The sequence below is a fragment of the Calypte anna genome, chromosome 2 (genome assembly GCF_003957555.1).
Source record: "Calypte anna isolate BGI_N300 chromosome 2, bCalAnn1_v1.p, whole genome shotgun sequence".
NCBI classification, from domain to species: domain Eukaryota; kingdom Metazoa; phylum Chordata; class Aves; order Apodiformes; family Trochilidae; genus Calypte; species Calypte anna.
The window spans coordinates 107,223,963-107,296,051 of NC_044245.1; the positions used below are offsets into that span (position 1 = coordinate 107,223,963).

Sequence of the window (72,089 nt, forward strand, 5' to 3'; positions counted from 1 at the left end):
CAAAGGGAAATCTGTAGAGATACTTTCTGCATTGACTTCCCGACTGGGCTCTTGGCTATTCAGTTTCTCTCCAGCAATAAACCCTTTTGAAGATGTATTTACAAAATCTATGAACGAGATCTGTATGGAAATTTTTTGGGGAAAGAGCATTTTATTTCTAAAAGATTGGACCCAGATCTCCTAGCTAACAAGCTTTTCAGACTTTTATCAGCTAGCCCATATCCTTCGTAGGCCAGATACCCAGAATAATTCTGGCAAGCCTCTTCTTAAGTACATCTGTCTAGGGTGCCTGTATTGCATTTATTATTCATTTCTATAACCCGTTTGTAAAAATTTTCTCTGCTCAGAAGCTTTTACTTGCTAATGGCTATCTGCATTGGACTTTTTTACCCGTTAATGAGAAGAAGGTTTATAATCTCCAGGTTTCTGACTTTGGGTTCCATATAGTGGGGGTTTTTTTATTTCCTCTTAATGCTGTCCTCTTTGAGGTCTTTGCCTGGAAGATCTAATTACTGGAGCTTTGAGCCAAAAAACAGACAACTGTATATAAAATGCTAAGCATGTGTTCAAGTGCTGCCTAATGGGCTCTAGAGGACAGGAGGGAAGATTTTTGGTCTGACACAAATTTATTATTATGATATCTTTTCCTTCCTACTGCCTTCTCTCTCATCTTCAGTACCAGCTAACCCTATGCAGCTGGTGGCAGAAGGGAACTTGGGCAGGTTGGAAGAGGAAAGGAAGGAAAAATAATGAAGTAAGAAGGAACCAGAGTTCATATAGTAAGAAAGAGACAGAGGAATTATGGTCTTCAGAGGAAAAGTGAACTGCTCTAGCCATCACTCCCTACTAACCTAATAATTAGCAAATGAGAGCAACCTCCATACTGGTTTTACTGTTCTTACTGTTGAGCCCAGAGGTGTGATGGAGGGAAAAAAAGCTGTGACTGGTTAGTTAATGTCTGGAGGCTGCAGCAAATTAAAAAATAACCATGGGAATCCAGCCATGGGGTCTTTTTCTAGAAAGCTCTGAAAGCAAGCAGTACATACTTGCTTTTGCTCATGTTACAGGTGCTCAAACTTGCTTGATTTGATATTTGAGAGTACTTAACAAATGCATCTGGCTGGTGCCTCTTTTTTTTCTTTCTTTCTTGTTTTTAAATAATGCAAATGCAATATTTTAGAACAGAATACAGACGATATTAAAAAAGGCTTGATAATCGTTCCCCTTCACCAGCCTTTGGAAAGAAGAAATGTGCACTTATGTTTTTGCAAATTAAAAAGTTCTATACACTGACCTTAGTTCAGGTTTTGCTTTATTCCCTGAAGTAATGTTTTCTATATGATAATTTCCTTTCCCTGGGAATACATTGTTGGACCTGAGATGCATACTCAATAAGGAACAGACAAGCATAAAAAAAGACTAGAATTTTCAGAGCTTTGAAGGATAAAGGCAAATGTTCATCTATCGGAAGATGTCTCTTACAGTTAATCTTGCTTATCTGTTTCCTGTAGATATGTTGTCATTGTCATATCTGTGCTTACATTTAATTACATCTGAACTCCTCAATGTTTATTTACGAAAATACCTAATCTCTTTTTTTCAGATCTTCTGTTCAAATTACTTCCTTTAAATTAAGCCTGAACCCTGTTAGTGTTCCAGCTTGTTGACCTTTAACTGCCTGCATTAGTGGTAATGGATGCATCAACATTGCCAGTCACAAGAAACCAATGCTGCAGGAGCAGGAAGGCTTCAATATTCCCTCCTGAAATGAGAAACAGAGTGTGCTGGGGAATTTTTTTGTTTGGTTGGTTTGTTTGTTTGTGGTTTTGTTATTTTTTTCTAATCAGAATAACAGCAGGAGTAACAGGTACACAGTGATGAGTTATAAAGTGCTAACTACTATCTTTCTATGCTCTTTTCTTTATTTAATTTGTCTAACTGTTTACAGCAAAATGGTAGTGAAAAATGGCAACATATGGCTGTGGGCAAAGGGGGGGGGAGCACAAACGAGGGATTGTACCATGACAAAAATAAGTAAAAGTCAAATCTGTGTCATTTTCTCATCTTTTCGTGAGGTTAATTAACAGTGAAAGATGCCTTGCATGCACTAATGTGCCCACTGAGTCCCACAGTAAATGGTTCTGTCTTCTTCCGTTAAATTACAGAAATAGTTGGTGATTCTCAGCTTTTTATTTCAACCAAAGCTGGTGAAACAGAAAAACAGCTAAATGGAACTTCAAACTGATCTTCAAAAGTATTTTGGGCCTTCAAAATATGTGACTTGGTCTACATGGAAGTCAACAATATGGTGACATGTAAGTCAACACCACACAATTTTGACTGCAACTGCAAAGGAGCTGACTCACACTCCCTTTCTTAAATTCTTTGAAAGACCAAATCCTGGATACCATAAACATTTATTTCCCTGTCCCAGCCTGAAAGGGCAATAATGCTTAAATTCTCAAATTCTGTAACTTTCATTTGGGTTATCATCTCCATTTAATCCCCTTTGGAAATAAATTCTTGAGCCTTTTAAAAGGGAGCAAGGAGGAGACCATGGCTTCTAGTTTTAAAAAGATGTTTTTGCTGCTGACATATGGGTCAGTAAAAGCAACAGTTGTGCTGCTGGTAAATGAGTTGCTGTGCTTTGACTGGCAGATTACAGTCTTGGCAGAGCCAGCAAATATGACAGCGAGAGATTCTAGCTACCGTAGAGTACTGTTTGATAGGGTGTAGTGCTTAATGCCTTAGGATGAAAGAACATCCATTCAGGTTCCCCACTGAGACTTTGGATCTTATCTAGAACATTCCCTGTAGTAAGACAAGCACTGTAAAGGAGTACTCTCTTGAATGTGGTGCATAAAGTCTCATCTCTTCTTTTTTTCTTTCCCTCCTTCCACCAAAGGCCAGTTCTTGGAGAGCTTTCTTATATCATTTCTGCAAGACTGCCTGTATATTCATATGAGAAAGAAATTCAGATTTTGGACTGTTTGCTAAATTGTGTTGAGCAGACTGATGGCTGTATTTATTCTGTCTCTTAATTTATGAAATGCTCTGATATGTATTTGGATGAAAAGACTTCAATAAATTTTTGTCTATAATAACGTCATGCTCATTACTGCCTTATTTCTTTCTCTGTTATGCATGGGTACAGGCACATATATTTCTATTTAACATTTGTTTTTTTATTGTTATTCCTTAAATATGCCTTACTTATCAACAAAAAGCTCCTGTTAACATTCTTGTCAGCAGTAACTGGTCTTTGGAGTCTAAATATTATATTATGTAAGCCAATGTATTTTGTTCAGCTATGACTGGTATCTGCAGAAAATGACTCTTTTCTGGTAATATTTTGTGTCTGTGATGTTATCTCCATGTAATTGTTTGAATTGAGGTCGGACCTGATTTACTTAGGTGTCCAAACCCACACTATTTTCTGAAGTATTTTGTTTCTTAAGAAATAGAACTGTTGAATTCCAGTCTTTCAGATGTTGAGAATCTGTGTTTCTATAAGAGGTGTTTTGTTTTTTTTAAACACTCGGCCAATGAATGAAGATTTCTTCTTTGCACTCACCCAGTTCTCACATGCAGAACTGTTAAGAACTTGTTCACCACCTGATGCCTGGCAGTCCAAAGTCTTCTCAGGAGATCTAGACACTTTCAGAAAGCAATGATCTTCCAGAATTTGCTCTATGAACTCTCAGTGGCTGAAAAGAGCAGAAATTAGTAGAGCGAACTTGGTGAACTTGTTGCCACTGTGGGGCAGTGGGGAAGTCTTTGCCGTGCAATAGAATTCCTGTGCCAGAAGAAAGCTAGAGTAACAAAAGATACATGGCATCTTTGAAACCTGAGAGAGCTGTCATACAGGAAAAGGGAGAGGAAGGCTTTAAATCCTGGTCACAGCTTGTGGATTATCTTATTTATCTTTTTTAGCTACTCAGTGTTGGTGAGGCCACACCTCGAGTACTGTGTCCAGTTCTGGGCCCCTCAGTTTAGGAAGGATATTGAGGTCCTGGAGCGGGTCCAAAGGAGGGCAACCAGGCTGGTGAAGGGACTCAAGCACAGACCCTATGAGGAGAGGCTGAGAGATCTGGGGCTGTTCAGCCTAAAGAAGAGGTGGCTCAGGGGAGACCTCATCGCTCTCTACAACTACCTGAAAGGATGTTGTAGCCAGGTGGGGGTTGGTCTCTTTTGCCAGACGACTTTCAACAAGACAAGAGGGCATGGTCTTAAGTTGTGCCAGGGGAAGTTTAGGTTAGATATTAGAAAGAATTTCTTTACGGAGAGAGTGATCAAGCATTGGAATGGGCTGCCCAGGGAAGTAGTGGATTCTCCATCCCTGGAGATATTTAAAAAGAAACTGGATGTGGCACTCAGTGCCATAGTCTAGCAACCGCAACGGTGGTTCAAGGGTTGGACTCGATGATCTCTGAGGTCCCTTCCAACCCAGCCAATTCTATGATTCTATGATTCTATAATATTAATCCCAACATAGAATTGACTTCAGCGTTGTTGGTGCTGTGCTTTTGGAGTGTAATCTAACAAAAGTTGTATCAAGGTCTCATGCTGCCATTTCATTTAAGAATAACAAATACTAAATGTAGATTTTTGGTTAGTATCTCCTAAAAGGGTGGCTGGGTAAACTGAGACTATAGGCTCATTTCATTCTCTACTTCTGGATGGTTGAAGTGACATAGATTAAACACAATTTTCCAGTGGCACAGCTATTGTTATTTGGCCTATGTGTGGGAGTGATATCATTTTAGTCTATCAAAGTCTCCACCAAGGCTGATTATGCCACTCTGCTTCTTATTTATTTGAGTACTGTCGAAGGCAGATTCTCTGGTATGTAATAAAATTCCTAGCTTTCCCAGAGGAATCCATTCACATGGTGCAGAGCTCTAGAAATCCTCCTGAACATTGCTCCATTTTGTGTGGCTTTTGTCTCCTCATTCAGTGTTAGTAGCTGCACAATGTTAGGGCTTTAAAACTATTCCTGTATTAATTACCTGTACAACAAGGATCATTTCCTTCGCCTGCATGACACCAGATACTCAGTGGACATAAATTCTACTTTACTGGTCTGGAAAATTTAGCAGAAGTGCCAGTGTTCTTCATACACACATGGTGCCTTGTGGATTAATTGGCTCAAGTCTCTGCTAATTTGGATGTCTGCTCTGTAACTCTTTGCAGGTTATCAAGTGCACTGATAGAGCTAATAGTTGTTAAGTAATTCTAAAGAATTTAATTGCCATTCTGTAATGGGGGCAGATTTCTGGTGATGGCATATAAGTGTCCAGAAAAATAAGGAAATTAAAACAAAAACTTGATAGTCTTCCCACTTCAATTGGAGCTAGCTTCATTAAATCTGGTGGACTTGAGCTGGAATAAAGCTGATTCCTTTTTTTCCTACACTTTCTTATTTGTCTGAAATATTTTCTCAGACAACGTTTCAGGTAAGTACTGCTTTAAATATTACTAGTTCTGAACACTTCACTCACTTGTATCTTTGTACTTTTCAGCAGCCACAGAGTAGAAAACAACCTGCATGCATTGACCTCAGTACCATTCTTTTGCCAATTTTTTTTTCTATTTTTGACTTGAATTTGGGCAATGCGATTAAGCAAAGGGATTGTTGTCCAGTAGAGTAAGACTGCCATTTTTTCTGACTTGTTTAATAGGCTGAATTGGATGACACTGATTGTTTCTTCTCATAGATGTGAGGTGTTTTATGGTGCTTTTGTTTGTTTGTTGGTTTGTTTTGGCTGGTTGGTTTTGGTTTATTTTTTTTTAATACCAAAATTGTTTAACAAGTAACAGAATTGCAGATTGACAAAAAAAAATCCCTTTTTTTTTTTCTGGTCTCCCTATTCACATCATCACCCTAAACCAAAACCCCCTTTCTTGTAAAGGTAGGAGTATGCATGTCCAAACTTACAGTTGACCTCAAAAGTGAAATGGAAGATGCAGGAAAAGATTTTTTTACAGAAGGAGCATATAAGTTTTGCTTTCTCTTCACATCAGGATTTACTTTTTTTACAGTTTGGATGAGATAGAAATAAAATAAAAATGTTTGTCTTTGCTGTAGAGTTGTCTACATCTCTGTAAATAATTTAATTGAGCTGTGAATATTCAGTGATTGAAAACTAATTACTTTGTGGCTTAATTTGAGTACTGCCTGACTGCTCTGAAGTTGCAGGCAATTTAACAATGTAGATAGTACGTGAACATGGAATGTTAACCAGTGACTGGGACAGAGCTAAGAATTAAAAAACAACTCTCCTACAGTTTAAAAGTACTCCATTGGCTGGGCTGTTTGTACCATCCAAGGCCTTTATGCAGACATCTTTATGCCCAATGATTTCTGAAATATCTATGGGTGATATTTTTATACATCATTAAGTAATTGCTTTCCCCTCCCCACAGAATTTTCTAATCATTTTACTCATAAAGATTAATGATGTAGCACAATGAACCACATTCACCCCTGTGAGCTTCAGCTTTCAGTTTTAATTGCAGGTTTAGGTATCATGCAGTTATTTTTCCTGTGAGTTCCTTTATACATTTCCACCAACAGACTTATTGTTTCTGGAGGGAATATGAAATCTGTACTTTTCCTGAAGATGCATTTCAAGCATGTTAAACTGCCTGGCATGCAGTGTTTCTGCAGGATGTGTTTCTGATACCTGTAAAACACAGCTATCGCTGAATATTATTCCTATAGAACTTTAATCTGTGTCTTCCAGGGGCATGACAGAACAAAACTGTTGTTCCTCTTATCTATGATTCTGTACTTCTAGTTTTCGTATGATTTGTAAGAGACTCCTCATATGAATGCCTACTGTTAGATTATACAGAAAATTAACAGTTAGTTGCCCATAAAAATAATTTATTTTCTAAAGTAGCCTACATTTTAAATTGCATTCTTATTTTTTTAGAAGTGATTAAACAAAGTTCAGGGAGCATGAGGGAGCACCGATTTGTGAAAAAATGATGTACCATGTGTTTACCAGTGAAAGCAAGGGAAATGAGAATAATAGAAAAATGGAAGCACATAGTTTGTGTTGTTCTTCTATTATTCTATGAACCAATCACTAATATTGATGAGGTCAATAATTTACTAACAGTTTACTAAGATAAATAAATACAATTTTCCATTAATTTTCTGTTAATTATATATGTTTCTGTTCTGTATTCAAAGATCTCAAAGAATAAGTGTACAAATTGTCAGAGCAATGGTGTGTAAGAGCTATATAGGTTTTATGACAATGAGCTAAAAGGACTTCAGGGTGTGAGTCTTATGTGTTAAGTACTACATGAGGAGTTTGGTTTTCTTTTCCTAAGCATGTGTTCAAATGAGTAAAATGAGAACTTTTTATAAAAGTTCTCATCTTCAGTCAATTAATTAAGGCACAAAGGGAAGCAACCTGCAGTTCAGGCAGGCCTCCAAACTCAATTTGTGTTGAGTATATTACTGCATAGACCTTGAAAAACAAAACCTGTGGGCTTAGCCCAAACAATTCCTAAACCAGGAAAGGGCCTGGCTGTGCTCTTTTAAGGGATAGCCTCTCCTCAGTTGGCATTAAATGACCTCTGAGGTGGGTTTTGTACAATTCTGAATAAAATTTAGTTCTGGTCTTTGTCTCCCTGTGGCATAAAAGGGCTAGTTCTTGGGAATGACTGCAACAACCATCAGATGCAGAAATACGCCAGCTATGGGTGCAGCAGGAAATGTTTCATCTATAAGCAAAACCAAAACCACTCCCCAAACATTACTGATTGGCTGAGATGTTTTGGTATTTTAATATTTGCTGTAATATATTTGCAAATCACTGTAATAATATTGCTTAGTTTACAGTATTTCGTCATATGTTTTTTAGGCTGACAGAAATGTTTCTGCAGTATTCTTAAATCTCTTCCACAAGCTATGTCATGACTATGTGTTTCTTCTACTAAGCAATCTGTCAAAACAAACAGTAAACTCTATATATTTTGTCACATTCCAAACAACTGAGAGCATATCTGGAAGACTCTGTTCTGCCAGGAACTTTGACTGCCCTGCATAAAAGAGACTTAAATAAAAAACTTGATCTTGGACCCAGGATAACTAGTGCAGCACTGCACCTCAACAAGTGTTCTCCTCTGGAACCCCAAGTGTATTTTGATGGATATATTAATTTTATTTTCTGAAGTCCCTGCTGTGTGTTGAAATGGCTTTTACAATTTATCTTGCAGATTTTGTGATTAAAGTATTGGTGAAGTGGTGGAGGGTGGTGTGGTTGAGTTTGGTTTGGTTTGGCTTGGCTTGGTTTGATTTGGTTTGGTTTAGGCAGTCTGCTATGCCCCTGATAAGATGGGACAGAGGCCAAGTTTTCTTCTCTTGCTGCAGCCTGATAGGTGAAAGTTAAACTCACCTTATACAACAAGAGCTATATAACTAGATATTTACAACCTGATGGGATCTAGTTCTCTCTCTAGATGCTACTCTTGGCTCTGTACACAGTGCAGGATCTCAAAATCTCCTTATGCTATTGAGTCTTAGAGGCATATTGTAGTTTGTGGAACATCTTTTTACCAGAAAAGCTTCCCAAGAGCCTATACAGTGCTTGGCCCAAACACAAGTGTCTGGAGTGCCCAGCATAGAGGAGAGCTGGTAGTTTGCCATCAGCTTGCAAAGGGTGCAGAGCCCAGGTAATGCTTCAGTCATGATTACCTTTGCTACTACTCAGAGGGCAGGATAATAATGTGCATCTTCTTAAGGAACAAAACTGGGTGTAGGGAGAGAATGAAACCTGACCTACTGATTCACAACAGTAACTGCATCAGACAATAGGAAACACAGAAGAGCCAGGTATCTGAAACCTGTCCTTCATGGAGTTTCTACAGCCTATGCATTCTAGCAAAGCTTTCTAGACTGGGGCTATTGTGTGTGTAGTAACATATGGGCAGAGCACTCAATTCATCCATAAGGCAGAGAGAATAATTCATATCTCAAACAGTACCCTAGGGGCTAATGCATAAGCTTCCCAAGGAATGGTGATATTCACTATTTTATAAATAAAAAGTAGGTAAGATATCCCTGAATTGAGGATATAGTAAATTTTGGACTATTTTTTTACTTCCCTATCTTGTTAACCTTTCCACAATGGCACAATACACAGCACAAAAAGCTCAGACCCCTTGAATTGTAAAACATAAACACCTGTTCCCTGACAAAGTTCTCTACACACAAGAGGATGTGAATTGCATCTTATTTGGTTCTTTTCTCCTTCCTTCCCCCCACAAATCTCCCTATGGTGGTGTTCAAAAGAAATGTCACAAGGCGATCTGAACCCTTTAGAATATGCTTGCAAATATCTTAATCACTTTGTTATGTTGATTTCAACTTCATAGAGAACCTGAGAAGTACTTTTAATAGCATTTATGATTCAAATTGCCCCTCCTAGGATTGTCTTTGACCCTGAGGAGATTTCTCAGAAGCTGTGTACATCCAGAGGGTGGACCCATCTAACTTTCTAGATGCTACTAAATGTAATCCATTTACTCCCAAAAACTCTAAAAAATGAACTGCTGGCTCAATCATTTTTTCCTAGAAGCACTTCATAACCCTTGAGTTTCACAGAGATTAGATTAAATGGGTTTTTGTACTTTTTTTCCTCTATAAGACTACATAGGAACACAGTAACTTTTTAAAGTCAGTCAATATTATCAGCTCCTCTGCATTTATTTTTTTTTTAATTTATAAATGTTCTCACAATGCACAGTAAATAAATTTTACATTTCCAGGAAGTATTTCTTCAAGTAACCCATAAATCCAATCCAGAAGAAGAGCTGTAAGACAACTGTAAAAATCCATTGAAAAGTAGGACATGACCAAGTGTTTTGTACTCCTGTGTTAGAAGGAAGGAGCCAGCCATTAAAAAAAAAAGAGAGAGAGAGAGAGGAAAAAAACCCCAAAACAAACAACAAGCCTGACAAACCTGCATATTTCAACTGTTTGTTAAAAGAAACAGTTTAAATTGAAACAAACAAACAAACAAAAATTATTTTCAAGTGTTGCTGTTGCTGTTATTTAACTCCAGCAGCAGCAATGAGAAAGTAGCTGCAATTCTTTTTCAGGTGGATAACTAAGGGATGAGTGTGTGCCAGTGTGCTCTAAGTCATATGCCTTTTCAGTTATGCAGGAAAATGCAGAGGTTTTGAGTGACTCAACAGATTCCTGTATTCCAAATGAGCTTAAAGATGAAAAAAAAAAAAAAATAGAATTGTCCTTCACTATGGTTTACTTTGCTTTCTGGAGAGCAAAGAGTTCAAGTAAATGAGAGTTCCAGGATGTCATTGCTGAAGTTGAAACACTTGTCACCACTAAAAGAGGTTCATTGTATTAGCACAGCTTGAGTACAAATGCTGGCTTCGGTCAGTAAATACAGTGCAGAAGACTTCAGACTTCCTGCTGATTAATACTTGTTTCTACCCAGTACCTTGTTCTTTAATTAAGCAGATCTTCTTCAATGTAACAGTAGTAATGCTACACTTCCAAATGGTAGACAGAAAGAAGCACAAGTGGCCATTTGTTCAATGGGAATGGAAACTGAAAGTGTGTGCTATAGGATTCAGTGTAAATATCAAGTGAAAAGATGAAGAAGTACCCTGAAATACAAAAATAAGATTTCTATTGGAATCACAGAAAAATTTGTTTTGAAGGGACCTTTGGCCAAAGCACTGACAACTTACATTAGACTGCTCAGTCCAAGCATAATTCAAAGTATATTCTTGACACAACAGAGAAGAAAATACACAGAAGGATCATTTTTTGTTTGTTTCTCCCAGGTGCAATACATTCACAAGCTCCTTGAAGGTTTTGATTAACTGCTGCTTTAAAATATAGGAGAAAAATGCAGGACACGGCTGCAAAATGCTGAGTTTCTGCTCTCATTCTTCCTGAGTCTTCTTTCCTTAATGTGGATCTTGTTTGCTTCATTGCTTTTTTTTCTTTTCCTGATGCTTCTAATTGTTAAAATACTTACTCATTCTAATGTGTTTCCATGCTCTGCTCACTTTTCAGCATCTGAATAAGTGATAAGTGGAAATACCCAATAAACAAATCTTCCTTATCTATAATTTCCTCATTTTAGGAAAACATTCTCTTTGTTTTGAAACAGATACTGCAGCTCCTGGCATTACTCAGATTTTATGCAAACTTGTCCTTCATGTAAGAAGTGATGTCCACACTGGCTGCTAACTGAGAGCTTCACAACCAGGGGGAATGGCAAACATTGCTTTGGAAAGACTGAGACCTTCTACCATGATCCCCTCTGTGCTTTTGCAGCCTCTCTAAAAGGAAGTTACCAAAGCAATTGCTATCTTATGCAATGATATAAAGAAACTTTATTTGTTTGCTTATACTCTCTCAACATTTCCTATACTTCATTTGGCTTGGATTCCCTTCCCCTTGACCTCTCTACCCACCCCCCCACCCACAGACACACACACCATGGAGGAAGAGTAACTATTTTGGCTTCAAATTATATTCTCCTCATTACTGTTAGAGATTTTTGTGATGACTCAGCTCTTCCCTGGACCTGCACTAACTCACTGAGCTTCAGATGAGCTATTTCTTATTTAGATTGCTTCATGGACTGTTGGCTTGGGAAGCCAGTAAGAGGATTGGAGGGCGGGGGGAAAAGGGGGGGAGAGAGAGGAGGGTGGGAGTTATCTCTACACCAAGCATTGCTTTCACGAGCATACAAATAATCCTCTTTCTTATCATCATAGGTGCAATGAAAAGCTGTTTATAGATTTAAATTTCATTCATTTGTTGCCTTTTTTCTGTCCTGTTACCTTCACATAAAAGGGAGCTTTTCTAGCTATCAGTAAATTCTGTAAAGAGTTCTGAATAAAGCTCTTCCTGCAGTTTGAATAGCAGGTGATCACTTGTCAGATTTGATGCACATTTACCTTGGGTAGAGGTAGGAAATGGATAAAGCAGGGATTTTTTTTTACTATCATGCACATTTGATCTTCACTTCCAACTCTTTCAGAATTAGTAGAGTAATACATGAGTGACCAACTACTGTTTTTTTCTAGAGTAATAGTGATCTGAAGTTCTCAGTGCACAGTTTCAAATATAATACCTTTATTCTTCCCCTAGGTCTGGAGCACTGCAATCATGTAATTTAATTTTAAAAGTTGCTTAAACATGGCATCTTTTGACTTATAGCTGAGGGACATGTGTAAAAGAACTGTCCCCAAATGGTCCTAGACACAGACAAAACCACAGGGAAATGGTTTCACCTTACTCTAGGGCTAGCTGACAGTGGGCAAGCTGTAGGACATTGAAGGTCTGTCAGATAAACAGAATTCAAACCACTTTATTTCTCAAGGAACCTTTTTGCCCACCCAAGGGCAAAAAAGAATCCTTTTTGAACATGTAAACTACACCTAAGGAGTCTTACATGCTAGCGCTTAGACTGAGCTGGAGGAGAAATGTTTTTCTTCGAACTGCAACTAACTTCGCATGTAGGGACATTGTGCTTAATACTCTTTTAGTGCATTGTATTTCATCCAAGGCTCCCAAAAACTTCTGTTAATCCCAGAGTGTATTCCAGCAGATGGATCACCAGGTCCAATTGAGGTTTTTCTCTGATTTTGCACAGACAGGTTTTCCAGCTCCTGAGTAGTCTAGGCTGCCTTGAAAGTGCATTGAAGCTGATGGGCCTTGTCTATCTTGAACAGAAATTCAAGTGTCAGATTATATTACTGATTCAGTTCATTATGATTACTGTTCATTAATCATCCACAAACGTATGCCAAATGATACTTTAAAAGAAAACCTGATTTTTCTTATCACTGCTTTAGCAGCAGAACTAGCTTAAACTCCAATATCACTATTATCAGTGGATCCTATCTGGCATTTAAACTCATGTTTATGCAACAGTAAATGCAATAACATTGCTTGATTAGTCCAAACCATGTGAAGTAACTAAAAAAAAAAGCTTACTGACATACAGCTTTGTTTAAGGTAAAGTCACTTAAGGGATCTTAAAGCATAAACTATTTTCTTCACATTAACTCTTTTAATAGCATAAAATGCTAAAACATCATTTTATAACATTAGGCAAATGCAGAAACAGGGGACTTTATTTATAGTGTTCTTCAGTGCAGCTGCTTCTGTTCTCAATTATTTTTTTCTTTTCTCATTTGCCAGTCTGCAGTTAATCTGTAGAGCACTGCTATATATAATCATTTTCTCCTTTTCAAGACACAGATACAATCAATTGTTTAGGTTCTGCTTACACTGCCAGCGGACTGAAAGTTGATACTTTATCCTTCTGAGTGCTATGAATAAATAGCATCAGATAGTGAAAAAGAGAACACCAATGCTTTTGGGTATAGAAAACAAGTGAGAAAGTACATGCTACTACTCCAATTTTTAGTGTTCCCTAGCCTTTCTGTTTAACCTGATTGTGCCTTGGATTGCTAGGGAAAGCTAAGCAGGCAGGCTGCCTTTGTTTCTCATCAACACTCTCTGTAACACCAAACAGCATCAGTCCTCTGAAGCACTGCAGCAGTTCTGAAACCACAATCTCTATTTCTATCTCCACACATATTCCAAAGGATTGTTCAGGGTCTGTTCACAAGCTGTTTTAAGAGATGTCTACAAAGACCTCTGTCTCAGCTTTCAGGAACAGTCCAACATAGGCAGTGAAGAAATGCTATATAGCATAGTTTTATTCCCATCTAGTATTAGGCAATATTTGGGCTTAACGTGTTTTTGTTGATTCCTCTGAGATTTATTCTAACATTTCTAACCAATCAGGATTGGAAAAAAAAGACAGAAACAGTTTTATTTCGAGGAAAGTTATTTTAAAAGGAAAAGCACACATGGTATTTTCTACTAAATTATTTATCAACTATGTTTGTGTAGTTTTGTATGTTTGATAGTCATGTGGGTACAAAATGACATCGCAAGCCAAAATCTGGGCAGAATCAAGGAAAATTATAAAGCCCTAGAGGTGCAAGAAAAACATGGGATGCCAAGTTATCTTTTCTTCCATTTTAACAGATGGAATCTTTTTTCATCACTGTGCACCTCCTATAAATGTTTGAAAGCATCTTCTATGTATCTTCTGACCAGTTAATTATAATATCCTTTCCTAGAACATCACAAAAAAACCCCCAACGTACTACTATTACTACTACTACTAGTACCAGTACTACTACTACTACTACTACTACTAATAATAATAATAATAAAGATAATAATAAAGATAATAATAAAGATAATAATAATAATAATAATATGTGCTGCCCATTGTGGAAAAAAAATTAAATTAGCTTGTGATCCCTGAAAACAATAATGTGTAGGCAAAGATATATAGACTGTAAAAGTTCCAATTATTTCATCAGCTGGTTTACTCACTTTCTTCTAATTTGTGAAAAACAAAAATAAATGGTTAAAAATCATTTGGAACTCATAAAGCTTTTAAAGATAGCTAAAGTAATCTAAACTGATTAGAAGATTTATTTCTAGGAAATAACTTAGCCACTTTGACTTACAATGGAGCTTGAAGTAGGGAAAACTGTATCATTCTAAAAAAAAAAAAAATCAGACAGATTGCTTCCTAATTACAATATTATATGTTCCAGAGACGTGTAGTCTTCTGGGTTTTGTCTGTATTTTTCTCTGAGAAGAGACATCCATATAAAACAGCTGCAGCTCCAAAAGGAGTTACAGTGGTAAATTGATTTGATTGATTCAAATTTGATTACATACTGGAAACACATTTAGTTCAAGTTAAGCACATTAGCACACATCAGCTGGAATAAAATTCCAATTGCTTCTTTGTTATTCATTAATGGAACTTAATGATTCCAACAAAACATTAATGAAGAAAAAATATTGGCTTGCATAATTTGTTTGGAAAAATTAATTAATTGTTGTATTAAGGGCAGCCTACTCCATATAGTAATTACTGAAGCTTTGGTGGGGAATTGCTTCATGACATTTATTTTGCAAGCTGTTGTTTACCCCTTTCATTTCACATTGATTTCATTATGTAGATATATATTTCCTACAGAAGGAAATCAAGCACACTTTGAAATGATGATCATAACTATGTATTTGTAATTGATAGGGTGACTGCATTTTACTCTCAAGGTGTTAACATGGTGCTCACTACATTCAGCATCTGCTGGAAAGATGAAAAAATTTGTCTAGAGTTAACATATGAGCTCAGGAAAGACCTCTGCAAGAACTTACTAACCAGTTCCAGCGGACAACAGAAACAGTAATTTTGGCTGAGCTGTACCTTTCTAATAACCTTTCTACCCTTCTAACAAGTCGGTTGATCTGCTGCTTGCCCAGATCAAGATTTGGTCAAAGTCCTCTAAAGCTCTCACACATGCAGTGGATAGAAGTTTCCTTATCATGGAAACCAGAGCAACATGGGAAAAAATGGAAGGGCCAGACTGGTGTGTCAATGGGTCTGGAGCTTTCCCTAGATACCAGGAGAAAGAAGTGTTGTCATGTTCCCCTATCCTTCCATGGATGGTTTCAGCATCCCTCTCATTCATTTTGGGATGTTCAAAAAACGCTGCATAAGTGTGTCTAAAAATGCAAGCTAGGCCAAGCCAAAAGAAAATCTGCACAGAAATTTTTTTCTTCCCTTTCTGTTCTGGGTTCATAGTTAGGCATGCAGTACCTTTTACTTAATGTTCATGTCAGATCAGTTTCAGTGGAAGCAAAACATGAGCCAAGAAACAATTCAGTAGGGCATCTGTCAGTAGGAGATGTGGACTGAGCTGATGAGAATACTCCTGCTCCCAGGCGAGCATTTGGTGCTATTCCTTCATGTAACAATTAGGATTTTGGAGAAGGTAGACACTTATGCAAGGACCATAAGTGCTTATCTCAGGATCGTGGTCCAGTTCTCCAAATAAAGCAAATAGAAGCTCAGTATGTAATTATTACTTTTAAAGGAGTCTAAGTTCTTTACTGGAGCCTACCATTGCTTGATAACATTAATTTTTAATTGAAACCCAACATGAAAATTATTTTAGGTTAAATAGCAGCCAGTATCATTCAGTAGGCTTGTTGACAGCAAAATCAATGTTTGCCTGGAGGGATATAGTTGTCTGGACCCAAGTATCACTTACCTAATAATGGACAGCCAAGAAGAATAAAAAATAAAAAATAAAAAATACCAACACAACACTTCCTTTAAGTGCTTCCCCAAGGGCAGTAGGATTTTCATTTTGTTTTGGTTTGGGTTTTTTTCCTGGAAAAGCAATGGTCTTTTATGAGCGTTCAGTGAAAGGGAAACGCGTCAGTGAGACTATTACAGGCTTCTAACCTGACTCCCAGAAGTGCCAGTTCATTGAGCACTTGGAAGACTCTGCAGGCTCTAGAAGTGGAACCATATGTCATGATATTGATAAAACTGTAAAAAAAATAAATGAGTTTTCTTCTGCAGTTGACTTCTTATTGCTGCTTAGAAATTAGGGACTTTTAATGAACAGCGTTTAGCTATTAAATTATTGCTTTAATAGAAAACCAAAAGCTGCTCGTATGTCTTTTAGCATTTCGATCACTGCCCCTGCACCATGTGTGGTTTAGGTTTTCTCTTTTTTCCACTTAAAATATTCATTTTAGCAACTCCTGATACCTAACTAGCAAAGAAACTGCCTGACCACAGGAGATATGAACCAAAGCTTGCTGTAATTTATGTGATCTTCTCACTGCATTTAGGAGGATTTGCATTAATTTTTGTACTCAGCAATATTCATGAAACATAGTAAGACAGAAAAGAGATACTGCAGATGCATTAGTTTAAGTGGCCACAGTTGGAAATAATTGCTAAAATCCTCTAGAAATAATTTTCCTGGGTGGCTGGTTTTCTACAAATATGAAGTCCTCTCATTTTACTACTGAGGCTTGAGTTACAGTTTTTTGTGGTTTGGGGTGGGCCAAGAGAAGACTTTTTTCCTACTTCTCCTATAACAACAGTTAAAAATATTACATACTTATGTAATCTGAGGTAGAAAGCGAAAATCTACAAAATAAAGGTAGAAGATTCCTTCATCACAAGTGAAAAATTTTTTAAGATTATTATTAGAAGACAAACTTTCTCTTCATTATTTTCTTGGCACTAGTATTTAAGACTATCCAGTGAAGCTGAGCACAACCCAAAGGCTCAGTGAATTCTGCATCTTTTACCAGTTGGCAAGCATTGACTGGAATGACAGCATGGATTTTAATGCTGTTTTGCAAGCAAAGAGAAAAAATAGTAAAGATCCTGAAGAAAACTCCAAGGCACTCCAAAGGATTCAAGAGTTCAGCCTCTTCCCTGACAGGCAGTGCTGGGCAAGCAGCAAATGGGCGGGAAGTAAAAATGGCAGAAAACACGTTTTCCCCCCTTTGCTGTCAGTGTCTGAACATCTAACACGCCACATGATGGCAGCACAGGCTGCAAAATGCGAAAGAGTTGCTTTGCACAGAAAGCGAGAGAGTGAAGACAAATTGATGTTGAATCTGTTTTGAAAATGCTACCGAGGGGCAGGGTATGGCTGAGGGTCAGCATCACCTTTCCCTGTACACTGCTCATGTCTATGGAGAGCTCTTGTCCAGTAAAGCCTCTCTTCTTCTCATCACATGGGTATTTCTGCTCAGAACTCTAAGGAGTCATCATCCCCAGTGACCTTTTAGTTTCTCACCACCGTAAATTATCTGTGTTTCCTTTAAGCACTAATGTCTTCAGCTCAGGGTGCACTTGGTGCACTCTGGGACCTGCTCCACACACACGAGTTACAGCTAAGCAGACTCGGGGCATGCTTGAAAGCAGACTGGCTCTAGCAGAAATCTTTGTTTTCCACTTTCAGCTGTCTGTGGCACCATTTCAAAAGTTTCAGGTTCTAAAGGAAAAGCAGAATGAACCGCAGGATGGAAAACAGGCTGCAATTCTGCTACATAATTGAAGATGGGCATGGGAGCTGTGATGGAGAACTGTTGGCTTTGAAAGATGAGCAAAGTGCCCTTCTCTGATGTCCTTGTAAGCTGACTTTTCAGTTTTTGGCTTCCTTTTTTCCAAGGTAAATCCTGACCATCTGACTCTGTGGTTTTTTTTTTTTCATCTATCAACAATTATTTATACAATAGGCAAACACACAGTAAATGAAACTGTGAAAACCATAATGCCGTCTAGGAACAACACCAGACATATCTGGATATGGGTGATGTTGCCTTTTAATTCTATTTCATCCTAAAATGATTTCTGGAATATTTTTGCAGAGTGCTGCAGTGTTTACTCTGCATTTCCTCTTGATTGCAGTTTTGGGTTGGAACAAGCATTTGAAACTCTATCCCCATCGTATGCTGCCACCCTGAGGCCAATTCTCGCAGCGCACATTAAATCGTTCCAGCCACAGGCTGGGGGTGCCGGGCTGCAAAGATGCTGAAATTTCAGAAGTAGCTGCAGATAAGTTTTTATTTCATTCCAAGAAGGTGAATTAATTATTATTATTTTTTATAAGTACATAAGCTTCTAGTACACTTTTGGGGTTTTTTTGGTTTCCTTTTTCAAACCATAGCAATTACTATTTTTACAGCAGAGGCCTAATTTCATGTTCCCCTTTCCTAGCGTATTGTTCTACCTGATAAAATTATTCTTTGCCTTTTGAGAATCGTGTATTATCTGTCTGCAAGTGGTGTATAACTTTTAAAGATAAGAAAGATAGCAATCTTTGACTCCTAAATGCCATTCTAGTGTTCAAGGAATGAGTGTGTCATCTTCAAAGCTGCATGTTATTTCTGATGAAAGTTTTGGGTGGAAGAAATAAGTCTTGAAATGAAAGTTTATATTAAAGTTAAGCAACAAAGTATGGATGGAGGAAAACTGGGAAGATATATTTTTACTATGACTCAAAAAGCTTGAATACTTACCTGAACTAGTAAGAACCTTTCCTTTGAGAAATCCACAGGTTCTTTCCTTTGTGAATCCACATGCAACATCTTCCTCAAATCCAGTCATTGACTGAGTCATGGAGAGTGCTGAATGTATTTTATTACATCTTTTTGATGAAAGCAGTCATCTAGCTACCCATTCTTGCACCTGCAATCCTTTCCTTTTTTTCACCCACGTTTCTCAATGAAGGCAATTAAGAATTTCTCTGGGTAGAAATAGTCCCACAAATTTCTTCCACAGATCACCATGGCAGACCCAGTGAAGGACCAGGTTTATCTTCTTCTTTTGTCTCAATTCATGTGTACAGCAACTCCTGTGCAGGAGATGTGCCACAGATTTCTGTGTCCCAGGGAGAACATCTGCTTTGGCCTCATATGGAGAATGGGAGCTGCAGTGTTAACCAAGTCAAGTTACAGACTGGACTTGTACTTAACATAATCCTGTATCTCATTTCGAAAATCAATTGCAAACATTGTAAATGATGAAGAATAAAAGTTCTAATTACTAGCCATGGAATTGCTTTGGAACTAATTACACAAGAGTTAGCCTGTCTTCATGTGGCCTACTGCAGTATTTAAGATCGGCAGATACATTTAGGATGGAGATCTTAGGATGGAGATCTACCAACAAGAAGCATAGAATGGAGCTTCACTTTCTCACAGGGGAAACAAGTTTCCCAGGCTCTCTTTCAATCAATCCAAAAGAGCTTCTGTCAGGGTCTTCAAGAAACAATGAAAAAGCTCAGCTAAAGTTCCCAAGGGCTCCCAAGCTCTCCATACTTACTGTTGAGGATTACATTCAACTGTAAAACTGGTTCAACATCTTTATGCTGTGATTTTAAGTTAAGCCAAGAAGAGGTATAGCCTGTAGCTAGATTTTAGCCAGTTTTAGAGCTTCTAGAAACACAAAAACATTAAATATGGAATTCTAATGGTTTTCTGAAGGAGTTTCTCTGGGAAAGTTTAATTGCTATATCCAGTGGATGTCAGTGCTGAAAACACTACGTCCTCTGTAAGTATGAATTGGTATGAGTCTTTCTTATTTCTGTAAGATTATGCAGCTAGATTTGTATTAATTAAAAAATAAAATAAAATAAAAAAATAGAACTGTGATTTGTTCTAATTCCTGCTTGTACAAGATTTCTTAGATAATAAATTGAAAATTGAGTGTGGAGAAAAACAGCTTGTAACACATTTATGAGGATATTCTAATTAAAATATTAATGGATTGTTGAAACTTGTATAATTATTAAAATCAATGCAGTAAAGACACTCAGTTGTCATATATGAATATTAGGAAAAAGGAAGTACATATTAACTCAACTGAAAAATCTGTCCCTTTACACTGATAAGAAACATGAAGTTTGTGAATAAGTCTTTTACAAAAACTATAATTAACATTGTGATGTTTTTCATGTTTTCCGTTGTAAGACAAGTACAAATGTTTATACCCCTAAGAGTGTACAAGAGAAACAGTGTAATAAAATAGTGTATTATTAAATTCAGGTAGAATGCTGCAGTGCTGTTACATCTCCTGACTGGAGAAGCAGCCAGCTGTGTCAGGCAGTGTTGCACACCTCATAATGCTGCCCTTTGCCTTTCACACAAACACTTCTTTCATTCCCTTCTACCATGGCTTATCCCCAGTAGGCAGCTAACACAGCCACTCTCCCTCCCCTGCAGAAGAAACGGGAAGAGAATAGGAAAAGTGCAAAAACTTGTGAAGGAAAAGTTTCATAGGGAAAGATGCACATGCAAGCAAAGGAAAACAAGGAATTCCTTCACTGCTTCCCATCAGCAGGCAGGTGTCTTAGACATTTCCAGGAAAGTGGAACTCCATCATAAGTAACATGGAAACACAGACTATGTAACACCAAAGTTCCTCCCTTCCTCTTTCCCCCAGCTTTTATAGCTGAGCATAACATCAAACGATGTGGAATGTTCCTTTGGTCAGAAGTCCCAGCTGTGTCCCTTCCCATCTTTTTGTCTATCCCTCAGGCTCCTCACTGGTGGGGAAGTTTGAGAAGGAGAAAGGTCCACGACTCTTTGTAACCTCTGCTCAGCAGGAACTAAAACACCCCTAAGCTATCAACACTGTTTTCATCACAAATCCTAACCATAGCACCACATAAGCTACGACACCCCAGACAAAACTTCCTTAGAGTATACACTCTGTAGAATAGGTTCTTCCTCTTTGCTTTCTGCTTGTATAGATTAGGCACAGTGAACCTCTGACCTGTGAGTTTTACTGTAAATGGCTGTAACTTAAGACACTGGAGTATTTGGCTACAAGACCATCCCTCTTACAGGAATAAAGGACTGAGATAAAAAAAAAAATACCTTCTGCAATCAGAAGAGCATAGGAACTTTCTCCAGCATATAGCACATTTGTAGTTTTTTTCTTGCAGCTTTCATTTCAGGGGTGTCAGTTCCTTTTCATGAAATTGGGATAATTTAGATTGATACCTTTCCAAAAGAGGTCATCTCAGCCAGAAAATAAATACATAAATAAAGAAATTAAGTTATAGAGTAGACTGTGGAAAGTTACACCACTTTGAAATGGGGGGTTGGACAAGTCTCCTTCTGTCTGTCTTAAAGTATTTCAGTGTGTTATCAGGCACATATTAAGCTAAAGGTTAGCTAATTATGTGGATGAAGGAATGTATCAGCATTTGTTTCCAGCCAAGAAAATGGGTTTAAAAGTAAGGAGATGGATGTAAGAGTCACCTAATTTGTTTCAAGAAATTAACTCCAAAATCCCAAACAACCCAAGGAGAGAAGTCTGCCCAGACATAATGACTGATTATATTAGGATGACTATGGCAGTGTTTCTCCACTGTAAGTGGGCAGAGAATGGATTAAGAACAGCCCTGAGGAGAAGGACTTGGGGGTGTTGGTTGATGAAAAGCTCAACATGGGCCAGTAATGTGCACCTGCAGCCCACAAAGCCAACTGTATCCTGGGTTGCATCAAAAGAACCATGGTTGAATGAGGTGATTCTCCATCTCCACTCCACTCTCATGAGACCCCACCTGGAATAAAGCACCCAGTTCTGAAGTCCCCAACACAAGAAGTACAAAGAACTGTTGGAGTAGTGAGTCCAGAGGAGGGCCACAACAATTATCAGAGGGCTGGAGCATCTTTCCTGTGGTTGACAAAGTTGGGAATGTTTTGCCTGGAGAAGAGGAAGCTTTGGGGAGACCTTATATCCATCTCCAAGTACCTGAAGGTGTCCTATGGGAAAACTGGAGAGAGACGTTTTACTAAGGCATGCAGTGACAGGACAAGGGGCAATGGTTTTAGGCTGAAAGATGGTAGATTTAGATTAAATATTAGAAAGAAATTATTTCCTGTGAGGGTGGTGAAACTCTTGGCACAGGTTGCCCAGAGAAGCTGTGGCTGCCCCCTCCCTGGCAGTATTCAAGGCCAGGTTGGATGGAGCTTTGAACAACCTGGTTTAGAGAGAGGTGTCCTTGCCCATGCAGAGGGGTTGGAAATAAATGACCCTTAAGGTCTCTTCCAACCCAAACCATTCTGTGATTCCCAAGTTTATCTCCATGTAAGATCCCTGCCTGAACAGAAAGGCTGCCATCTGGTTTATAATTGAGAATGAAAAGATAATTTTAATATTGAGGTATCAGTGTATACTGGGGTATTTTAAGAGAACCTGGTAAAGACTGCAGTGCAATTCTTTCAACAAGACCTGTGTATTATGTTTATATTCTGCCCTGTAATATTAGCAAACATTTACATCGCTAATTCTGTTTCATATAGGCACAGTCAGTGCACTGGGCTGAAAAAACATATAATATAAAGCAAATTGCCTTGGCTTTAGCTAAAATCTCACTCCCTTTCCACAGTATAAATTGTTTGTGTGCCTGTTGCAAAGTGTTTCCATTTCTTCCTTTCAGACAGTTCAGCTATTCAGACCACAGTAAAAATTCTGTTCCTACATTATTTTTTATATGCTCATAATACAGAGGCATGTATTTTACATATGAACATCATAAAACATTCAGGAATGCACTTGATATGAACAGTAAAAAAAAGAAGTTATAAAGCAGCTCCATCTACAAAGCACACCATGGAAAAAAAAGCATACCATGGAGAAAGAGATACAATGGAAGAACAAAAAAAATTGCATAAGTAAGAAATACATATTATGTGGATGACATGTACCTAAGCAAGATAAAATAAAGATCCACCCCCCAGCTTCTGAACTGCTGTTTCTGGGCGTTCACTGATAATGTTTGTAGTCTGATGTTCTGTAATGGGTTATTCACTTTGAAGAGATTAATCTTCCTAGTAGTTTAATCTTCCTTTCAATTTTGTCACTATTGTGTTGGCCCAGTTGCCTCACAGTGTATTGTTCTTTAATGTTACTTTCCAGAAGGGTAAACGAAACAGTCTTATGTCTTTTGGCAAAAATATCCATAGTGAATGTCTCATGTGGCAGGAGTCAGCTTTAGTTGCTCAACACCTCTCTTCTTGTATTTCATTTATGTTTGATCTTGTTCATGACTGAGTCATTGTTGTGGGAAATTTTGCAATAATTCTTTGAGAATTTTTATTATCATAGTAATTTTGTTGAGAGACAATTAAATCATATTGGTAAGACATGTTTGGACAGTAAGTGAGGACTGCCTTGTAGCATTAGAACAGTACACAGCATCAAATTACATCAAGTAGTGAACGTCAGAGCAGATACATAAATTTCAGCTTGCTTGTTAAAGTAGGGTGCATGACCAAAGAAGAAACTAAGAAGCAAGTTGACATAAAAGAAATATTTGTGCATCTGCTGATGGAATATTTCTCTTCTCTTCAGAAATTTTATTCATTGAGCAACTAGGAATTTTAACATTTTGAAGGTGTTGTTGGAATACACATTGTCTTTGCTCATTTCCTTCCACAGCCTTTTTATATCCTGTGTTTTCTCAGAAGGGAAAGGACTATAAAATGCAAATATCAGAGACAAACAAATCAGAAATGCCATTTTAAGAAACTGAAAATGTTAATTTTAGAAAAACAGTTGATGAAAATGGTATTTCTTCTATAAATATAAATATATAAATATATAGAAATAGAGATAGAAATATATTATATACATATATTCTATATATATTCTATAAATATAAATCTAAATATAAATATTTTTTTGCAGTGCATTAAGATTGTAACATTTTTTTACATACGCTCAAAGATGTGGTCGGTGCAATAGTCCAATTTTGTTTAAATTTGGCTTGAAAATTGTTTGTATCAGCTCCTCTTTACACAACAGCTATCTACATTTAAGCTAACTAGTTTTGATGTGTGCCTCCTTCCTTGATCTTAACTACTTTTAATATTCCCTTCAGTTTTAGTAAGATGCTATCAGTTGTCCCAGATTCCGCACCTACTATGTCATCAGAAGTTTTCTGTGTTTCACTAGCAAAATGTTCACCAATTTCTGTACAACTATAGACTTACTAATTGATCCAGGCAAGCAAATTCTGTTTTCCTTGTGCATTTTTGTTTCACTGCCTGGGGTGAATATGACCTTGACTTTAAATTTTATCTACACATTTGTCACTTGATGCTTTTATAATATTAAACCTGTCTCCTTTATGCTTTTATTGTAATGAACCTGATAATTCCACATGGACTGACACAGGTAACTATGGTAACTGTTGGTGAAGGCAACTGGTAAAATATTGTATCCCCATGTATCTCTAAATTTTATTAAAATTCCATATAGAACCTCATGTAATATTAATTCGGGGATGGCTACTTATTGTGTCAGACAGAAGAGAGGTATATAGCAGATCCCAAATCTCACATTCCTTTAATAAGATGTTGGGTGACTGCACTGGGCAAGAAAGCCTCAGTCACTGGAGCAGTTTCTACATTGACATTTTGCTCTAGAGCATTTTGTGGTGAATATCCCAGTCATCCCCACTTGTTGTGTGCTAGTGCAGTTCTCAGGTGAGTTTTGGTACCAGCAAACTATATCTATTTAGGAGGAAATAACCAACAGTTCTTCAACAAAAGACACTCAGCATCCTCATTGTAGACCTAGCTAACAGCCCTCTGACTGTCCTCTGATCACAGCAAGGGGACAGTCAGGTCAGGTCAGGAAACCAGTCTAAATCTTGACTGAGGCCACCTGAAATTGCCCTATCCATCTTTGGTGCCTAAGTAGAGGTGCTAGCACCAAATGCTTTAACCTACTGATCCAGTGCTGGTGTGCCAGACTGTGTGCTAATGTAAAAGTAGCCTGGGACTCCTCAGCTCCTGCTGGATTAGATTTTGGGCCTCTGGTTGCCCTTTCAGGTAGTGTGCAGGGAGATTCTTTACAACCCATCTTATGCTAAGAGTTTCAACCCCTATCTTGCAATGGCCCAGCTGCTGGATTTTAAATGATATTTTAAAAGGGAGTGATTGCTTCCTTGTAACCAAGTAGATCTATGCAGACAAAACCTGATTTCCAGTCTTGGCTTTTACTACACTTAAGTCTTGTCTTCCATCTTACTCCACATTTTGCTTGTGAAAAAAAACGTTTCCGCTTACTTTCAGTAACAGAGTAAACCATGGTTTCAAAGTTAGGTTTCTTCTCATTATACTTTTTGATCAATGTTCTAACTTCCTCTCTCTAAAACAGCTTGTATATAGATGCTTATTAAGGCATAAATGTTGAATGATTTGCCTATTTTTTGTTACAATATGCATCACAACGTGGGCTATAGAGTAGAAATATGTACTCTACATAGCCTAGAATGGATGTGCTGACTATTGGCCTAATGTCAAAAAGAGTCAAATAATACATTATTTTTAATCTCAATTTGCATGCATAATAGTACATTTATAGCATATCATTATACCAACTGCTAAATTACATTCTGTTTCTGTTCTTGTTGACTGCGTTTTGCAGTTTCTCTTTCTACCCTCCTCGTGTTTCTCTCATTAATGAAACCATCTTTCAGTGGTAGCTGTGGTCCTTGTTAACAGCAACAGTGCAGCACTAATAGCTTCATGCACAAATGGCAGAGAAGGGGGTATTCTGTCAGTCAGGTCTGGCAGGCAATGTACCCACAGACCTTTATGTGTATAAATGCTTGTGAAACTGATGGCTTCTGTCTGACACCTTGTTTCGAGTCTGCAGTCAAAAATATAACCACTGCTTCTGGGATCATCTGATTACACAGGCTATCTCCTGCTTAAATCAAACTGCACTTTTCAGCTGCAATAACACCTAATCAAACTCTAGTTTGTTTTATTGCAACACCTACCCTGCTTTGACTGATTAAACCATCTCTTATCATTCAAGCAGAAGTAACTGCTTCGGAAATGCTTAACTGTCTGACCTTGCAAGGTTCATCCTCCCTGTTAAAATCACATCAGGTTTTTCATCCCATCTATGTATTTTTCAATTCTTTTGCACATATATTATTATGTGCATGTATATCTCCTCACAAAAAAAAAAAAAAAAAATCTATATCTATCTATAGATATCATTTAAAGGTCTAAGAATGATTTCCAAAATTTGTATTTGTCAGAAGGATATGCAGTATACTCCAGAAAATTATCACAGAAGACATTAGGAACAAATGATGTATAGAACTGGGTTTCTTAAGCCATTCTTAACTGCACTGAATGTCATCAAATCTCTAGTGCTGCATATTTGGCCGCATGTTGCATCACTGGAGTCTGTGCTTTGCTGCAAACCCATTTCCAGAACCACCGCACAGAGCAGAGCAAGCCTGACATGTTCTCCTGGGTTTGGCACCTCCCACAATGTCTGCCCATGGCTCAGCAGCACAGGCTGCTTCACAGAAGTACTGAGCTAAGAATGGTGAGCAGATGTGCACCCTTGCTACCAGGAAGGATGCAAGAGGTGAGGCAGCTACTGCTGCCAGAAACTCTCATTCCTGCTGACAGGACATACTGGAATATGAGTCTCAGTGGGCCTGTCCTCTCACAGGCTTCCTATTCAAATGGGTGAATACTGTAAAAGGAGAACTGAGAGCAGAACTCACTTTTTTTAAGCACTCTATGAGGCACTGAGAAAGAAATGCATATTCCCCAAAACAACGTCTCAGGGATCTTTCACATTGTGTATTACACCTTATTCTGATACATGAAAAAAAAGCACCAAAAGGGAGTGTTAACACAAACATTTGACAGAAATCAGAAAATACTTCGGCAAAATAATAAGAATGGTGTCGGTGTTTAGACCTGATCATGCAAAAATAATTAACTATTATAAAGAATGAAGAGGACACAAATGTTTCTAACACCTTCCTGCCACCATTTTTCTGGTAAGAGTGAACCAGGTTTTTTTTCCTGATAATCAGACTACAGAACAATGTGATCCATGCTATGTCATCAATGTCATCAGTAAATAAACAAATGATACAGTCATATATACTATATATATATATATACACACACACACACATATATATACACAAATATATATATATATGTATATATACAGTCATCCTAGGAAACAATCTCATTATCTAAAACATTGCTAGTTTGAGAAAAAATTGGTATTTTTTTTGTCCTGAATCTAAACTGCCCACTGGTCTCAATATTTTATCAAAACAGTCCTTTTCTCCCATAACAATTTCTTTAAGATAGATAAAAACTAATAAAGCTAATACCACAGAGGCTAGTATTGCTTGTATTGCTACCTCACTTATATAATAGTTTGATCTTCGAATTTCCCTTTTTATATTGTATTACAAACTCAGAGCTAAAATTGCTCTGGACAGGGCTGTATCCAAGCTGTGGCTCTAGAGGCCATGCTGCTCCCTCTGCCCACAGTGGTTTTGGCCCCACAGAGAGTTATCAAGCACTGGAAGGGGCTACCCAGGGCAGTGGTGGAATCACCATCCCTGATTGTATTTAAAAATCATACATACAGCTGTGGTGCTGAGGGCCATGGTTTAGCAGTGGGCCTGGAAGAGCTGGGCTAGAAAAGTTGGGCTCAGGGCTGGACTGAATGATTTTACAGGAAAAGGGGCAATGGGTGCAAGCAGGAGCATAGGGGGTTCCACATAAATATAAGGAAAAATTTCCACTGTGAGGATGTCGGAGCACTGGTCCAGGCTGCCAAGGGAGGTTGTGGAGACATTCAAAACCCTCCTGGACATGTTCCTGTGTGACCTCCTGTAGGTGACCCTGCTCTGGAAGGGGGGGATTTGACTCTATGATCATTTGAGGTCCCTCCCAACTCCTCACTTTCTGTGATTCTATGATTCTATTATTTCCCTCATCAGTTTTAAGTGTAAAAGATTCTCTGCTGTGTAAATTCGTGCTGACTGCTGAAAACACTGTGAATCTGGAGTTCTAGCTATCAGCTGCTTAATTCAACTTGCAAGAAAGCAACTAAAATTTTACTTTCAGTGACATATACAGCCACTGATTGTCAGCAAAGGCTCTTTTGTGTTACTACAGAATTCAGCACTACTGTGAATAAATCATGTGTCCTTTGATTTTTATTTAAGGGCTTCCTATATCTGCTTTATGTTACTGATGTGTTTAACTTCTCATCTTTGTAGCGACTGTTTGAGCTCTGTACCAAACAAAATTCAAGTTATAAGGTGATCTTACACCATGTATTAGGGTGGCAAGGAAAAGGGGCCAACTGCCTTTGTGCTCTAGAGCACAGGTGAAGCACAGAACCTCATCATATACTCTTTGATCTGACCAAATTATAGCCTCCTTAAAGTGAGAGAAAAGAGATGGGTCTTTATAGGTCTCTTTAAACTTTTATGTGATAAATTTGCAGTGATTTGGTTGTAGTTATGGGATGGCTTAATTATAGGTTGATCCAGAAAAGCTACCTGTATTTAAAGAATTGCATAATACTTCCTTGTTTGCCCAAGACTACTTTCAGTTACTCATAATAATTTCAACAGATTAAGATAATTTGCATTGAAAATCTAAGTTGTTTGAGATCAAGTGGAGGTTGATTATTTTTTATTCTCAAAGGCATATTTATGTTTAGCTCAAAAATATAATGTTTTATTCAGAGTAAAATAAAACCCATAGCATATTCACACACAATATATCTGTTCAAAAGTTTTAGTATCTACAGCTTTTGAAATAAAAGCTTAATGTTTTCCAGGGGTTACTCTACTGTCAGGTATGTGTATTAGTAGGATCATGCCTGTCACACTCGTTAAATCATCAGTCTGCTTGCACTTTGCACATAACTCATTGGTGTCTGTTGGCTCATATGACCTTTCTGAACCATGTTTCATCTAAGAAACTTTGAGGCTGACCAAGGCTTTTCTTTCAGTTGTCAGTGTAACCATAGACCTAGTAACTGAAATTAGTTACACAGGTTAGATTCATTTGACCAAAGAGAGAACCTTATCTTTATAGTAAATGAATCATGGTTCAAAACATCATTGTCTGAATTTCTGCTAAATTCACTGAAGAACAATTACCTCATTTGCAATTTACCTTATTTAGATACTTACACTAAATGATTTTGCTTTTTCCTCACATAGCCTGTACTGCCTTTCCCATTATGAAGAGGGCTTACTCAGGTGCAGATGACACAGGAGCTGGACTGAAAGAAGAGAGCATAAATTTCAACAAAGGTGTTTGACGCGCTAGAAAAAAATAAAATAGATATTTTGGGAGGTAAGAGATGATACCAGTATTTACAGACACATGCCCTGAGGCCAGGGCTGAGAACAAAGGAAGCAAAGGAGAAGAAAGAAGTAGGGTAAGAGAGGGATCTGGGGGCTAGAGAGAGTCTAAAGGGGACAAGTCCTAAAATAGTATGAAATAGGCTGGGGTCAGAGAACTGAACAAATTGTTTTGGGAGTTACTTGAATACAAATAATACTGGTTCTCCAAACCATAGGAAGCTAGTATTTGGGGCTGCAAGTTTCTTCAAATACTTGCTAATGGAAAGCATGGCACACAGTTTTCAATAGGCTCCAGTCAAAACAAGACTCTAGATGTTTGAAATGTGTGCAGAATTCCTTGGCTAGGTTACAGGCCACCACTATTGTTTCACTTGAAGAGGAGATATATACATATATATGTTAAGGGTAATAACCAATGAATATTTGGGTGGAAATCAACAGTTCTTCATAGGAAAACACATTCTGTCCTCTAAGATAAATATTTTACAGTTATAAAGCCAAAAAAAAAAACCCCATGGCAAATGATAGATTGAATAGTTTATTTTCAGTATAAGTAACTCTATCAAAGTTGCTGCCCTTTTCAACTCAGGTACATTTCTATTCTAATAACACAGTCCTTTTAATCTAAAAACCTTACCTTATGTGCATTCAGAAGGCTCTGAGTGGGATTAAAAGAGCAAGAACAGTGCCTTGTGTGTTAGATAAAAGAATGCTTTGCCCTCTTACCCTCCCCCTAGGAAAATACTTAAACCTAGGAAAAAAGCAAGATCACTGGGAGAATTTGAATCCCATTTTCATTATGTTGCTTAAGTATAGCCTCAGCTTGAGGCTGAGGTGACTCAACTCAATGTCAGGCCCTTTTTTCTCTCCCCTCCTTCCAGTTTCTTCCCAGCTCAGCTGCTCCAGCGTTGTGGATGTAAAAACCTTCTATTATGGTGAGTACAACCACCACACAAACACTGTGACACACCTGATGCCTGATGATCCTGCTCCATGATGCCTCCATCACCACGCTCTTCCTCCTCTCCTTGAGCGGCTGAGGCAGGGCTGCAATGAGTGGCACCTTCTCTGTAAGGTGTCAGGTGGATACTGAGAGAGGTTCACTGAGGAGAAGTGGGTGAGCTGCCAGGGAAAGCATTTGGGACAACTGACCCTCGAGCCATGCAGAAACACCAGGGGGAAAGTGACAGCAGCGGGTGACTCCTTGCTAGCAAGGGATGGACATGCCAGATGTACACTTCCCCACTTGCCAGCTGGGAAGTGATGGGGAAGGATTAAAGAGCAGACTGATATGGATGAGAAGGCAGAGCCCCCTGATCTGGAATGAAAAATGGATGGGGCCCAGAGATAGCTAAAAGCAGCCTCTGTTTACAGGCCCTGATCCTCAAAGGCATTTTAACCACCTTGGTATCTGCTGAAGGAGCAACTGAGAAAGGGATTAGCAATGCCCAGGAGGTTCCTGGAGAGCATCAGTGACAGCTTCCTGACACAGGTGAGAGGAGTGAGGTAGGTGCTCTGCTGGACTTCATATTTATCAACATGGAGGTAATGTTTAGCAGGATGTGAAGGTTCAAACCAGCCTGGGACTTAAAATGGCACTCAGGATCTTTAGTGGATGAAGCAGGGCAAAAAGCAAGATTGCAGTTCTGGATAAATATTAGGAAGAAATTTTTCACTTTGAGGGTGACAGAGCACTGGGACAGGCTGCCCAGGGAGGTTGTGGAGTCTCCTTCCCTGGAGACATTCAAGGCCTACCTGGACACATTCCTGTGTGGGCTGCTGTAGGTGACCCTGCTCTGGCAGGGGGGGTTGGACTCAATGATCTTTCAAAGTCCCATCCAAGGCCTAACTTTCTATGATTCTAAGATCACGACACTGGACTTCAGGAGAGCAGACTTTGGCCTCTTCATTGCCCAGCACAGTCCCACAGGATAAGGACCTGAAGGGAAGAGGATACTAGAAAGCGGGATGATAACAAAGATCACTTCCTGCAAGCTCAAGAGAGCTCCATCCCCAATAAATACAAAGTCAGGCAAGGATGCCAGAAGGCCTACACAGATGAACAAGAAGTCTCTCAGGAAAAAAAGTAAAACAAACAAAAAAACATACTCGTATCCTGCAGCTTTATGACTGCCAAAGTTTGTGTAATGCACTGTCACTGGTTTTCAAAAATAGATACAAATTTTTTCAGTTTTTCAGGGAAATGCCAGGGTAACACTTTGTACTGTTAATATCTTGAATTCATCAAGTGTTCCATGATAATTTTAGAAGCACTTTAGAAAGCCACACAGACAAGTGGCCATCTTGTGCTATAAAACTTCAGTCAGAACTCTCCACTGCTCATGCTGCCGTACTAGCATTATGATATTATAACGTTGCAAGAACACTTCAATTAACATTTAAAAATCTAATTCCCTACAGAAATTGGCATACTTATCTTCATAATCTAGTTCATGTACAAGAAATGAACAGATTCTGTAGAAGTTTTTATTTTCCAAAAAAGGTATTACTCACTGTTGTACAAAACATGCCTAAAACATGATGTTAAAATGCTAACACAAGTAGATAACCCACAAATTACCTAGTTGAAAAGAACAAATTTTCACAATTTTAAGGCGATTCAAGTCAGTAACAAGTGAATTATACATTTCATTTGTATGCTTTACACAACTGTTACTTGTTACTTTTTATCTGTAAACCTTAATACTTTATACAACATTTTCATTCACATGTTTAGAAGACACAAAGAAAACAATGTCTTACAGCTCAGTTTTTAGTAACTCAATTTCCTTTCTGCTCTTGGTTTTACAGGAATAGATGGTTCAGTTCAGAACTTTAATTTTTAAGAGGCAAACAAGTAGAAGTGATTCCAAATTTGTGCTTTTCTTAAAAATGAAAAAAAAAAAAAAAAAAAAAAAGCAAGTAACAAATTAATTAGACTTCAAAATGTTTTTATTTCAGCAAGTTATTATTTTAATTCCAGAGTGGAAAGTTGGCAACAATCTACTTCAAACATCCAATTCAAATCCAAATTAAAGCTCATAAAAATTTGTTGATTCTTTTAAAACAGTACTATTATTATAAGGAAAGAAACCTTATTTCCAGAAGTTTCTCCCCATCACCCCCCGAGTAACTTTCAAAAGAGTGCATTCTGTTATTTATCCTCGGTCCTTCTGTACTATAGAATTTTTGTGTCATTTAAAAAACAACAAAAAAAAAACCCAAAAAACAACAAACATGAAAAGGGGCATGGGAAAGCCATTAACATTACCTTGTAAAGGGTATCACAAATAACTAAAGACACAAAGAAGCACAGAAACCATGAGGGGACAGATCTTTACCTGGTATAAAGTCAGCATAGCTCCACTGGGATCAGCAGAGCTACCATGACTTACACAAGCCACAGATCTGCCTATCCATGTACAGCAATACTCATTTATGTTAGTGATAAAGATTATTATTCATAATAATAGTGTTAGCACACTTTTTTTTAATCAAGTAAGTTCACAACACCTTGGTTCTCATCTAGTATTTTGCTCCACTTTCCACTGGCAGTTGATGTTGTTCAGGATTAACTAATCAACACTTTCAAACAATAGACATTTTAGCTCTGGTCTATGAAATTATTAACCACAGCTTGTTCCTATTAGGAATTTTCTGAAGCCCATTTACAGCATGAAACAGAAGGTTTTACAAGCTGTATATTACAAATTGGATAATTTTTTATTCTGTTACAGGTTTTCACTGACCATAATTTGTGTGGAATGAACTGCAACCACTGGAAGTCAGCAGCAGCTAAGCACTGAAATTCAGAGCAGCCTAACTCTCTGTTGTTCAGCGTAATTCCTTTTACAGATCATTAGCTATAGTAAAATTTAAAAATATCTCCCTAAGACATATGTTTACAGAGCAAATTCTAAAAGCATAATTAGAGCAAAAGAAATAAGTAATTGCACAAGTTTCTCATAGGCAGGAAGATGTTCTTTTAAAGAACAAGAGAATTCCAGGAGTGCAAAGGACAGATTACGTATCTAGGAGTGCAAATATTGAAAACATGTAAAGCCTGTGAAGCAGAGGCTGAATTACAGAAATAACTTTGGGCAGCATTCAGATCTCACTACTGTCATCTGCCAAAGTTATTTCAGACTTTTTTGTGTGTATATATATATATATATATGTATATAGTGTATATGTATGCTTAATCTTGTAAAATAACAAACAGGATTCAGATGATTTCTGCCAGAGACATGAAATTTTGCATCTCAAAAAAAGCTATCTTTAAAACATGTTATTAATCCAGTGTATGCTCAGTCCATTAGAGCTGTATCTTCTGTCATGTTCTGTTCTACTTACAGAAAGAAACAGTTTCAAGTCTGTAACAGGGCAAGTAAAAAAAGATAGTGCTAGCTCCACTGGACAAAACTCTTGGCAATGTTCATAATTTCTGCAATGATAGTAGGTTAAAACTCACAAGAAACTGAGGTACTAACATGTCAAGTAAACATGAGATTTGTCTTGCATTCATTCGAAGTGCGATAGTTACCCCTATTTCCTGATATTTTTTTTTTAACTTTTATTTCCTTAGAAGAAAAATATATATTCGCATACAATGCTGATACCCTTGTGGTGATGCCACAAATCCCTTAGGATAGCAAGTTGATGGGTGGTAGCCCATTAGGAGAAAAATATATTTTTGAATATTAATTTACATATATACAATATATATATTTAATTTTCAATCAAAATATAAACCTTCCTTATGTAGTCATCAGTATTTTTGTTGTGAAAAATCAAGAAGCATTTTGTATTGCAGTTCATATAAGTTAAAAATTAACAAGGTACTTGATATGCACCAGTAATGTTTTTTGTTTTATTTCTACAGAATTAAAAGAGAACAAAGAAACAGTGAGTCAAAAAGCTTTCCTTCTCCAAAGCCAATAAAATTTTGAAGCTGAATAACTAATTAAAAGGACAAAAACAACTTCTGCATTTTAAGTAAACACAAATAGGAAATGTAAACTAAGTAGAAACTAGCACTACTCTATTAACATAGTCTAAAGAAAAAATATTTTGAATCCCTTATTTCTGATGGAATGTATCTAGCAGACATTTAAAAATGCTGTATATTTAAAGTAAGAGTTACTTACACTCTCACCAGACTATATTAATTTTGATAAACCTCCCCCTCCCTCAATTCCAAAATACCTAATACCACAAAAAGTGTGACAGCCGCTTATTTACAGTTTTTTCAGCAGTGTGAAAGGCACATTTATCTTTTTATGCATGTTTCTGCTAATGTCCTAAACTTGGGCTCCAGCTGATCTAAGAAGTCAAGTGCCTCTTCCTCATGCTGATCACTGCAGCAGCCTACAGAGCCAGCCAAAGATCCTTTTCCTTCATAGTTATATGAAAGCAGATAATCTTCAGAGTGCTTCTGTTCTTCATCCTGTCTGCATAGGTGCACCTTCTGCATAGGAAAAGAACATATCTGATTATTTTCTTAAATTGTTATCCTAAACATATTGCATAAAAATAATTTTCTTTTGATTTACCTTTCATTGATTAATTTTTAATCAGAGTGTGTCCTCTAACGGATTCCTACATACAAAAAATGCACATGATTGGTCTATATCATTAAGACTACAAAATATAAGTATTTAATAAAGAAATAATTTCTAATAATACGGTATGCTACAATAAAAGAGGAAGAGCCTGTTTAAATAACCTGCCAAGCAACTAAAATCCACTTGAAATTAATAGATTGATTTACACTTAATTAGTTAAACAAGTAGTGAGAGTTTTTGATCCCAAGCATGGAGTAACTATACTTATAATGCTGTACATTCATTCTTGTCTCCCTGCTAAGGTAAGTATCAGGTTTAAATTCATACAAAGCAAGCAGTAAGAACAGAAGCAAATAGACATTCTCAGAAAAACTCAGGAAATCTTGAGTCATTATTCTAAATGATTAAATAGTCTGAAAGAAAAATAGCATACTGCACATACTTGAAAGAAGTTCAGTTACACTTACATCTAAATTATGTGAACGATCACTTTTTGAGAGTGCAATATTCCAAAAAGGATGCAGGGAAGCACAGGAGAGGGAAAAATGAAACAAAAACAAAACCAGAAAGGCACCTGCTAGCACAAATACATGTCTTCCTTGGAAAATTTTGTATATATTGACCATAATCTACACTCCAGAAAAAAAACCTAAACAACTGTTTCAAGAATACTTACTTCGCCTAAACGTGGATGTGTGAAATTATGCCATTCTGAATAGGAATATCTACATGTATCCATCATAGGTTGTCCTCCTCCTTCTTTAACTGATCCCAGAGTCTGATGTCCACCTCCTTTGACTGATTCCAAGGTATGCCCTCTTCCTTTTACCATTTCAAATGTCTGTTGATCTCCTGTTTTTATTCCATATCCCCCTTGATCATTTGTATTTTGTAGAGGAATTATATTTTGATCCTAGAAAACAGATGCAGTATTCTATGTTTAGATTACTTTTTTTACTTTTTTTCTTTTGAAAATTAAAAGATGAAACATCAAATTAGGAACTGTCAATACTGAAAACTGTAAAGCCTCCATCTTTGCAATGAGGCATTTTGAAAAAAAAGCTATCCTTAGTACTTAGTGTATAATAAAGATCATCAGGTAGTCTTTGGAAAGAATACTTTGACAAAGTGGGTAGAAAAAATTGCTGTATTCAAATATGATACAAGATCCAAACCCTCAACCTTTACTAAAGTTAATACAGATCTCAAACAGAAATGTTATGGATATCTTAATTACATGGTTCTACATTGAAATAAATAAAAAGACAACTTACCATCACTTCTTCTCCTGGTGCTTCTGTATTTGAAATTATTAAATTGTGATTGGCACAATCATCAGTCACTTGCCTGTGCATTACCCCAGCACCACAGCAGCCACAAATTGTGATCAGAATTACTGTGGAAAGGAAATAAGTGAGGAAGATACTGTGAGCTTTACTTCATAGTGGTATCTACTTTGGTAACAAATGAATTTATTGTCTTAGTCTTTTTAAATGACTAAGCATCAAGTGTGGTTTAAAGAAAAAAAACTTTCCAAAAATATCCATACTCCAAACTGTACAAATATACATTATTTCAAACAGTTTATGGAGCTTTCACTACACTGTTAACCGTTACATTCCTATAAAACGCATCTTGGTTTCCCCAAAAGAAATGTAAGCATCATTTACAAAAACATTATGACTGCAAAATTTCTCATTACATAAAAAAAAAAAAAGAAAAAACATGTCTTGAGACTAAAAGGTTTAACGTAAGGCATATTTCATGCATGAATATGCAGATGTCAAATTGCATCATAATGGAACTAATATGTAATTTAACAGTTTCGATACCAGACAATTCTGCTTCACAGAAAAATTCAGAAGAACCCTGAAGGACTTCAAGAATGGTCTTTAAGAACAATCTAACAATCTTTTTTAATTCCTTGTATTCATCTTATTCTTCCTATACTTTGTGTTGCCATGGAGACTCCGGTAAAATGATTTTGTATAAAATCGTGAGCAACTAATACCTCTCCCAAACAAAGGACCAAACGTTTCATTTAGAGAACCACGCCTTCCTCCTAAAGTCGATCACTTAAAAGTAAAGAAGCACGCAAGGAGAAGAGTTCTGCCTAACTTCTCACTGAGCAATCTGACCTCTGAACATGTAAACTTGAGTAGAAGTTGACCAAAAGCCACTTTCAAGCCCATTCAGTTTCTGCAGCTGTCATCAAGATCAGCATCAGTGCATCCAGCATCCTGATGCTGACAGATGGGAAGACGACATCCATGACAGCAGTGAACAGAGGCTACACAAGGTAAACCCTAGCTGCTATAAAACAATGGCTCTGTCTGGGAGGGATGCAGTCAAAGAGCTAGCTGATGTTTCACATTTTTCCCTGGTGACCATCTCTGTATCTGAAAGCTCCACCCTCAGGCCATATCAAGAATTTGGGTACCCGCCCCATTCAGATAAAACATGGATCTATCTAACCTTCATATCATGTTCAGGTCTTAATGTTCCACCTACCTAAGAACAGCTAGCTGAGACTGGACAGAGCAAATGAGACAAGACAGGTAAAATGGAAAAGGAAAAATAAAAGAAAGGGTAAAAAAAAGAGACTCTGAAGTATTTGTTACTCAAGTATGTCCTCTAGTGGCTTTTAAAGACTTAGCCAGACTATATCTGATTCTGGTGAATCCGACCTGGTTTTGCTAGTTATGTATCACTGTTACATCCTCACTGGTTAAGAGCAATATGAATCTACTAAGAATCTCTCAGTCTTTGGGCAGCTACAGTAACAGAACATCATATTCAAGGGTTTGGTCCATTTGCAAGTATCCAACCTGTCTTTCAACGTTAATTACAATGGCTCTTGTAAAATCCCTCATGAAATCCAGTGTCTCAGACACTCCATATTTTAATCCACAATACAATAAAGGTCACAAAAGGCTCTAGGGAATTCAGTTCAGAATTCTGGCAAACAGAAATGTGCATCCCAAAGCCATCACTAAACCCACAAGCTTTGCTCTACTCGCCTCAAGACATCTGACAAGCACTACAAAGCCCATCCTCTTTCACCTCAAGTGCTGAATGCAGGCTTTTTGGTCTTGCTAATATTAACACACAGAACACCATATGCAAAACAAACTTTAAAGAATGAAGAAAAGGCCATACACAGTAACTACAAGACAAGACAACAGCAAGAAACCTGTGATACCAAAACAAATAGAGCAGGTCCATTAAGTCAATGATGACGGCTATACAGATAGGTTTGAATCAAGCTTAAATTAGATGCTATCAACTAATTTTAACTGTTTTGAACTTTGCATTAAAAATAAGAGGTGTACTTACGCAGCAACAACAGTGATCCCAAGATCATTGCAAGGATGGCCCATATGCCAAGGGTAACATTTCCATTGGCAAGCTGGCGGCTCTCACCATCGCATTCGGTTGGAGTAGTACAATCACAGACGTTAACAGTTACGTAGTTCTCGCCTACCTTTCCTCCATTATCAGTCACAGTTATAGGAATTCTATATATTCCAAATGGAACATCACCCTTTGGTGAAAGATACACAGAATTGTCTGTTAAAAAAAAGAGACAAAACCAGATTTCATGTTAGCAGTAACTAAAATCCTGTTGTCATAGACATGACTGTGATCACAACCTTCCCTACTGGTACAGCTATATTGCTACCAGATCTGTATTAGTTAATTTAAAGATAGCTTAAATGTGTTGACAGTAAAAGAACATCTTGGAAGGATTTATACCTTTTAAATGTTAGAACTGAAAAAGCAAACATTATGCAACCTTCCGACAATGTACACTTTGAAACTCTGACGCTCATTCAGTTCACTATAGTGAATGACACTATTTGGGCTTACTAGTAAGGACCATCAACTGATCTGATGCTTATTAAGCAGACTTCAAAGTAGTGTGACTGGAGTAATTGTAACCTTAACTTATACCCCTTCCACTCTTTAGCTCTATTGTTATGTTCAGTGGGAACAGGCAAACCCATTGGAAAAATCCATTTAATCTGCTGCCCTGCTTAGGGTCAAAAATTACTGACCATGTGCTTTAAAAGGCAAAAAAAATAATTTGTAAAAAATATGTAGCAGGTAGACACTGATGCACACGATGGTTGCTTTATGATGAGGTATATGAAACTACATGTACCAAGTAAAATGTTTTTTTTCAACTTGCCTTATGCAAATCTTGAAACTCTAAGGCTACTATTGTCTCAAACTTTGCTGTCTTTTGCTTTTCATCAGTAGTTACTTGATGGAACATGTCAGAATCAGACCCTTTTCAGGCTAATTTCTGATAACATAACAACAAATGTATGGTATGCTGCTGTTGCAGCACCCATTTGGCACCCACCAGGAAACTACAGTTGGCTGTAATGTTTTTCATCAATAAATTTTTTTAAATACTGATTCCTTTGGTAACAAAGTGTTTACCTACTTCAATCAAAATTATAAAAGCTAACATCAATATATAAGGAAGACAGTAATGGTTTATTTTCACCCAGCTCAGCTTTACCAAAAATGTGCTGGCTGATAGCATTATTAAGAAAAAAATACTGCCAGAGTTTTTTCCAGTCAGACTCTAATCCGTTTTAGGTAAAGTTCTGGTTTTCCAGTTCTCCACCATAATAGCAGCCTAAGAAAAGCTGCCTTTTTTTTTTTTTTTTTTTTTTAAACTATTAGCTACTTCATTCACAAATTAATTATGAATTATGAATGTATACTTATTTTTCCAGAGGTGTTGACAGAATGTATTACATCATTTTTTTCTTCTCCTACCTAAGCTTTTTACATCATACTTTTAGGTAGCTGCTGGTTGCTGACACAGCCCTTCTGGGGACAGATAGTTGTTTATGCTTTTAGAGGCAGAATATAATGTCATTCTCCTTGCTTTTGTGATGCCAACAGTGCCACCTTCTTAACTTCTGCAAAACACTTCAAGTCCAGAACAATTAAGATAATGAATACTCAAGCTGTTCCCCTACTTTTCTGGCATGCTCTTGATCTGTACACCAAGTAAAACTGAGGAACTGCAAGAGATCACCAGGGCTACCTTGTTAGCCCCGCTGACTACACCAATTCCAAACACACACTCACTTAATCTATTCTTACAGTCCACCCCAGGGAGAGGTATCAAAGCCTCCTCAACCTACAGCCAAGTGGGGTAAGTAGTCCTGGCATACCATTGTGTCGAGTCAGCTTCCACATGGACGCCAAGCTACGGTCAGTTAAGCGGTACACGAAGGGTGCGCTGTAAGGAGAATCATCACCATCCTCTGCAGTAAGGCAGATGGGTTTCCTGTCTCTGCACATGACATAGTCAGTTGTAGTGATTCGTGGATAATTCTTGTTCCCAGGTTGGATGACAACCTGGATTGTTCCGGTGCCTGTTTTGCCATCTAGGAGATAAAAATAACTACTTTTAGGACTTACTTCTAACATTCACATATTCGTTCTTGTCCAAGCTTTCACAATGAAATACCAACTCTAATACCCAAGTTTAGAAGTAAGGTGGAAAGCAGCTGCTGTATCAGAGACAGGGATTTCTCACAGCTCTCTCTTGGCTGCTTCTCTTTGCTTGGCTAGTTGTAGAAATTATCACCAGCTCCCTGTGTGGGGACCGATGCTGTTCTAACAGAAGGAGGAGAGGAGAAAGAGCACCTAGAAATCAGGGGGAAAGGACACTAAGCCATTTCAAAGCAGAAAGTAAGAGTTTTGAGCCTTTCTACTTCTGGGAAGAGATAATAAATTCTATTTTCCCTACCCTCTCTTCCTTTGGGAATAAAAACACAGCCGACTCTTCTGTCTGAGCCACCCTGTGGTAGGAGAATTCAACCAAAACACGTACTGTGTCACCAAAGTCTACGTGAAAGAAGTGAATGAGCTGTCCCTTCTAATTATATTTTTTCCAATACAAGAATGGTCAGTGCTTGTATATATGCATCCCAATGAAATTACATTGCCTACTTCTAAAAAACTCTCTAGAGACATTGCATATATCAAGGTTAATTTGTATGTAACAGAAGTTCTAAACCATTTAGATTTGTGTTACTTATATTTAATTTTACTATGCAAGCTTTGGACAGATTTAGACTTTTTAGCTGTAAAGCAACTTCCAAAGGTCTCCATTTTATTCCCACTGATGTTTAAACTCATAAGGGCTCAAACTAAACCCTGCCATTGGATTTATAAAGGCACTCCATTTTCCCTTTCTAATATAAGATACATACTTCAGAATAAAAGTGAGAACTATAAGCCTAACATTTTTCTTTGATAATCTGCTTGCTACATTTAGCATTTGAGAAGTGAAAGGTGTATTTAATCTTCTTCACTAGATGATGTCGAAGCAAACCTATGTCTTTTCCTGTAATAAATGCATATACTCAAGTTAATCAGTTGTCATACCTGACACATTAAATCAGAAACAAAGTGTTCTAGAATGAGAATCTGAGTTTGCGACCCTTCAATTACACTCAGAGTTATTTGTAAGAGCTCATCAATAGTGTGAACACCATTACAGGAGCTAGATGACAGAGAGTCAGAAGAAGAGAACAATAACATGGAGCAATGAATACAGCAATTCTTAGAGGTCCTTTTAAGTTAAGGGTTTCCGAAACCAAGAAGTCAAACGTGAGGAAGTAGTAAGAGCTGCGAGGTCAACAACTTTGTTTTCAAAAAGTTCTCTCTCTCTGCTTTCTCTGTTGTCAACTTTGTGGCTGCCAGGTGCTACCCCTTAAGAAAACAGTCAGGAAATAAAATACCACCCACAGCAAAATATCTCTATTTAAAGTTAAGAAAGGATACTAAATGGAATTTTAATTTTTGAAAACATTGAGAATTCGACCAAATTTCTTAAATGTTTTCCTAGCTGTGTAATATTCCCTAAGCAGTTGATAGAGCCATTCCAAAGACAAAACGATGGACTAGGTGGGCATCTGCTCTGAACCTGTATAGCTGTCCTTGTGCAAAATGCCTACATAAACATCTGTTACAGACCACAAAGAATACTGACAACATTTAGTACTCACTTCTGTCTATTGCCAGGACTGTGATATTGCATTGACCTCGTCTCATTTCTCCAACATCTCGGTCCAAGACTTTAATGGTTCTGACTTCACCTGATTTTTCATCTATGCTGATCCAATTACATTGGCCAGGTGGTATCCGGTAGCTGTCAAACATAATTTGTTTAAAGATCTCAAATATGCATACACGTGTATATGTACATACATACATATATAGATACGTGTATTCATATAAGCTCATGGGTATGTACACACACATATCTATGGCAACAACATTTCCCCCTTCCCCTAACCCACCCATAACGTACTCCAAACAATCAAGTAGATAAAATTGTTTCATACCATATGCCTTCACTATTTCCAGTTTCTGGATCTTCTGCAATGTATCTCCCAATACTCGTCCCAATATCCTCACATTCTTTAACATCTATGCGGAAGTGACAGGGTTTAAACACCGGCCCCTCGTCTACATCCAGCACATGCACTGTAACAGAGCTGGTGCTCTGGGTAACTTGTTGTGAATGTGGGGCCAGCATGTAGGGTGCCTCGTTGTTGACTGCAATCACAAGAACCCTCTGCTTGGCAGCTTCATAGTCCAATCCCTGTAACAAGGGTGACGTGTTGGTTTTTTTCATTCAAACCAATACAAAACTCGACGCTGTTTTCAGTGCCAAATTATTAAATAGATAAAACTGTACTACATTTATTTACAAAAGAAGTCAGCTATCCTTCAGAACCATCCAGCTTGAGACACAGTAAAGGGACGTGACTATAAAGAAAATTTTAGAGTTCTAAGTTACTCAAAGAAAAGAACCCGAGGAACTACCCCTAAAATAAGATAAGCAAAATCATTGCAAAATTTTTGATGAATACTCTGACAGTAAATTCTTAATAGAATTAAGAATTAAATGTGGTGGGAGATTTTTATCCTCCTGTATCTAGCTAGCCATTATTTTAAGTTACATACATTTCCATTCCAGGGCGAGTCAATCACACTGCTTGATACCACCTACATTTATTTCCTTTTAAGACTTCACCCATTCCAAATATCTCTGAACTTAGGGGGTTGACAAGCAAGTATCTACCGTGTATTCTTCAGATACCTTCTCCAAGGTCGTCATATGCCTTTAATAGAGCTATTGATATACATTTATATATATTTTATATATTTATATATTTATAAGAGGTGTGAAGAGGCAAAGGAACATGCTCAATTACAGGAACAGTGGTCCTTCTACCTCACATCTGTAAAGTACTGTGTGTAACAAGTTAGGTGTATGTGGGCTCCCTTGCACCCCAGAAAAGCAAAACTAAAGTCACTACCTTGCAAAATAAAACCTGGAGAGTTTTATGCTGAGTAAGTTTTATCAACTCCCAGAGAGAAGACTGGAGGAAGGTACTCATACCTCCCCTCCTTTGCCACACAACCATTCCTGTTAAAAACAACACCATGAAGCATTCCTCGGTTACATTCCTAAGCCTAAACAACTCCAGCTGTGGACCCCAGCAAAAGCACTAAGCTCTTCTGGCATGAGAAATCAAATGGAATTCCTTGAATTATGCACACACAAAGCTCCAGAAGAGTTCAGATCAGGAGGAAAACATGATTTGCCTGACAGTTACAGATATTTTTTGAATAAAAATGCAATATAGATTATTGGCTTTAAAAGCTGAAGACACATGTATTTTCCCCTAGCAGTTCCATTTTTAACTTACCTTAACAACACACAGTATTCCTTCATTTGTGTTTTTGTCTGTTGTAATTTCAAAGGACCGATCATCATTTCCTCTTATAATTTCATACACTGCTCCTGAGCCAGGTGAACCAGGTTCATCCAGATCAATAACAGAGACTCTCAGTATTTCTACATTCACCCTGTTTTCTTCCACTCGTGTTTCATACTTGGAGTATCAAGAAAAAAAAAATCACTTAAAATGATATAGTACCATTCCATGATGCAGGATTTTATTTAAATAGGACTGCTTAAACCCAAGGGGTCAATTTAACAAGCTGCTGTAATGATTTATTTGTTTTCATATATTAGCATATTTTCCCCACTCCTCCCTTCCATCCTAAGTGAAACAGTAAACCTTCCCTGCCAGCACAGTTAGAGACTCAGCCCCTTCAACCACACTAAACTGTCAGTGACATAATTAAGCCTGGAATTCTCCTTCCAGGAAAGGTAAATTAACACAGTTCCTCTCAGTTGGATCAGCTATAGATGCTAATTTGCATACAGTATGATCAAGCTGGCATTAAGAAAGGCACTGGGGTAAATTAAAAAAATACAGAAAAACAAACCACAAGAACTTGAAGGAAAGCCAAGAAGGGCAAAATGCACCTCTCTGCTCAGATGGCAATGGATGAAAGGTTTTTTTTTTTAATTTACCTTTTTAAAGAGCTGTGTTATTCTGTACAAGCTTAAGAAGCACAGATAAGACTAATTCTGAATATCACTGATGATACAGTACAGCAGTAAGTGGGAAGGATAATGTATGTGTATTCCTTATGGAAAACAAATTATTTTGCATTAATTTCATACTAGAAAAATCTTTTGTGGTATTTGAGCTGTACACATGATTACTGAGACATAGTATCTGTCCTTAGTAATTCAGATGGATGGCAAGAAGCAAAGAGTTAAAGCAGAGTTCAAGCTATTGCTGAACAAGTAATTTAAATAAATAAGAGGGGAAAAAAAGTAGGAAAAGCACAGAAAACCTCCATGAAAATCCTTGGATCTTCTTCACTAAAACATGCATTTGCAGTGCAGAAGTAGCCAAATGATGGTCAAAGAGTTAATTTGCTCCTCCCTAAAACTTGTTATGGGGGTTCTAAGATGTGCATTGCAGCAGAAGTGAATGAATGAGTCATGTCACCTTTCTCCCAGTGGACATAAGGCAAATGACTCAAAACAATGTAGCAATAGGTCTAACTATCAAAGGGCACAAAACCAACAAGGCATTCTCAAATGCCCATATTGGCATTAACTGCCTCAAGGCATTAGGCTTCCTATTACAGGGACTGACCATCAGGAAATCAGGGAATAAAAATAGGATTATATTTTTTTACTTTTTTACATACTTTTCATTTATGGAGACTTACCTGTGTCTGCTTAAAGGATGGTGCATTGTCATTTGTGTCTTCAATTCTAATGACAACTGTTCCTGTAGTGCACAACCCAAAAGGCTGACCTGCCATATCTCTGACTTCAACTAACAAAGTGTAACTGGGTACCAGCTGAAAAGATGAATAAAAACATACAGAAGTTTGGCATACTCTTTTTTTTTTTTAGCCTCATAGTTACAAATGAGTAAGACTAAATTTTTTTATCCCATTCCAAAAGGAAAACAAGTAAAACATTTTAGTGACTAAGCATCACAGAGGAGTTAAGCATCTGTTAGTAATAGGTACACTATATCCTATATCCAATAAAGGTTGGATATGTCATCCTTATTTCCCAATGTCAGCCTTATTTCCCCATACTTGAAGTTTTGGAAGCTACAAAAGATGCATTTCCATCTGCTATTTACATCTCCCCTTTGGAAAAGCACGGTATTCCTTTATATTTATTTCCACCTTATGAAGTGTTTCAGGTGGATGTCTCATTTCAGCAAGGCTGACCAAAAGCAGTGCTGCAATCAGCCTTTCCATGGGCTATACATGACAAGGCAATGCTTTCCATTTGGCATGGACTTGGCATGGAAGGAGTCCTGCCCTTATCATTTTCAAGGAAATCACTGATAAGCAGGGTATTTAAATCCCCGAACTGACTTACAACAGCAGAATGCTCAAGATGCTAACTCCAGTTCCAAATACCTGAAATTTGTTTTTTCTCTAGCTAAAAGAATTGTACAGTATACAGCCAGTGCAAAGTTTTGCTACACACTGCTAGGGTGGATTTTCAGCCATGAAGAAATGCAAGTATACCAGAATATATCTCATTTTATCCTCAAAAAAGATGCGCCTGTAGCAATTTTTTTCTAGAATGGCTGCCTTATGCTACAAATATTACTTCAAATTACAAATGCCTGTCACTGTAATTTTTTTAGCACAAATGATCTCTCACATGACATTTAATAAAAACAAAAAATCTCTAAATCAAACCCAAACCCTCTGGTATCTTATTTACTTGAAAGCTAGATGATATGAGTAAATAGTTTGCACTTTAATTTTAGGAAATGTTATATTACTGTTGAGGTTTCAGATACTGGAGATATTTCTATTGAGTTATGGGACGGCTGACCACTTTCAGAAAAGTTAGTTTATCTTCCCTGTAAAGAAGCAAGAAGGACCTCAAAGTGAGCTTGATTAGAAGAAATAGTGGCTTACAGGATTCATGAAGAGAGAAAGGAAAAACAATATCCATAGGATTTCTGAACAACAAATTGAGTAGGAGAGCTGTAGGAGGTCCCCTGCCAATATTCACTAGAATATGGTAGATCTCTGCAGAAACTCAACCAATTACAGGTTTCATTAAAGATTCAGAAGACTCCTTAGAAGGGAAACAGTAAAAAAAATAATAGAAATTTTTTATGTGGTGATTCCTGTGTCAACAATTCAGAGTGAAGAAGCTATCTGTGTGTACTAGGTGACAACTAAAAAGAAGAAGATCTGAAAAGATCACCTCTCTGTCCAGTTGTGGTAACAATACAGAAATGACACCTGTGTCACCATGTAAAGAAAATGCTGGGGTTATTGGCGGATTTTGTGCCACAATGCGGTACTTCAACGTAGTATGCAGAGTATAAGGCTCATCTCTGTCCTCTGCAGTCACTTTTCCAACAACTATACCTGTGAACACAATACAGCGATTTTTAGATCCAGAAGAATATGTAAATAATCAAGAACTATTTGAAAAGGTATTTCAATTTTTGATACCTGAAAATAGCTATTTGGTCACTTAGCTCTCAATGAAAAAAAAAAAATTAAACCCATAGTAAATAATAGCAAAAAAACAGAAATAGTGTAAAATTGCCTATCTTAATTCTCCAGCTATTTTTTTTTTTCGTAGAAGAAGCTGCAATCACTGCAGCTGTCAGAAGGAATAATTAAAAGAAATACTAATATTTCAGTTGTTTTGGACAGTGACACCTAATAGAGCATCCCCAACACAGCTGAACAGGAGTTGCCAGAGGGCTGGAAGGAGAGGTTCAGTGCTCTCTGACACAATTCAAACTGCAGCAAGTTAAATTTTCTCCAGTCTATACCCCTAGACTAAGATATAAGGGAGGAATGGCAAACCACAACTTTTGCATTTCTTATTTTCTGAGATTGACTTTTCTCCCTGCTTTTGTCCCCTGATAAATTTCTCCCCCAGACTTCAGACCCCAGGCTTAACACAGGAAAAGTCCTACCTTAGTTTATCATTTCAGACACAAACTATAAGCTTAATCAAAGGCATTTTGCACCTTAGAACACCACCCATCTAGCTGTTTAGGAAACTACCCACTGAAAACGACACTTCTATCAAAACATTTTATGGAAACAGGTGACTTTAAATAAAATGAAAAGAATAGTGTTCTATAGTTCTTACACTGTTTTAGAAAAACTGATTCACCACTTTTTTTTAATAATACTTTTCACTGTGACTGAGTTACGTGTTTTGAAATTTCTAATCATTAAGAAATGTTGAGCTGCTCTTTGCAAATTCAGCCTTTTCTGTGAAGAAACAGTCCTTAGGAAATCCTGCTAAAATTGAGTAAAAGACAGAATTACACCCAGTCATACTAGTACATAACTGAGCTGAGCAGCACTGTGTTCACTGATTTAAAACAATTCTTACCAGGTTTGGAATTTTCAGGGACACAAAACTCAAAAAGATCCTGAGTAAAATATGGAGCATTATCATTATCATCCTCTATCCTGATTGTATGCACCAGTGGTACCTCTGGTGAATAACCATCTGGAGTGGTTGCAAAGCAAATGATCTGTAAGACATATATGAAGTAATTGGCTTTATGCTTAAATAACATGAAGTATCACTACACTTTTACTCCAATAGAGGAGTCAATAAAATGAAATACAGTATGACAAGCATATCCTTCTGAAGACCAGGCTCTTTAGCCACATGGAACACAAATTGATATCACTGATTACATTACTGGTATTTTAAGAAGATAGCAATATAAAACCTTTAAAAACTTTCAAATTCTTCCCCTTTCCATTTCTTGTGCAGTAAGTATTGAATCACTTTCTTCCCCACCCCCCCACCCTCCAACTGTGCCAAACACTTTTCCAAGTCTCTTGAACACAGTATTTTTCCACAAAGCAATCTCAACCTTACCAAAAATTTAGATGTAAATACTGCTATTTAGAACAAAATCAAGAACAGAAAAATTATTTGCCCATTACAACATAGTCAAACAAATTGCAATCACAGGCACTGTGAATTATCTCTTTACAAGCTGTTTGTTTCTACTATCTCCCTTCTTGCACTTCTCAACCAGCAGAGAGAGCAGTGTACCTTGCTAATAAAATGGCAAAACTGAAGAGCCTTAGAAAGAGATGTTAAAACCACAGCCCTCTAGAGTCTCTCATGATCTTGTTTTTAGGCAGACCTTTTCAACCTTCCCTTAAAAACTCTGGGATAACTTCAAATTCTACCTACAATTCATGCAAATCCAATAGCTCAGTCTATGCTGTAGTTAGGGTCTAAGGAGTAAAAAAAAAAAATACTCTTAAGATCTAGATGACCAGCAATTTCATTTGCTTCTGACTTCATCTCTGCAGCACCTAGGATATTACTCAGGACAGATAGATGATTCCAGATATTGTCTGCTCCCAGTTCCCTTGTAACACAGTTTCTTAAATATACGGAAAAAAAAAAAAAAAGAAAAAAAAAAAAATTTACAGAATTTAGCTCTGTACCTGAAAGCTTGGATATTGTTCACGGTCCACTGCACGAGTAGCGAAAATATTTCCAGTTTCTCTTTCTATGTAAAACAAACCCTTTGGATCTTGATCAATTCCCGGTCCACTTGCAGAATAATAAATAGTATAGTTCTGAGCTGTGTCTGACTGGACCTATGAGGAAGATGTTTTTAAGCCAAATGGAAAACAGAGGCATCATTCTAATACATTTTTCCCTTTCTCATTATCACATTAAGCACAAGCAGGAACTTTGAACAATTAAAGAAATTACAGTGCCAGGGAAAAGACGACCACCTAGAGCATAGTCCAGAGATTTGCCAATTCAGAGAACCTGTTTGCATCACATCACAAACACCAAGGAGGTAACATTAGCAGTTATCTATGTACAAACACTCTCTTCCCCAAATACTTTCTTTACCTACTGAGTGCCAGAACATAGGAAGGTTAAGATTAAGAGAGGAATGACTGCTCTGCACAGACTCTGTTATTACACTTGTCTCTACACATCTGCTACCAGCCACTCTGTAATCTAGTGAAGGCTAGATGGATCCATGATAACTTTAGTTCTTGCATTTCTCTTTCACGCCTACTTGTTTTCTTACAGTAAGTACTTTTCCTAATAACACAGGCCATACACCTTCTTCTTCAACAGAACAGGCATACACCTTGAGCTCCAAAACATTGTAGACACGCAGGTAAGACTTCCTCCCACTCTTTGTCTACTAAACCTTCTTCTAGGCAACGTTTTGCAAGGGGACAGGGGGGTTGCTGTTTTGGTTTGTTTTTTTCTTTAATCACATACTTAATAGATTTCCAGGCCCAAGAGCTCCATTTTATATCCTTCTCTCCTTTTAACAGTTTTTGCACTTTTCTAGTTCATCCCAACAACTACAATCACAAGTCCTTTCAGTTACCAGATAATAATGAACAGGACAGAACAAAACAAAGGAGCAATAGTAGGAATAGCATCAGTAGGGAATATGAGAGAGCTGGGTTTTGTTCATTTATCATAAAAGTGACATACAAAAGTAGATTGTTTAGTAAATATAGGATTTGTATAACATATACCTGCTGTATTTGTAGTGGAAAAGGTCCCAGTGAGTTTTCTATCATAACAGATGGAATAGGACCCCACCTTCTTTTGGTTCGCTTGAGAACTGCATCTCTAGCATGCCTAGTCTTCTGTGTCTGAGTCTAGAATACAAAAAGACAAGTAAGAATATATCCATGCATTCTTAGCTGTGTATGTGTGAATGGTTTTCCTTAACTAGTATCCTAGATTTCCATCTTTTTTTCCCTTCATTCCAATTTTCCCACTGAGTATTTGTTTTTCCATGGTCTTAATTTCTGATTATTCCTCTCAGAGTATTCCAAGACTTTTTTCATTCAATGTAATACTTTGCTCAAATAAAATCTGCTTTAGTTCCTCAAACATAGCTTTTAAGATTCTTGATATTCCCAATTAAGCTCCTTGCTAGCATCTTCCATTCCAGAAAGCAAGTCTGCTGATGTAAGCAACACAGTAAGCAATAACTGCTAAATAAAAACTCACTCTAGATCGGAGTGCTTTGTCTGATTATTTGAATTCCAAAACTCAACTGCCCAGCATGAAACTGCATTGTGTGAAACAGTATTTCACATAAGTAATGTATCTTGAAATTAAAAACTCACCTTTTTTTCTTTTTCCAAGCTAACATGTATTTCCTTTTGTACATGTTCTTGACTGTCTTTAAGTAATATGTTAAAAGTCTTTTTCTCAGCAGACAAAGAAACAGCAGATGTTGTGTATACAGAGCCATCCTCTAGGATTTTGAAGTTCCCATCACTGGAACTGATAAAGTCTGCAGACTGAAGGCATTCTTTCAAATCAACTATGAGAAAAAAACATTGAGACAGTAATTCAAACAGCAAGCAATAACATCCCTCACCAAACCAAAAAAAAAAAAAAAAAACAAAACCATACCCTAAGTAAAAATTCTACTTACTGACTTACAGAGTCTTCAAAATTTGATCATTCAGTACTTAAGCATCATAATTATAAATTCTAGAACCCATTTATGCACTCAGATGCAACAAAGTTTACATCAATTTCAACTCTTGTGTTGATAATTACTTCCTAAATGACATGGATGCTTCATGTGTATCTTTCAACAAGATACTATTACACTGGTAAAATTATTGAAGCATGAGAGGTGGACTAATACATTTAAATACAAAAAACCCCAACACTGTAGACACCCTAATTATTGGATCAGTAGCTATTACATTTCTCTTGTACTCCATGCCCCAGAAAATCAGTGAAGATGAGTAATTAATGCAAATGCCCAATGGAGATATTACATCTTGGAAGTTTTGCCCTTAGGAGGAAAGCACTGACTGGTACTACATGATTTAATAGTCTTGGGAGGACAAAGGCCTTTAAATTATGAGGCAGACAGATGACAGAGATAAAGGCTAACTCTAGAACAAACGATTGACAATTTTTTAATATGCATATGATAGAATCCTATTCAATTTATAGGAAGTAGTAGGGAAGTTCAGCATACTTCTCGGGTATTTTTTACTGCATTTGCTATCACTTGTGGCTAAAATAAACTTCAGTGCATTTCAATAAACTTGGTTCACCAGCTAGTAATCCCACACTGCAGTTCAAGAAAAAGCAAAACCAAGATAATAATAAATAACTGCAGTAGCACCACAGCACTAAGCAAGAACAGTCTGGGACCCTGAAAGAGATGAAGGTCATGGACCTAAACTCTGGATAAACAACCCTTGCAGAGTACAAGAGGTGCCAGTCTAACGTTCTCGAGACTTTTCAATACTCTTTCAGTGAAATCATACTGGATGGGACCTTGCTCTATGGAAGCTGACTACAAAATTCCAAGAATAGATTCAGAATTTCACCAAATATATGTAGATGATATTTTCAATAAACTAAGTTTAATTTCTCTTTCAAGGATGCAAGAACAGACAGAAAGCATAATTTTAAATATGAAGTATTTTCTTCCTTCCTGTTTCTAAGTCTTTCTTTTATCTGCTCAATTAAACATTTCCTAAGCTTTCCATAACACCACAGCAGTGACTTCTTGTCAATCTGTACAGTGAAAATTTGGTATTGACAAGAGTATCACTGCCTCACCTAAAGATGTCTCACGCTGCTGTATATTACAGCACCACATTTCCAAAAATTCCAGACTGGAGATCTTGTTTCTGATGGTTATGTGAGTCAACAGTATGCTCAGCTAGCCATAACTACGTGGGATCTTTTTATTTTACAGGCCCTTCAATAAAATCCTGGCTTACATTACTGTAAAGGTACAGACCTTGTATGAATGTAAAATATACTATGTTTTCTCAATAAATGTTTAAGTAATGTCATTCAAGATATAAAGGTTTAGTTAAACATTTAGGGGGAAAAAAGTTTCAGTTCGGTGTTATTCAATTTCTTTCATAGCACTGTAATAATGTTTTGATTTTATATAAATAAAAAGGAAGTGTCCATATATCCATATTTGTTTACACAGAGAAACACTAAAGTTTCTAGAAACATGATCAATACTTAAACAGCTGCAAGCAAACTTTCATTTTAAAATTTATCACTAGTGTTAATGAACTTGAATTTTTAAAGTTAGATTTTCTAAGCACTTGTATGTATTGTGATGAACTACCAATTTTCTTTATTAGTTCCTTCTGTAGGAATGTGGGTTAGGATTGCAGATTTGGAACATATTCCTCTGTTGTCCCAGGACTTACATAAAACACCTCTGAATCCTCAGATTAAAGCACAGAACCCTGTAGTAGCTCCTAAGCCACATCTTCAAATCTGCTTTTTAAAGACTGGTCTGAAACGAAGAAGGGAGGTGTCTCCTAGTCTTCCTTTCTCCTCTCAGTCACACGGGTTTTATATTCCTTTTTTTCTTTTTTTTTTTTTTATTTTTCTGCTTTCCCCATATGAGACTGTGTATTATGGGTGCATTTCAAAATATCAAGCCACTTATTTAAATTCTAAGCCTAAAATTCCAAGTTTCAAAAACATTAAATTCTGCCATTCTAGTTTTAAAATAAATACTGTAGCCTGACAATAGCTGTTTACACAGAAGTCAAATGGATGCACAGAGCCAGCGTTCAAATCCGTAACAAACACAGGGCGTATCCTCCATAAAAAAAGCTGATCCAGCTGTTTAGCTGGCTGTCCAGTCATCCATTCATTCATTCCATTAAATAAAAAACAGCTTCCTTCACTGTTAGCAGCATCCCAGCAAAGGTGCAATGTTGTATCATTACGATGGGCATCTTGCAGTTTCTCACCTCTGCCAACTAATGTGTCAGCCTCTAGTTCAGAAGGAACATGAAAAACTACTTTCTTGCAAGCTTCGCAGCACAAACTCAGTACCTAGAAAACAAATTAAGAAATCAGGGGGGGGGAAAAATCATTACATGCTGTTTTAAATAATAACTAGTTACCGAAGCTGCCTTTGGTTTGTTTGTTTTTAAAGATGAGGCAGAGAAAAGGCAGAAAAAGCACTCTTCAGCTAAAAAGACAGGTACAACGCAGCACAGCATATGAGGCTTCGAACTGGAAATACCATCTCACTACTGCTCCTGGTTCTGACATTAAGAGCAAGAGCTCTCTGTGACTAGAAGAATTCACCTACACTACTACCTCAGTAGTGGAAAGCAAAAATACAGTTTTGCCATGTACTCCCTCCAATAGCATTCTGGTCTCCAAGTATTAAAGTTCAATCCATCAGCACTCGGTTTGGTGGGTCTGTGGTGATGCTCAACATTAAAGGGACAAGTGTCTTATTAAAGCCACATGACGACACTTGCACTTACATATCACTTTGCATCTTCAAAGCACATTCTCAACAAACTAATTAAATCTAGCTTCAGCAATTAGATATGACATAAATAAAACGCCGTGTATCACAGCAGTCCACTCCCATATAACCAGTTACAAAATGGGGTCCTCCTCAAAATTCAAATTAGCAGTAGATAAACAGACCCTTTTATGAAAATAATCATATGGAGGTACAAAGATCTTCCTCAGCACAGAGCAATTTAGTCCTGGCCTCAGATTGTATATATGTGTGTTTATATATATTTATGTGTGTCTTGCCTGCTTTCTATCCAGATGTTTAAAACTGTAATCCAAAAATCACACAGCATATTAAACAAAGAAACAGAGAAATGTAAATAAACGTATTAGCTCTTTTAAGTACATTTATCCTTTCATGATGAAAGTCTAGCAAAAAGGAAAGTAATTTTTAGTTTACACATACTTTTAGGATTAAAGGTATAAAAATGGAAATTCAGAAAATTATCTGATTCTTATTGTGAAAACATTTATATAAAAACATTTAAATCTTTGAGAAACTAGGAACCTTCAGAAAAACTCTGATCAGCTACAAAAATAAAGTTGAAATGTGAAATTTAATCATTGTATTAAAGCAATTTAAACTCCATGTTTTCATCGTAAAAGTTCTTCATACTGTTCCATAGACACAGATATAAAAATATGGATATAAAAAGCAATTCAAATACCACTGCTTTTGTATTAGTAGGCACTTTCCTTATTAACCGATACACTGAATTATTAACAGAACACTCTATCCCGACAGACCTTGTATCCTTAGTTCTTAAAATCACGCAACCTTATTACATTGTTCTAAGATACTTTAAGAATCAATGGCATCTAATTTTAAAACAGTAATGCCAAGATAATTTATTGCCAGCACAAAGAACTACTGAGGAGTTAAATATAAATGGTAGTTATTCCTGGATATCAGGATATACGGAAACACCAGGTAAAAAGTAAGGTGCGGCGTCCTTTCACTTTGTATAAGGATGACACCTGAGCAGCTTTGGGCATTTGGGTATTGTTTTTTTGCTGTCAGACAGAAGAATTATTTTTTTTTTAATTAGATGTATGAATAAACTCACTTGGGCCTCTTTAGGTTTTATTATTAATACTTTAGCAAAGGCAGGCACGCATAGTGTCTGGAATTGTAAGACTTTCATTCAAATGCACATATATAATTAATACCAAAATAATTAATTCACTGCTTCAACACTACGGAGTGGTTTACTTTCGGGCTCAAACGATCACCTGTCCTCTTTTTGTGAACGCAGCAGAAAGGGGGTAAGAAACAAAAGACAAAACACCTTCACTCATCCACCAACAAAAGTTAAAAAAAATTAAGAAAAAAAAAAATAGAAAATAATGAGGTAGTAATACAGTAAATCGAAGGCAAACGAAACCGATGAAATGCACAGATAATTTTTCCGAGGACCTTAACATGGTCCACGCCATCCGCACGAACCTTCCCATTGCAAAAGGAGAACCGTCGGGTTTGGGGGGGTAGGAGATTGGGAGTAGAGGGGGGGGGAGATTTAAATAAAATGAACTGCGGTTTAACTTTTTCCTATGAATAACCAGAAGTAGCATTAGCGACCGGAGCACGTGTCCACCTCGTAACCTCCGAGATCAAACCCAACAACTAGCCAGGTTTTCTCCCTTCACCGAAACCCGTCCCACCCGGTTGCAGGAGCCCGAGATGCGCCCTGGGGCCGCGCAGACACCGCGCTCCCCTGCGCAGGGCGCAGGCTGCCGCCCGCTCCTGAGCCCGCACCCCAGCGCGCCCCTCGCAAAGACCCGTCCGGGCGAACGCTCAGTGGGAATACAGCGATACGAATCAACCCTTCCAACAGTTTCTCCTCCGCGCTGCGCATCCGCGGAGTTAAAAGCGCGGTGCCAGGGCCCGGCGCCTTGAGCAGGCTGCGCGGCCGCGCTCCGTAGCGCTCTCCCCCGCGCCCACCCGCCCACTCACCAGGAGGCCGAGGACGATACGAGGGGTATCGGGGGCCATGGTGCGCGCTGAGCCGCCGTCGCCGCCGCCGTCGGTGCGAAGGAGCGAGTGCGCGGTGCCGGAGGAGGCGGAGGTGCCGTGTCTCCGCTGAGGCCGTCTGCCTCTGTCCCCTCCCGTCTGCCCCAGGAGCCGGCCGGTGGGGAGGGTGGGACCGCGCGCAGCAGCGGCGACTTTAATTACTTCGCTTTTTTTTTTTTAAAAACCTTTTGAGTAATGCTTGTCCCGGGCACGGCGCTGGGACACCCCGCCCGCCCTTCCCGGCCCTACCCGCCCACCTCCGCGGCGAGGCGCTGCCCGTCCCCTCCCTTCACTGCCCCGCCCCGCCTGTGCGGAGCAGCGCGGAGACACGCCTGGGGAAGTTCGGTTCTCCCCCCATCCCCCATTCCCCCCCCTGGGGCCTGCCCCGGCCTGCAGCGGTGGTACCCGCCCCGTTCTGTCGCCCCGCGCTCAGCAACCCGCGCAGGTTCCGCGCAGGGGGGTCCCATCTCGGTAGGGCTGTGTCCGCCCCCGGCCGGGAAAGAGGGGAGAATGGAGCAGGGGTGGGCACTGGGAGCGAAACCCTGGGGTATTCGGCCGGGTTTCTCTTTCCACAGAGTTTCGTTCTGTTTTGTTTCAGGCTGCGTGTGCTCACCTGTGTCTTCTGGCCTTGCGGCTTTGAAAGTGGCTTCAGATCAGTAAAAGCAGAAATAATAACGAACCCAGATGTGAAGTTGCAGACGTGAGCTGTGGGCTTTCCAAGGAGATCCCATGCAATTGAAGACCTCCCGATGTGAGCCAGGAATGGCATATTGCAAGCTAGTAGATAGAGGAAATATTATTCAATGCTTGGTTCTAAAACCAATTTTTTACTGATTTGTAACTTTTTTTCTTTTATTTGCTTATCATAAAGCATGTCAAAAAGGAGATCCAAGTGGATTGGTAGATGCATTGCAATATTTGTGTATTTTCAAACGCACCCTTGAGAAGCAAAAATTGTAAAAAAACTATTACAGAGCCTTTGTACCTCACAGTTCCTCACTATTTCTAGCTAGTAAGGAGGATCCATGGCCTGGTTGCATCTGGAAGCATAAGACATTCCCTTACTCTTGGGGTCATCAATATTGTTGATGGCAAGAAGACAGAGGGGGTGTAACCATAAAACACTTGCAGGGCAATGCTTGCATGTTTGTGTGGGTGTGAGAAATTCTGGAATGGCTGAAACCATGGACTTTTTCCCCTCTAGTCGTGTGGGCAATCTGTGGGGCACGTACTATATAAGTGTGTGTGCCCTGTGGATCGCCTACAGTCCAGTTAATTCTGGGCTTGGTGTGCTGGGAAAGTAAGAAGTGGATTGCTAGAGTACATGGGGCATAGGGCACTGTGATAACACAGCTGTGTGCTGCTCTACCCCATGGCATGCTGGTGTTGCAGGGTGGCTCTGCTGATGGTTGCACCATAAACACACGACATTGCACCAGGCTCCATCACACAGACTCAGTTGGAGCAGAGGCAAAAAAAATGGTTGCAGTGGTTCTTTTTTCTTTGTTTGTTTGAACTGGTAAAGCCTGATTTGTCTTCAGGAACAACCTCTTATCCTGGCCTTCAGGTAGCCTCACCTGGCCTGTCCCTCTGCAGATGTTCATGACAACACAGGGTCAGAGCCTGCAGCCCCCTGCAGTCCCCTGCAGCTGTACCCAACCCATCACATTGCCACAGTGTGTTTCACAGCTAGGTGGGAAACATGGGGCCTAATTTCTAAGTACTGTAATTCATTATGCTCCGTTCAAGTAATTGTGTACATAGAAAGGGAGTGAATTTGTCTGGACCTGCAATCATAATAACCAGGAATACTAGCCTTGTGGTCAGAACTGCATTTTTTGAGCTCTTTAATTCTTTGTTTAGTGACAGTATGGGACAATCCCACAACTGTCAGAAAAGGTGCCTGGAGTCGGTTGACCTAGACTGTCTATTCCAAAGCCCTAATTAACAATCTTAAAACTCTGGCCTGGCTTCGTACCACTCATGTTTTCCTCCTCCTCCTCCTCCGTGCCGTTCACTACTTGCATTAATACATTTGACCCCTATACTAAATTAGAAACTCCCTCTTCAGCTGCAACAAGTTCTGCAGGAGTTCAAGGGGAGACCAGGCAAATACTGGCAGGAGATACAGAGGCAAGAATGGTAATGGGAGGGGGTCATGGTGCCCTCATCCCAAAGCCATTGGAAGTGTCATATCTGACAGCCTTGTTCTTACTTTTCCTAGACATCCTAGGCTTATGGCTACAACTGGAGACAGCAGATTGGGCTGGACAGGCTGTGGTTGGTCTCCTGTGTGGTCCTGTGCTTTCGGGAGCTTCTCCCACAACATCTGGAGCCTTCCTTAATGTCAGTAGTGTCAAAGTTGCTCTGCTGTTCAGAAATCCAGTAGGAAATTCCACCTGAGTGAGTAAATGCCTTTTTGTCATAGTGCCTTTTGGAGTCATTCATGCCTTCTTCATCACCAGGAAGCATTTGTGCAGCAGTGAGGTATTTGGAAATGGGCTGGCCTGCACATCAGAAGAGTTATGTTGTGTAACTGCAGTAAATCCCTCCCCTATTTACTATGTACCTGTGAGCTGATGGACACATTCCAAGACTTTTGCTTGAACTTGAGGAGCCTCTCATAGCTGGAGCTCTGAATTAACTTTTTTTTCCTTTGCAGTGCTTTTGACCATGGGTGCCCATGGATATGCCCATATTTAAATTTCCTGTGGGTGCATTTATAGGGTCAAAGAACATGAATGGGAGGGGAAAAGCAATCCTTTGACCCTACAAATGTCCACAACAGAGTCATTGCAGAATGAATCTTCCAATGATGTTAGGTAGCATTATGCAGCACAGTCTTAAAAAATATATTAAAAATACTTGTAATTTGGTTAGCTCAGAGCCCGCTTTGTAAATGGGATTGTTAAAGCATACACTAAGTGAGTAAATTAATACATATGAAATTCTGGAAAAAAGTTAGTGTGAATTCTGTAGGGGGAGGTCATATCTCACTAATAAACTGTAATGTAATGCTGGAATCAGTAAACAGATTGCTATGTTTCACCTAATCAGTGCAGGAGAGTTCAAAAACTTTTATAAAACCCATTACAAAAAAAAAAAACCCACAGAACAACAAACCAAAAAACCCGAAAAACTAGTGAAAATTGCAACAGGAGGAGAGGTTTTACTGTGATCATAGGCCCAAAATGAGGACAAGAAGAATTATGGAAGTTCTTCTGTAGGGGAAGCTGTCAGCTGGAACCTGTCCATAAATTCATAAAAGGTGCAGGAAAGGAGTTTAAAAGTAGCCCAATAACAGTGGAGAACTAGTCATATTCATGACAGACAGATCTCAGGCTGACTGGCCAAAGTTACACGAAAATATTACCATATTGAGTGAACAGGTAATCAACTGAAAACTGAAACTTTTAACTAATATAATAATGGAAAGATTAACTAGCATTGTAAGGATGGAATGACAGGATCTAGCTTTGCCGTTACCTCACTGAGAATAGATTTGGGATAGTTCTCTGGGAATATCATGAGCTTAGTGACCAATGTCAATTGAAGTGAAATAAAACAGCAGTAATTGTTTGGAAAGAAACAACATGAACCTCCTTATGTTTAATTTTATATATCCCCTGTAACCACAAGGATCTTCATATATTAAAAACAGTTTGAAATTCTATTAACCTATTTCATAAAACGAATAGCAGAAGCAAAAACAGTACAAAAAAAGCAACATGAAAAGATTGTGGTTATGAAGACATGTAAGTGGAGTAGGATTCTTGAGCTTGGAAAAAAGAAGTGGGTGTGGTATGGCAGAGGTCTATACAATTAGTAATGATACAGAGAAGATGAGTTGGGAAGGACTGCTTACTGTTTGTCATAGTCAAGCACCAGAACAATGAGGCCACAGATAGTGAAATCAGTGCCACCTTTGGTTCACCAAGCTGTAAAATGCTTATTGTTGGAAGTTGGCAGGGAATATGACAGGAAGGAACATTCAATATTTTCTGGTTTCTACTATTTTTCTCTGAAAATGAGCTAATTCCTACTACTGGGGGGTGCAGACTATTGAGTTAGAAGAGGACAGCAGTTCTTACTGCTGCTTTAGGTAGCTCAGAGTACTTTTCTGTCTGGTTGCACTCAACTCCTCACAACACATGGAGCAGTATTCCACCAACAAAGCAGCAGGAAAACATGGAAGCTGCTTTTCCCTGTGTGGCAGAATGGTGCAACCTTTGCTGGTCAACCACCCAATAACCCTCAGCCTTGGCTGTGTGTTCTCTTCCTTGGAAGGCCACCTCAGAAGACAGAGACCCAGCACGTGTTTTGGTCAGGGGTTTCTCTGTTACTGTGCTAATAAAATGTGCTAAAAGATCTTAATTAAGGTCAGGAATCCTAATTACCTTAAGGGTGCTTGAACAATAAACAACAATGATTCTAACTGAGAAACTAATTAGCTTTGCAGCCTTGGCTTTCTTAATCATCAAAGAAGATGGGATAAAGCTCATCTTTAATTTAGAGAATAATTATTATCAGTGGTCTGACGCTTTACACATTACTCATTCCCATTCCCACATGAGGCTGGATTGAATAAGACTCTGGAGCCTATAGCCTTCTGCTTTTACATTTATATTTTCTCATAATAAATGCAAGCATGATCTAAAATTGAAGATGAAATCTCCAGTTTTGAAATTGTTTTCATTTAAGTGTTCATCTAAATATTACATCCTATCAGTTTTACATCTCAGAATAGTAAAATGCACCTTCTGTACTTTAACTAGCTTTTTTTGCTTGTGTTGTGTAATCCCCATTATTTGTATATGAAAAATAATATTTTCCTAAAAAAAGTGCAGTTTTCATGCTCTTAGTGTAACCATTGTTATGGCAGATCTTGATCTTCATGTGTTTTTTTGGAACTGGGAAATAATCAAATATTTTATTTTGCTACTTCAAGCAAATACTGGTAATGTTTTTCTTTGCCATTTAAATATATATGCTTCTAGATCTTTATATATAAAAAAAGATATTTTTAGAAACTGATGTATTTCATTGAATATTTTTTGTTTTAAGTAAAATCGGTTTAGATAAACAGTGAATGTTTAAATTAAATTAAATAGTTTATTTTAAATTGCATGGGAAAAATTGACCCTTTAAAAAAAATGCCTGTTCAAACGCCAGGAAAATAGTGGCTGCCATGTCAATTTATTTGGTCAATTTTTTTGAAGCCAGAGAAAGCAGAATTAGGCTTTTCTCAGTGGTGACCAGTGATAGGACAAGGGGTAATGGATGTAAATTGGAGCATAGGAGGTTCAAGTTGAATATTCAAAAAAATTTTTTTACTGTAAGGGTGACAGAGCCCTGGAACAGGCTGCCCAGGGGGGTCGTGGAGTCTCCTTCACTGGAGACATTCAAAACCCGCCTGGACACGTTCCTATGCGAGGTACTCTAGGTGGCCCTGCTCTGGCAGGGGGGGTTGGACTAGATGATCTTTCGAGGTCCCTTCCAACCCCAAGGATTCTATGATTCTATGATTCTATGACCATGAAGGAAATAGTAAAGCTGCTTTTTTTTGCCATGTTAAAAGTAGCTTCTTCAAAATCAGATGAAAGACTTGCTCCAAACCGAAAGATTTTAAAAGGAGGTAGTTGGTGATGAAATTATCATCTGCATAGCCTAATGCAGAAAAATCAGCAGTAGGAATTAAAACATATCTTGTAAATAAGACATTCAGTGCATTTTTTTTTCTATTTTACTAATTTCCTCTAAATTCCCCTTCTTCCTATTTTCTTTTCATACAAGAAATGACAGAGAATGACATACCATAGGTGATAAGGTCTAGACAGTGAGGTGGTAGCTATAAGGACTAATGGTATCTAATAGTAACCAACTAATCTCTGTTACCAAAGTACAAGTATTTGTTTTCTAGAGATGTGCACACTCAGTCCTGAATTACAGGAGAGCCACAAAGATAATGAAAGGGCTGGAGCACGTCTCCTGTGAAGACAGGCTGAGAGAGCTGGGGTTGTTTAGCCTGGAGAAGAGAAGGCTCCAAGGAGAGCTTATTGCAGCCTTTTAGTACCTGAAGGGAGCTACAGGAAATCTGAGGAGGGACTTCTAACAAAGGGCATGTAGTGACAGGGTGAGGGAGAATGGTTTTAAGCTGTCTGTGGCAGGGGCTTGAAACTTTATGGTCTTCAAGTTCCCTTCCAACCATTCTACAATTCTATGAAAAATCATAAATAGCTTTCAATGTAGAAACCCCTTTCTGTAAAGGCTTTTTTTGCAGAAAATATTACATCATTTCTCAAGGCATTTTAAAAAGCAAGTGGCATCTTAAAAATTATTAGGAAAGGAAGAAAGGATGCAAAATAGAAAACACAATAGAAAACATGCCTCCATGTAAATCCACAGATTTACACTTTGAATAGTGCACAATGATTATCTCAGAAAACACCTATGGGAATCAGAGAAGCTATCAAGAAAGAAAAAAAAAAAAAAAAGAGTGGTTTTCACATATTGAAACTAAATAAAGTATCAGCAGTGGAAGACAGTGGGTGAAAGGTCAGATATGTGAGGAAAAGGACTATGACAGAAATTTGTGATGAAACAAGTGACACATGGGAAGTTTAGTTACAGTTTCTTGCAAGCTGAGAACTTAGAAGGTATCAAAGGGAATTAAAAAGACAATAGAGACAATAGAAATAAAAACACTCAAATGGTGCCACTTGGTGCTGTCATATTGTGGGGGACAAAAGCATAAATGCACCAGAAAAAAGATAAGAAAAAAAATGTGTGCTCATAAGTAGTTTCTAGAGGCACAGGTGTGAACCCTTGACTTTGGAAATCCCTAAATAGCAGAGCTGGATATATACAGGGGAAAGACCATGCCACATATTCTTTGCTTCTTACACTTTCCTCCTAAACATAGGTACTATCCACTCTAAGAGAAGATAAATGTAGTGGACTTTCAATAGGATGAGGTAAATCAGTTTAATTTTATTCTCTCATAAAATCTGTCTGTTGAATATTCCTAGAAATCTAGCAAAGATGAAGGTGCAAAGTGATACAAGATAAATGTCATATATTGCTTTTTAAAGAGCTCAGAGGACACATTTAATATACGGATTTATTTATGTGTCGTGTTTTTTTCGCTATTTTCCCAGTTACCTATTAAGGAAATTATTGAGGAAAATAGTATATCTATATGGAAAAAAATTATAACAGTGAAAACTTGAATGTTTTTAAACAGGAAGTATTTGTTCTGTTCTGCTTTATTTTGTCTGACATCAAAGATACATAGTAAAATTGCATAGGAGGGGCTGACATGGGAGTTGCTTCAGTATTATTCATCAAGTATTTTTGTCATGTACTATCTTTACTAATCCTATGACTCCTTTTCACTCACATCAGGTATCTAAACTGAAACTTTCTGTATTCTTATTCCTTGCATGTAGAAATCACGCAAAGAAGGGGTTATTGTAATGCAAACAAACAAAAAAAACAAAACCAAAACAAACAAACCTCCCTCCCCAAAAAAAAAAAAAAAAAAAAAAAAAAGAAAAAGAAAAAAGAGAACTCACTTAACATATTGACACATTGGACTTTTTTAATAATCTTCAATGCAGAATTGTATATATGTTGGAAAACTCTTTGAAACTAAGAAAAAATAGTCGGGGTGATGGGATTTTTAGATTTCCTAGACACAGTTTTGACAAAAAAATGCTAACATTCAGTAGTAATCAATCATACTATGATAGTAGCTCAGATAATCTTGGAGAAAATACCAGACAGATTCCTCTACTTAGTAGAATAATGTAGCTGCTATGTTGCATTTACTTTAAAAGCTATAAATCTTATTTATGGGTGGGACTGTTCAGCTGGGACTGGACAGTGAGAAAACTGAAAAAGTAATCTCGGAACAAGTGAGCACAGATAAATTCAAAACTGCCACAGTTGGTACAAGGGCAGGGTAGGCAAACAGGTTGGTAATAATAAAAGCTTCAGATTTGAGAAGACCAAATTTTGAAGCTCTAAAGCCACTCAGAGATATTCATGCCCCAGCACTGGAAGGTAAGATCACATGAAGATAAGATTTCAAGGTGAGTTTGAATTTCAAGCAGAAGTACCTGTATAGGACCTGCCTAGACCACTAAAAACCTAACAGAGGACACTGAAGATAATCAGGGAATTCAGTGAAATGAGAAAGTTATTGATCTGTAGCTCAGAAAGTAATGCACATAGGGACTAAATCCAGAATTTTTACTCTAAATTGGAGCCTTACCAACTGGAGTTGGCATTTCAAGAGAAGGAACTGGATTTACTGGCAGATCACAGGAGGACTATCCTGTCTGGAATGGCAGGGCATCATTTTAAGGTCATAAAAATAATTTTCAGTAAACACTGAAAAATTTTAGCATTACAGTGCATAGTATTAGCAGGATATTCTTTAAAATATTGCTTCAAGTTTTTATTATCCATGAGAAAGGCTAACATAATATAATATAATAATAGAGGGTGGTGGTTTAGAAAGTTATATAGCCTATTTAAGCTTTAAAAGTGGAAGCTTTAGGCAAGATATGGTTATTCTTTAAAATCCATCTGGATCATCATCAGAGTTGGAGAGATTTTTAAGCATAATAGTATTACAAAAGTCACCGGATGTATAAGGTCTAACTATTAAAGAGTGAAACTCTTTAGGTGTTTATCAAATGAAATAAAATCAGCAAGAAACCTTAATTGTTTAAATATGACGCTCATGAAGTTTCTGAAGTGTTTTACAGACTCATACTTGCTTTTAATATGCTGGCAGTATTTGCTGCCATGTCTTTCATTGAATTCAGTTAGTCCCGTGGATCATGGATTTGCTTAATCTGTACATGAGACAGGAAGGAATTTTTACTAGTGTTGATGCACTGCTTAGACTCCAGGGGAATTTTTATTACCTTACTTCAGTTTTGGAGGGTATCAAAGACTGGCAGCAATATGTGGTAAAATAGCATCAATCACTTTTATGAAGTAATTTTCCCTCCTATCCCAGTATCATAAGCCCTTGTTTTGAAACTCCCTCCTTTTTTGTGCGTGTGTCTTTTTCTAGAATGCTTGATACTGTATTTCCTTGGATTCAGTACTTTTAGAATGTTTCATGCTCTGAATCTTTCTTGAACCAGATGCCAAAGGAACATTTCTTCTCACTCCAGGAAGGGAGAACATGCCCCAAGACAAAGCTTTTTACTGAAAACCTAAACTTTTTGTAACAAATGTCAGCAAGTCTCCATAATGTCCTACAATGGACGTGCAGCAAAGGATAGATGAACTACAACTTCTAATGGATTCTTTCAGAATTATCATTCTTTACAGGGCATGATATCATTTTCCACTGTGATGCCGGAGAGCTACCTGGATTTCATAACACAAATGAGTCTCTGCAGTGCTATACTTCAACCTCCTCATGAACAGCATTTTTAAAGTTCCTCCTAAATGTAGCAGAAGTATTTTTGGGATGCCCAGACACTTGATAAGCAATGTGTGGCAGTGTCTAAGATCATGTAGTTACATTCTCATTCATAATGAAAAAAAAAAGCACAATTGTGATTTCCTCTTTGGTAATGGAACACTGAGGTGAAAGATCAAGTCATTTTGCATAATTTTGGTTACTTTCATATTCAGTTGACCAAGTATGTATCAGGTAACAATATTTAATCTATATTACAGGTGATACTGATACTCTCCATTTTAGTGTGTAAATACTTGTTTCTATTATTGTTGAAGTGACATGGTCTTGGATAGATCATCATCCACAAGGAAGGGTGGCTGATATGCCAGAAGGCCATGCTGCCATCCATTTCTCCAGCCTGTCATGATCCTTCAGAAATGGGTCAAAAGGAAACTCACGAAGTTCAACAAGGAGAAGTGCAAAATCCTGCACTTCGCTCTTCTTGAGAAGAATAATACCATGCTGGAGATGACCCCGCTGGAAAGCAGCTTGGCATAAAAGGACTTAGGGTTCTTGGTGGTCACCAGGTTCAACATGGGCCAGCAGTATGCCTCTACTGCAAAAAACCTGAATGTTACCCTGGGTTGCACTGGAAGTGTTACCAGTGGGTTAAGAGAGGTGATCCTTCCGCTCAGCACTGGTGGAGCCACACATGGAGTACTGTCTCCAGTTCTGGGCTCCCCCATAGAAGAAAGATGTGGACATATTAGTGAGATCAGTGAAGGGCCTCAAAGATGATGCAGGGACTGGAGCACCTCACTTATGAGGAAAGGCTGAGAGAGCTGAGACTGTTCATCCTGGAGAAGAGAAGGGGGACCTTATCAATGTCTATAAACACCCAAAAGGAAGGTACAAAAAGGATGGAGCTATGCTCTTTTCAGCAGTCCCCAGTCACACAAGGTGAAGGGATGGCTCCCTAAGCTCTTTGCACTTTGAAATCTGGCTGTGCAGGTCTTGATGGTTAGGACTCTGCAGAGCTTCAGGTACAAAAACCTGTCTCTGCTGAAGTCATTGGCAAACGTCCCAGGTTTTCACCCCAGACTTAAACCATAGCATTCATTTTGTAAAATGCAGTAGTATGATGGAGCAACTGTGAGATTTTTGTTAGCTCAAGCTCTTTTTGTTGAAACTCAAGCTCTAATAGGGCAGATTTAGAAGACAACTGAAATAGGGGACTGGAATAGTGTAAATGGAATATTGCCACTGGGATAGAAGTGTTGCTATGCTGCTCTGTGGGATGATACTGTTGATTGTCCTTAAAAATACATTGTACTAATTCTTACTCCTGCTTTCTGTGTCCTTCCTTCCTTCCTTCCTTCTACCCTTCCTTCTATCCTTCCCTCCCAGCTGACTCCCTCCCATTCTCTTTTACCTTCAAATTCTTGCTAATTCTTGCTGTTTTGCTGATGGTACCACATCACGCAGTGTATTCTCTCATCTCATTAATAAGCTGTTATTTGTCTTGCATGCATGACACCTCATGCATTCTGAGCTTTGCTTAAGATTTCATTAAATTCCCCAGCATAAAAAGTAAGAACTGTAATCTTCTGTCATTTAGCCCAATGCAATTTCCTAGACCTTAACTTTTCCACTGGTGAAAGCTCAAATAATTGAAGAAGGGAATCTGTCATTATCTATCATTTAGTTCACTGTTCTGCAAAAATAAAGTTGAGAATACTTTTCAGGAGTTCATCTGTATGTGCACATGCATGTGAACATTAAATCTTTGTTTAAGCTTAGCAAATATTTTGACATAGAATATATAATTAATAGTGTGTTATTAAAAATGCTTTTACAGCATGGATTACCATAGAATAATTTCAAATATGAACTTAATAGTTATATTAGGGCATCTCTAAAACTTTTTTTTCTAATGCTTTTGCTTTGATTATGTATCAGTGTACTAACTGGCATAGTAGTGATAAAAATTGTGATGTGGACAGGTTAGAAAAAAGGTAAAGAGGATTTAATATCAAAAGCCTAAATCTAAATATCTAAATTGCTGATACAGTGTTCTGATCAGAATATGTGAGACAACTCTTATAAAAGAAATGAAAGAGCCTTGCTAGAACACAGCAAAAGGGAAAAGTGGCAGTCTGACTTTGAAAGCTTGCCAGAACAACAATTGTTTGACTCCAATTAATGAATCAAACACAATTTGTTCAGGCAAATGAGAGACTGTAGTTCAAAGTCGCATGCTATTATTTTTCTGGTAGAAGATTTGGCTAAGTTCCTAATACATTAGTCTATCATTCAAACTGGTTTCTGCTGAAGACAGAGCTATAATTTATGTGCATATCATTGAACTGCAAATATATTCCCCTGTTCTCTTTCCTATAGCATCAGATGAAAACTTCTGCAAGGTGAACCTTCCTGGAAAGGAAACTCTCTAAGAGAAATTTAAGTTATTTTTTGTATGTCAGTAATATAATGAAAACTTCAGCAACTGCCAGAGAGAACAAAAACAAGGATGAAAACGAGTCACAGCTACTTGGCATTTTATGAGCAGACACAGAATTACCCAAGAATGGTTTTTTCTCCTTTCTTTTTCAGTGAAAATTGAATATCTAGGTCATCTGATTACTTAAATCACAGAATCAATTTAACAAATGGATGTATGAATTTAACACAGGGAAGTATAAATTTAACAAATGGAAGTATGAATTTAACAAATAAAAACTATGTCTTCAGACCTTGATTTTCTTATAATCAAGAAGAAAAACTATTTAACACAGCTTAATACTATATAGTAATTTGACAGCATGTATATACTGTGGCATGTCAGAAAAAAATAGTATTAGAGACACAAAGAATAAAGTAGAATGACTAAACAGGTTTTGAAAATATTACTACATCTGGTACTAGTTTTGTAGGTATAATGTTTTGTAATTCTATTACTACACCTTGCACTGATACATCTAGTGCTGCTACATCTAGTCTGTTTCCTTGCTCTGCTGTAGACAAATATACTAGGGAAGGGTACATATAGATCTATTAGAGGTATGCAAATAGTATAAACAAAATGACAAATGTGTTGCAAAAGTGTAATGCTTCAGTAAATTAATGACATTCCTTGAAATATCCTTGAGAATCTAAAAATAGTGATTTGCATTGCTAACCAAAAAGGCCTTTCCTTTGGCAGCTGTGAGTAGACATTTTCATTTATTTCCTTCATTGTTGAATGAATTGCTCTCTCATCTATAGGTGAAGGTAGCAAATGAAGATATTTGCAGTGAATTTACAGCATTTCATCTTTTGTTGGAAGAAAAGAATTAAGTCCCAAGGTTCCTTTGGCTTCTCTCAACTGGTACTGGGAAGTCTGTACAACTCTAAACATACTTCTTCATCTTCCTTTTACATAAATGTTTGCAATTAAAACAGTTTCCTAGGACTAAGTATCCTTGAATATTCCCTCCAATTGGTAACAATATCCCCTGATGAGATACATCCAAGGGTCCTGATGGAACTGGCAGATGAAGTTGCTAAGCCACTATCCATTGTATTTGAGAAATCATGGCAGTTCAGTGAAGTTCCTACTGTCTTGAATAGGGGAAACATAACCCTCATTTTTAAAAATAGGAAAAAAGAAGACCTGAGGAACTACAGGCCAGTCTTACCTCTGTGCCCAGCAAGGTTATGGAGCAGACCCATCTGGAAACTATGCTGAGGCACGTAGAAAATAAGGAAGTTGGTGACAGCCAACACAGTTTCACTAAGGGCAAATAGTGCCTGACAAACTTGATGGCCTTCTATGACAGGGCTACAGCATTGGTCGACAAGGGCAGAGCATCAGATTTCATCTACCTGGACTTGTGCAAAGCCTGTGAAATTGTCAACACAGTATCCTTGTCTGAAAATTGGAGAAGCATGGACTTGATGGATGGACCACTTGGTGGATAAGGAATTAGCTGGATGGTTTCTGCCAACAGCTCGATGTCCAGGTGGAGATCAGTGGTGAGTGGCATTCCCCAGGGCTCAGTATTGGGACTGTCACTGTTTAACATCTTTGTTAAACAACATGAATGGTGAGACGGACTGCATCCTCAGCACGCCTGCCAATGGCACTGCACTGGTGGGAAGGAATGACCGGCTTGAGAGGTGGGCCTGTGCAAAAGAAATGAAGTTCAACAAAGCCAAGCACAAGGTCTTGCCTGCACTGGGTTGGGGCAATCTCAAGCAACAAAAGAGGCTGGGCAGAGAGTGGATTGAGAAAACCTTTGAGGAGAAGGACTTGGAGGTGTTAGTTGATGATAAGTTCAACATGTGCTGGCAATGTACACTTGGAGCCCACAAAACCAACCATAAATTGGGCTGCATCAAAAGAAGCGTGGGCATCAGACTGGGGGAGGTGATTCTCACCCTCTACTCTTCTCTCATGAGACCTCATCTGGAGTACTGTGTCCAGTTCTGGAGCTCCCAACACAGCAAGGACATAGAGCTCTTGGAATGAGTACAGGGGAGAGCCACGAAGATGATCAGAGGGCTGGAGCACCTCTCCTATGATGATAGGCTGAGAGGGTTTGGGGTTGTTCATCCTAGAGAAGAGAGGGTTCTGGGGAGGCTATATAGCAGCCTTCCTGCATCCAAAGGGGGGCTACAGGAAAGCTGGTGATGGACTTGTAGTGACAGGAAAAGGAGGAACAGTTTTAAACTGAAAGGGTATATATTTAGAGTAGATACTAAGAAGAAATTACAAGTGTGAAGGTGGTGAGACTCTGGAACAGTTTGCCCAGGGTAGTTGTGTTTGCCCACTCCTTGGATGTGTTCAAGGCCAGGCTGGATGGGGCCTTGCGCAACCTAGTGGAAGGTGTCCCTGCTTATGACAGGGATGTTGGAACTAAATGTTCTTTAGGGTCCCTTTCAACACAAACCATTCTATTTACCAAGTATTCTTCAATGGCAGCTATGACCTTGATCAAGAAGATAGGGGAAATGAAAGCTGCTTGGTTGAATTGTATCGAAGTGTGAAATTCTTTATTCTCATTCATTTCTCTGAAACATTATTTAAAGAAACAAAGAAATAATTCAGAAGTTAACAGTCAAATGGAGTCTTGAACCCTGCATGCATTCTTAGAAATGTATGCACAGATGTATTAAGTTGTGTGGCTTACATTGAAGGCCATGTATATCCTAACTGAGACACATGCAGTTGCATGAGTGACTTCACTGGTGTTTACAGCATATTGATGTCCTACCAAATTTTGCTACACCCAGTACCAGGTGTAGGGTATTTCTCATTCAATTTATTTTATTTTTAAATTGCATCTATTCCTAGGTTTTAGAAATGCTTATTTCACAAGTGGCTTTCATGGCTTAGTTTCATGAACAAAGATTTAAGAAGGGCTCTTCCCACACTTGCTGTAAGTGCGCTGATGGCTGATAAGGCCAAAGTTCGATCACATCAGATGCCCATTGACCACGGGTGGCCAAGCGGGTGGAGATGAGCTTTGGTTAGGCCACATTATCTAGGCCCCTCTCCATGCGGAATGAGCAGTGCTCTCCTTGAAAAAGGCCTCTTGGTCACTCAGGATGCTGCCAAACAAGACTTGTATCTCCTGGGTCAGTCTTGAGCGACCAAAGTCCTGAGCTGCCTGCATACAGGGTTGGGTCTGTGGCTTCCAGTGCACCTTTCACCTAACATTTCAACCCTCTCCTGTCACTGCAGGGGCTGTACAAGTGTGGGTACACCCTTCGAGCCTGTGCTGTGGCTTTTTTAGGTGAGGTACAGCGTGCGCAGAACTGGCCCCACCCTTTGCTCCTAAGGCTCATCTGCCAGGGCCCAGCAAACTTGGATGGTGATAGAAAAGCCCTCAGGATGTAGGCTTAGTTAGAGTATCCTTCTTTCAGATATATGGCCTTATAGGGCTAAACAAGCTCCATCTGCCTGGGTATGGAGTTAGAGTTGTCCTTCTCCTAGGATGATTGCTTGAAGTCTAGTGAGCCCATCCTGCCCATGGACACACGTTGACCCTTCAGTTGTGACCCATCTGGCATGGGAAACTGTACTGGAGGCATATGCCACTGCTAGCAGAGCTCCCAACCTCACAAAGGCATGCAAGCTCCTCCCCCACAACAAGGGGGTGCCCATGGAGGGACAACTGGCTTTAGTAAAGTGCAAAATAAGCAGGTTCATAGGGTAGAAAACACCTGGGACAGTTTAAAACAAGATTCGTAAGAAGCAAAGGAAATGAATGACTGCACAATTCTCTGTACCCACACTGAACCTGGTGGCCACACTGTTGCCTCCAAAGAACCAGTCCAAATCAGTAGTTAACCACTGGTTTTAGTTCCTTATTGTAACAGAAGTTACATCTCACTCCATTCATCTCTCAGCCTTTGCTTGAAGGTCAGCAGCTCAGTTCTGCACCTGATCTCCCAGCCCAGCCTCACCCTTTCTTCTTTCCATGGAAGAGAAGCCTCATCTCATACATTCTCATACATTGTGAAGCTTGAAGTACATAAAGTATTTCATGAAGCTCCCAGTTTCCCCTCTCCTAACCCACCTGCATTTGAAATGCCCCTTGCCACCACCTACTTTTGGCTACATTGTTGAGGTACCTCAAGCCAGTTCTGAGATTAGTTTTGAGATATAAATTCCCTGAAACATATTAATACCTAGTCTTTATCCTACAA

General features: G+C 38.2%; 1 protein-coding gene across 1 annotated transcript; it reads right to left on the minus strand.

Annotated features, from left to right (window-relative positions):
* Positions 1–34,876: 34,876 nt before the first annotated feature.
* DSC1 (desmocollin 1) lies at positions 34,877–55,951 on the minus strand. The gene is made up of 16 exons (XM_030445554.1): positions 55,913–55,951; positions 53,391–53,475; positions 50,754–50,953; positions 50,151–50,270; positions 49,080–49,235; positions 47,995–48,139; positions 46,837–47,003; positions 45,315–45,449; positions 43,928–44,113; positions 42,554–42,813; positions 42,215–42,357; positions 40,370–40,585; positions 38,508–38,741; positions 36,446–36,567; positions 35,848–36,084; positions 34,877–35,074 (listed from the first exon to the last, which is right to left on the minus strand). The coding sequence occupies exons 1-16, from the start codon at positions 55,949–55,951 to the stop codon at positions 34,877–34,879; spliced, it is 2,643 nt and encodes an 880-aa protein (XP_030301414.1).
* Positions 55,952–72,089: the final 16,138 nt, after the last annotated feature.

Excerpts from the sequence above, each read along its gene's own strand:
- DSC1 (XM_030445554.1), bottom strand. The coding sequence starts at position 55,951 with ATGGCCCCCGATACCCCTCGTATCGTCCTCGGCCTCCTG. Across the intron at positions 50,954-53,390 it reads TGACACATTAGTTGGCAGAG|TTGATTTGAAAGAATGCCTT; the intron begins GTGAGAAACTGC and ends TTTTTCTCATAG. Across the intron at positions 47,004-47,994 it reads CCCTGAAAATTCCAAACCTG|GTATAGTTGTTGGAAAAGTG; the intron begins GTAAGAATTGTT and ends TTGTGTTCACAG.